This window comes from Vigna unguiculata, chromosome 4, assembly GCF_037176805.1.
Source record: "Vigna unguiculata cultivar grain cowpea cultivar isolate G323 ecotype 2 chromosome 4, ASM3717680v1, whole genome shotgun sequence".
Classification (NCBI taxonomy): domain Eukaryota; kingdom Viridiplantae; phylum Streptophyta; class Magnoliopsida; order Fabales; family Fabaceae; genus Vigna; species Vigna unguiculata.
Window position 1 is genome coordinate 12,830,701 of NC_140795.1, and position 72,089 is coordinate 12,902,789.

At 32.8% G+C, this 72,089-nt stretch overlaps 5 protein-coding genes, 1 non-coding gene and 1 pseudogene across 6 annotated transcripts; 3 read left to right on the forward strand and 4 right to left on the reverse strand.

Moving 5' to 3' along the window:
• Positions 1-4,204: 4,204 nt before the first annotated feature.
• Positions 4,205-4,639, reverse strand: LOC114180500 (uncharacterized). The gene has a single exon (XM_028066815.1). The coding sequence runs from the start codon at positions 4,637-4,639 to the stop codon at positions 4,205-4,207; it is 435 nt and encodes a 144-aa protein (XP_027922616.1).
• A 1,808-nt stretch (positions 4,640-6,447) lies between these two features.
• On the reverse strand, positions 6,448-10,833 carry LOC114172214 (ubiquitin-like-specific protease 1). Its single transcript, XM_085672414.1, has 7 exons — positions 10,460-10,833; positions 8,482-8,561; positions 7,357-7,530; positions 7,152-7,262; positions 6,978-7,059; positions 6,798-6,896; positions 6,448-6,715 (listed from the first exon to the last, which is right to left on the reverse strand). Exons 3-7 carry the CDS (start codon positions 7,440-7,442, stop codon positions 6,620-6,622), a joined length of 474 nt encoding a protein of 157 aa, XP_085528540.1. The 5' UTR covers positions 7,443-7,530; positions 8,482-8,561; positions 10,460-10,833; the 3' UTR covers positions 6,448-6,619.
• LOC146886813 (uncharacterized) lies at positions 8,899-17,333 on the forward strand (annotated as a pseudogene).
• Positions 12,455-12,561, reverse strand: LOC114182789 (small nucleolar RNA R71). The gene has a single exon (XR_003604225.1). It is a non-coding gene; the product is annotated as a small nucleolar RNA R71 (small nucleolar RNA).
• An 18,970-nt stretch (positions 17,334-36,303) lies between the features above and the next one.
• LOC114180265 (uncharacterized) lies at positions 36,304-38,358 on the forward strand. The gene is made up of 2 exons (XM_028066556.2): positions 36,304-36,784; positions 38,122-38,358. The coding sequence occupies exons 1-2, from the start codon at positions 36,339-36,341 to the stop codon at positions 38,225-38,227; spliced, it is 552 nt and encodes a 183-aa protein (XP_027922357.1). The 5' UTR covers positions 36,304-36,338; the 3' UTR covers positions 38,228-38,358.
• Positions 38,359-56,196: 17,838 nt separating this feature from the next.
• Positions 56,197-60,689, forward strand: LOC114182367 (chloride channel protein CLC-b-like). The gene is made up of 6 exons (XM_028069238.2): positions 56,197-56,656; positions 56,748-56,948; positions 57,128-57,305; positions 57,925-58,457; positions 58,708-59,857; positions 60,332-60,689. Exons 1-6 carry the CDS (start codon positions 56,466-56,468, stop codon positions 60,425-60,427), a joined length of 2,349 nt encoding a protein of 782 aa, XP_027925039.1. The 5' UTR covers positions 56,197-56,465; the 3' UTR covers positions 60,428-60,689.
• Positions 60,690-70,868: 10,179 nt separating this feature from the next.
• On the reverse strand, positions 70,869-71,799 carry LOC114182380 (mavicyanin-like). Its single transcript, XM_028069252.2, has 2 exons — positions 71,573-71,799; positions 70,869-71,435 (listed from the first exon to the last, which is right to left on the reverse strand). Exons 1-2 carry the CDS (start codon positions 71,733-71,735, stop codon positions 71,044-71,046), a joined length of 555 nt encoding a protein of 184 aa, XP_027925053.1. The 5' UTR covers positions 71,736-71,799; the 3' UTR covers positions 70,869-71,043.
• Positions 71,800-72,089: the final 290 nt, after the last annotated feature.

Genomic DNA, 72,089 nt, shown 5'->3' on the forward strand with positions numbered 1-72,089 from the left:
CAGGTGTATGACGTGCAATACCACAAGCTTTTAAGTGGTATGTGTGACTTGAAAAATTCGATTTCAACTGAGAGATTTTTATTTTATTTATTTTATTTTTATATATTTTATGTTACTTTTGAATTTTAAAATTAAGAGTTTTTTTATCTTACATTATTTTATTTTCATTCTTTTTAAATCATTATTTTACTACTCTTGTTTTTTATTATTTTATATTTTAAGACTATTTGAAACATATAATAACTTAAAATTCTTTTTAGCAACACTTTTTCTAAATTTTATCAAATTAAATAAATATTTTTTTTATTTCTTAGAAGACAATTATTCATTTTTTTTGTTATAAAATAAAACTAATAATAGAGAGTAAAAGAAAAGGAATTAGTGAGAATGAGAAGCATTAATAATAATCATTACCAAAGACCAAAGAGGGCAAAATCCCTTTTTGTAGATACAAAAGGTAACACAAAGGATACAAGTCAAGGGTTACAATAGTTAATGCAAAAATTTTAAATAACATCAATAGTAATTAATGATGATTAACTGTTAGCAAGTCAATGGACATCCATTAATTTCATAACACTCCTCCTTGGGTGTCTAGATAAGAGAATATGCCTCGTTAAAACCTTATTAGGAAAAACTCTTTGAGATAAAAAATCTAGTGAAAGAAAAAAGAGTACATCATTCTTTATTCTTCAATATAATATTATTTATGACATTTTCTATTTCTCTCCCTCATGTAAACATACATCATTAAGATAACAGATTCCAATCTTATGAACCAATTGCTCAAAGCTTTTCCTTGGCAAAGACTTTGTAAATAAATCTGTCAGATTTTCACATGAAAAAATCTTTTGGATCTCTATATCACCATTTTTTTTACGATCGTGAGTGGAAAAGAATATTGGAAGAATATGTTTTATTCTATCACCTTTAATATATCCTTATTTCAATTGAGAAATACATGCATTATTGTCTTCATATATTGTTGTTGATTCCATTTCTCTTGATGATAGATCACAAGTTTGTCTCACATGTTGAATTATAGACCTTATACAAAACACATTCATGATTTGCCTCATGTAATGCTAAAATTTCTACACAATTTGAGGATGTAGCTATTATGGTTTGGTTCACAGATTGCCATGAAATTGTTGTGCCATTGCATGTGAACAAATATCCTGTTTGTGATCGACCATTGTGAGGATTTGATAAATAACTTGCATCTGCATAACTTATTAGATATGATTTTGAATCATTTGGATAAAATAAGCTCATATTCATAGTGCCCTTAAGATAACAAAGTATATGTTTTATTCTACACCAATGTCTTTTTGTAGGTGAAGAATTGTATCTTGCTAACAAATTTACAACAAATGATATATTAGGTCGAGTATAATTGGCAAGATACACTAGTGTTCCTACAGCCATAAGATATAGTACTTCTGGACCAAGAAGTTCTTCATCCTTTTCTTGAAGTCTAAAAGGGTCTTTATCAACATCTAATGACTTTACAATCATTGGAGTGCATAATGAATGTGATTTGTCCATATAGAACCTTTTAAGCACCTTCATTATATCAATCTCTTGATGTACAAAAACATATTTGTTTAAATACTCAAACAAAACTTTGCTCTTCTAAGATCCTTCATCTCAAATTCTTCTTTAAGCAATCAATTGTCTTTGTGAGCTCATTAGGAGTTCCAACGATGTTTATATTATCTACATACACAACAATTATGAAAAATTCATTTTCTAATATTTTCATATAAATAGACGGACAAATATGATCATTTTTATATCCTTCTTTTATAAGTACTCACTAAGACAATTATACCATATATGTCTTGATTGCTTTAATCAATCAAGGGAATTATTCAATTTTATTGGATAATCCTCTTTAGAATTTGCCATGTTGGATAAATTAAATCATTTAGGGATTTTCATGTTAGTGGCTTGAGGTGTTCCTTTAAGTACCCATTTGTACTTTTCTTTAGGAACCCCATAATTCTTAAAATAGTAAGAATTAGATGCATGACCAAGTTCAGAGCAGTATGTGCAGGTGATAGATGATGGTTTGCTTATGTTTAGAAAATTTCTAGTGCCTAATCGATTAGATTTGCCACTGTAGCCTATTCCTTCTCTATTAAGAACACTTCTTTAATATCCTAGCACTACATCAAGATTTGATCTACCCAAGGTGAATTTTGAGAGGGTTTTCATTAGATAATCTATCTTTTCTAGTTGTCTTGGACAATTTTCACATTTGAGAGAGCTTGTGCCATATTTGGACCTATAATCTTTCTCAGCTTTTTCTAATTTTCCAAGACTTACTGTCAGATTTTCATTCTCATCTTCTAATTGCTTTACTCTGCCCTCTAGCCATTTAATTTCTCCTTTTCGCCTATTGTTTGACTGTTGTAATTTTGTGGCTTCCTCATGCAGTTCATTAAATGTATCAAGTAATTCATAGTAGCTATTTTCATCATGATTGGATTTGAAACTACTCACACTGCTTTGGGAGGATCTTGTTCTAGCCATCAGACAGAGGTTGGTTTCTTCCTCAATGCTTCCATCAGATTCACTGGATGAGCTGGAGTCACTATTGTAAACTTTCTTTTTCTTCTTATGCTTGTTTGCCTCACTTTTCTCCTCCAATTTCTGCTTCAGCTTGAGTACTGGGCAGTCCGGTTTAATATGTCCCATTTTGCCACACTCATAACAGGTTGGAGTGCTAGACCGCTCTTGCTTCCTAGAGTGACTTTTATTTCCTCCAGAGTTGTTGTTAGTCTTATTCTTGCACTTCAGAAATTTTGAGAACTTATTTACCATTAAACTCAAGGCTTCCCTGTCTGAATTTCCATCATTTGAGTCATCTGCAAATTCTATTTTCTTGATTTTTGCTGCAGTCTTCACAACATTCTTCAAGGCTATGGTGTGCCTCTTTTCTCCATCCTCTTCTTCCTTGAGTCTTCCAAGCTTTAGTTCATGTTCCCTCAATTTTCCGAAGAGAATGGCTATGTTCATGCTAGTGAGATCTCTGGATTCAGATAGACATGTTAAAGAGAGCCAACCCGGCTCACACGGGTTGCCTCACCATGAGCGGGTTGAAAATGAGTGAACCCAACCTGGATCATTTTATGGTGAGCCAGAAATTTTGCAACTCGGCTCAACCCACCACGGGTTGGTGGGTTAAGTGGATTGACTCACCAACCTACTACATAAAAAAATATCTATTTATTTATTTTTAAATATTGAAATATTTAAATAATTTTTTAAGCAACCCATGACATGACAATCACAGTAAAATCAAGAACCAATGTCTTCATCATGCTTACCACCAATATATGATGAATTTTTTTAAAAAAAGATGTCCATATAGTCCAAGAAAACATGGCTAATATTACACATTTTCTGTTATGCTATTCAACAAAATATAAATAAAAAACTACACATTCTTGTTATGCTAATTTATAAAAAAAAAATTTGTAAGACGATTGCTTGAGTAATTTACTATAAAGATTATAGTTACAGATGAAAGTATCAACGTGTATAACTTGACAATCAAATTAATTAAACATTCAAACTATTTAAATATTATTGAGAAACATTCAAGCATTTAAAAATATGAAAATGGGAACCTATATAATTAGGAGTAGTAAATAATTATTAAAAATATAAAAAAGTGTAAAAAAATGTTGGTGGGTTAAGTGGGTCAACCCACCTTCAACCCGACTCGAACCTGTTTAACCCGTGGGTTAAGTGAGCCGGGTTGAGATCAACCCACTTTTGAAAAATTTGAAAATTTCTCAACCTAACCCAGCTCAAACCCGTGGTGAGCCGGGCTGGCTCACGGGTTAAAACTCATTTTGATAATTTTCCATACAACTGATGTTCCCTGAGTATTTCCAACACCACCCTTGGCTCAGCGTGTTCATCCCGATCTCTAGAGTAAATAAGGATGTCATCGATAAATACAACAACAAACTTATCCAGACACTGTCGGAATATGCGATTCATATAATCCATGAATACTGCTAGAGCATTCGTCACCTCAAACGACATCACGACATATTCGTAATGTCCATAACGAGATTGGAATGTCGTCTTTTGTACGTCCTCTGGCTTGACCAAAATTTGATGACACCCAGATCTCAAGTCAATCTTTGAGAACACCCAGTTCCTCACCGCTTATCTAATAGATCATCTATCCACGGAGCTGCTCTTCACTACTCTTTTTCTCTGACTGAGCTATCATCATGAAACAGGTAGCTCCCTCTCTCAGTTCTTTCATAGCTTCTTGAGATGAGATCAATTTTACCCCTTCAGTTTCTGGGAATATCAATTTGTGCCATCCACAATCCATTACCACATGGTGATTGGACAGCCAGTCCATCTCCAATATCACATCCAAATCCTCCAATGGCAAGCAGATGATGTTCACCTTGAACCTACGGCCCGCCAGTTCGATCGAGCATCCATCACAACTAGTACTGGTTGTAACTTGCCCATACGTCGGTGTCGAGACTACTAGCTCGCACCCCAAGTCATGAACCTCTAATCCCAACCTCCCCACACATGTATTGGAAATAAAAGAATGCGAAGCTCCCGAATCAAAAAGTACCCATACATTCTGACCCATCATTACACACGTATCTTGTATAAGATTACCTACTCGGTTTGCCTCGGCGCTAGTCAGCGCAAACACTCCCCATGCTACTCTTGGCCTCTCTGTAGAAGGCAACTATGGTCGTGGCTCTACGACCGTCTTCTTATTAGGGCACCTGTCTGCAAAGTGGTCGAGTTGATCACTCACAATACACTCCCCCCCACTACTCCCTGCGTTACGAGCAAGTCTGGGGCAGTCTCTTTTTAAATGTGCTCCCCCACACTAGAAACACTTCAACCCTGATGACGACGTCTGAGGTCAATTATAAGGCTTCTTCTGGTGTCTAGCCTCCACAACATTCCTCTGCAGTCTGGCTACGCAACTAGACCCATCTCTAACTGTTCCACACTTTTTGCTTGTTCCACCAAAAGAGGAAATTCTTTGATCTTGAGTGGCACTAGAACCCTGAGCAATTCATGTCGTAGACCCCTCTAAAATTTTCGACAACACCATTCCTCTGTGATATTCTGTGTGTAAAACCGCGCCAAATATTCAAATCGGTTAACGTAAGCCTGCATAGTCATATTGCCCTGTTGTAAAGTCAAGAACTCAGCTTCCCTCTCATGCTTAGTGATAAGTGCCAAAATTCAGTAAAGATTCATAACAAACTCTGGCACTTATGCTTTAAATTTGTGTTCATTTCATATTGATTCTCCCTAAATCTAAGTTTCAATCACAGGCTTCCAAGTTTTGAATTAAAGAAATCATTTGATCCTATTTTGTGTGTTTTTCAGGAGAGATTAAAGAGAACTCAAGAAGAGTGAAGGAGAAGCAAGAAATAGAGAAGAAAAGGAGGAAAATCTGCTATAGGTCGCTCAGAACTAAGGTGTTTCGCTCAAGCTAGGACAGGCTCGCCCAAAAGTTAAAGTCTTCTCGCCTAAGCGAGACACTTGCCGCCTTTCTCGCTCAAGCGAGCTTGATCTCGCTTAAGCGAGATTTCGTGAAGAAGCCACGCCCAGTTTTTCAATTCTCGCCTAAGCAAGGACATGGTCGCCCAAGCGAGACATTCCTTCAACGTGAAGAACTTTATCTCGCCTAAGTGAGAATGAGTGGCCCAAGCGAGACCCTTCCTTCATGCTGAAGTACTCTATCTCGCCCAAGCGAGACTCAGTAGCCCAAGCGAGAGTTCGGGCTGTATATATATTTTGGAGGTTCAGAACTGCAGCAAGCTTGGAATTTTGGGAGAAGAACACGTCCGTGCTGCAGAGCTGCTACCAGAAGCATCACAGTTTCTCATTTTCTTCTTCTTCTTCCACTACGCCAAATTTGGCAATAGACAACGTTTTTTTTCTTAATAGATAGCGCTTTTTAGACGCTATCTATTGGAGCGATATCTATTAATAGACAGCGCTTGTAAAAAAGCGCTGTCTAATGACACTTGATAAATAGCGCTTGTCTAAACAAGTGTTATCTATGTATTTTTTAATAGATAGCGCTTTCTTTAGAAAATGTTGTCCATCAAAGCTCTCATAGACAACACTTGACTCAACAAGCGCTGTCTATGAGAGCAATTTTTCATCAATAGGTACCACTTTTTCAATGCATTAGTAGATAGTGCTTGTTCAAACAAACATTGTCTATTTTTCATTAATGGATAACACTTTTTCAATTAATCAATAGATAATTTTTTTTAAAACAAGCGATCTGTATTGGTTTGATTATTTTTTATTATAATTTATTTAATTTGTTCATTTTATTGTTTGACTCACATGCCTGTATAAAGAGTTCGAACTTGAAATCAAGGAAAACTGAAATGAAAGGGCTTTTAAATTCTTACATAGTTAAACAAAAAACTTAATGATGTTTATAAATTTTTTAAAAAGTATAATATTACATGAAAGAAATTAGAAAAAAACTAAGATTTACAATACTCATCCATCATGTTCCATTTTTGCTAGACTGTGGGGCCAAAACACTTTAGGCAAAACATTGTTCCTAACCTTCCCTACTAACCTATAAAGATTTACTAATGAGATAAAAACACCAATCTTCCCTGACTTCAATGATTTGATTGTCCGAATATTGTTGACATCTGCAACTAGGAAAATACTACAACAAAGAAAAATAAAATAAAATTAGTCAATCAAAATCCTACTACAAATGAATAATACATACAATTAAAATAACTTACATCTATTGGAATTGTCCCTCCTTCACAATATGTGACAATTTCCTTCATATATCGACAAATGTAATACCCACAATCATGGCCGTTTGATTGTTTTGGACACTAGAAAACATCAATACAATTAGTATTAACCTTCAAATAAAACAACAACATTTGATCTTCAAATAAACAATTGAAATCTACCTTAATCGGTGTCCATTTGATATTGCTTAACTTAGACTTTGAAACCATAGACCCTCTTTGAGCTCGGTAGGTTTGTTTAACCCTTCTTAATAATAAAAATGAAGCATATATAAGTAAAACAAAATATACAAAAAGTATACATATATGTGTGAATCACATTAAGAAGATTCTTACATGTCAAACAACTTCTTCAAATCTTGCCTTATATTAATGTCTTTTGCCAATGGGTCAAGATAATAAATTATCTCCATTTTAAGATTGATTCCGAGCAAGACCCAATGTTGGTTAAAATTGGAAATCAATCAACAAAATTAGATTTTGTGCATCTAACTTTGAAAATAATACATTATTGATAAAGTTAGGAAAAAAAAAGTATTACCCTGTATTGATAGGAGCAAGAACAAACTTATTAATCACTCCATTGTCAAGAAATATACTTACTATTTTTTGCATTCTCTCTTTCATTGGTAGTTCATGTGTTGTTATTTGGGGTGATAAAAAGAAGAACCCCTTATGATTTGCCTTACGTGTAGTGTCTTGCTTTCATTGTTTTCTGCAGAAAATAACAATAATTGTTACAGACACCAAGAATAGGTAAGCTGACAGAAATATTAAACATTTTAAATATAAAAAATAAGGTTGCAACAAAAAAAACTTTGAAACACTAATAGGTCCATAAACAAACTAGTAGCACAAAACTTAACAGGTAATTTAAGTAATATTTGCAAAGAGTAACGGAAGTTAAGTGAAAGTTAACATGGATCTTCTCTTTTGGTATTATATAACAAGAACATAAAATATATTTTATTAATTATATTGTTTACAACAAACTTTTTTGAAGACACGAACTAAACTCTTTTATAGCTCATATACTTGCAACTTTTTTCTCATTTTATCCTTACCATTTAAATGTATTACCCATTGTACCATCTTTTTAATGATTTTTATGCTGCACTCTAACTATTTTATTAAACAAGCTATTCGATCTTAAAAAAATAAAATTCATAAAAAATATAAAACTAAATTACCTTAATTGTTTTTTCTATGAAACAGAGTATAATTTATACATAAATCATAAATAAGTAATTTTATATCGTTTTCCATATATCACCTACTTCAACGAATTTTACCAATCCTTTTAATAAAAAATTAAAATTAAATTGTTTTTTCTACCAAACAAAGTAGAATTTATAGAAAAAACAAAATAAGTCTTTTTATGTCATTTTACATATATCACCTACTTCAACTAATTTCACCAAATACTTCAAATTTAATCAGAGCTAGCTCAACTTTTACCTTGCAGTTGATTAGATTATCACCTATTTTTGTTAAACTAAGAGTGGAAAAGTGGCTTTTGGGAACCAAAATTATTCCTGAGTCTAAAGCTATGCAATAACTATTTCTTACATCGAATCTTATTGGCCAAGGATTTCTGGCTTTCTGCAGTATACGAAAAATGAGGGAACAAGAATGAGAACAAATGGAATAGGGGGTGACATCTTACTGAATTGATTTTCAAATTGCCTTGAATTCCACTCCCGGTGCACATATTGATATTGCTTTATCCAAGCATTCTTTAGTTATCTGTATTAACACACAAGCATTTCCAAAATCATGACGAGAACAATATCTCAATTCTCAAGATAAAAATAAAAACCTTCACAAAGTCAAAGCCACATATGAGACTTCAGAATAGTACTCAACTAGAAGCATATCAAAATACGTTGAAAAAAAGTATAAACAAAATTCATAATAGTAGACAAGCGGTCAGATAAATAATATTATGGGGAAAAATCACTCATAAGAATAAATAAGTGCCATGTCATTAAGTGGATAATATGAAAGATAAAGACTATTTGACTTAATAGAGTATATTCTACTGTATAATATGCATCTTGAATAATATGAAAAATTTAATACCATGGGATATTCTAACATACAGCCTTACATCTTGGCACCTATGGTTACTGCTCTGCTATGGTAACACATGCGAGTTCTAAAACAAAACATTATTTCCCAACTATCTATGCCTAATGAATTGGGTCACTTCACAGTCAGTCCTTTATTTTTCAAAATGAACACCAAAGCAGAAAACAACCAATTTAGAATTAAAAATTGAAATTCCAATTTCCTACCTAATCCAACAACAGAAGAATTTAAACAAGAAAGCTTCAGCCATTAATAGCAAATAGTAAATACACTAGTGTAACTTTTTTTAATCTTGGTAGGAAAGAATACATAAATTCTACTTAAAAAAATATAGGAACAAAGAAACAATGACAGAAGTACATTACATTGAGAATTAGATTGCAATAATAAAGTGCAGAATTACAAAGAGTTTGTGCCAGTATGAAGAACAAAAGCAACAAATCACAGCCATTGATGCCATGAAAACAAATCGGTACCTGAACTAGTATAAGAAAGTGGAAGTATATGAAACATTCTTAAGTTTTGTTATAGCAAAATAAAACAAACATAATTAGCCAGTAGATAAAACAATATACAAAGTTCTTTCCAATATGCTAAACATATAAAACTTGTATAAATCATGCACATAGTTCTTTCTTGGCTGTTTTCGTTGAATATTGTTTTCTTTGACAGATCACGGAAGGAAACATGTCTGATCCAAGTGGGAGGAAGGGTGCAAATATTTTACTTAATCATGACTTTTTTAGAGGGCTGGACTTTTGGCATCTCAATTCCCGCACTGGCTATGTAATTTTAGCTGAATCAGATGCTCAAGGAGGAATTCCGAGGGAGTTGGGTGCTAATTATGTTGTTTATCATTGACAGAAAGCAATGTTAGCAAGGCCTTGAGCAAGACATCACAAACAAAATTTCCACTGGTTACACTTACACAGTTTTGGCTTGTGTGGGAGTATCCAATCTTTCTTAAGGACCTAGTGATGTTCTAGCTACTTTGAAACTCGAGTATCATGATTCAGCTACTAGTTACTTGTTCATTGGAAGGTATGAATTTTTGTGATTTCATTGTATTAAAGAAATTCTGGAAAACTCCCTTATATTACCATGATTTTTCTGCAGAACTTCTATTAATAAGGATAGTAAGGAGAAGTTGGAAGGGAAATTCTCATTGTCAATTATGCCTAATCGTGTTATTCCAACTCTGCTTTAGTTTTTAACTTTCCAACATGTTATTGTTTGTTTTTCAAAATTGATGGAAGTTTAAGCAACCAAATACAAATGGATTCTAAGTTCAAACACAAATTACAGAAGAAACTACGAAAAATCACTATTCACTCAATAAAATTAGTGTTTCACTAAAAGTTTCCCTTGTCCCCCTGTCATTGCCAAACACGAGTCCCACTTTTTTTGCCCTAAATTACAACAATTTGAAATCCATGTTTTTCTTTCAACAATAGAGCATATATATTCACATTGATGGCAAAGATAGATAAAAACAATACAAAGAATGAACAAAGATACAAAGAATCGGAGGAGAAAGGAAGAGAATTTGGTACTCAAAGAAGGACCGTCGTGTAGTGGTTGCTAGTTCGCCATTGTTGGCCCGCTGCCGGAAGATACGAGAACTGGTTCGTCGCTGCAAAAATTGATCGAGAAGAAGAACGAATTTCACAAACCCTTAATTGATAGTGCCCAATTGAAATATCGATGATGTTGTTGTGCTTGGAGGATGCGAATGTTGTTGTTATAGTGGTTGGAGACGTAGGTGCTTCTGCTGTGGTTGGAGACGTAGCTGCTTCTACTTGGTGGGAGACGAGGCTTTCGCATAAGGGTTACAGATGAAAAGAAAACATGAATGCAAAATATTGTATGGCGTGAGGGAATTTTTTATGATACATAGAACACGTTTTTTTGCATAAACGCTCTCAATGGATTACAAAACGCTATCTATTTCATCTATTTAAAATAATTTATTTATTTTTAAATATAAATGAAACATACATAGCGCCTTTATGAAAAAACGATATCTATGTATACCCATTCTAATAGCGCTTACCTAATAAAGCGCTATCTATATTGTGCTATCTTCATTTATAGCATTTAATTATAGAAGTGTTGTCTATAGTGCGCTATCTATTATTAAATTTGGCGTAGTGTTCTTAGCTCATAGGATTTTGTTGGCTACCATGAGTGGCTAATCTTCTCCTTTGGGATTGAATGTAATCTACTCGCACTTGGATGTAATCTGGTGATATTTATATATAGCATTTCTGTTTTACTCAGTATTGGTATTATTGTTTTGCTCTTAATGCTTACTTCTATCTGATCAATAGATGTTTTGATTTTGATTTTTAGATCTGACTGGAAAGTATTTCTGAAAATCTGATTTGAACAATGATACTTGATATATTGTGATGCTAGGAATAAATCTCAATATATCAATTGCTTTTAACACTCGACCGTAATGCTGGATAGTTTGTTGAATATGTGAGGAATCAATATTCAGGAAACTAATCTTATGAATTTTATACGCGAGGGATCGATATAAATGATTTTTGAGTGTGCATCAATATTGGTATTTTCAGATGTTATATATATTATATTCATCCAGATTACAGACAAGGGAGATAGATGAAATTCAATCCCAGTTTCTTTTATTGATCTTTTAACTAATTTTCTGTTTTACTGTATTTTATTTATGCAATTTAGTTTAACTGCTGATAATCCATCGAATTAAAATTTCTGCATATATATGCTGATTGAGATAATTATTAATTTTCACTGAATCCGTTCCTCGTGGGTTCGACACTCCTACTTTAAATCATTATACTACAGTTGACTTTTGGTACGCTTGCCAAGAGGCCAACAAGTATTTTTGGCGCCGTTGCCGGGGAACGGTGTTCTTTTGAAATTTCTAGTTATCTCATCCAGCTTTGTGTATATTTTTCTTTATTAGATAGCTTATGAAATTTTTCCTTTGTACTAATTCTTGCTTGAGCTGTTTGATTTATGCTCTTAAGAGGTCAGGTTCCTGAAGATCGATTAGCATTTGACCCGGAGATAGAAAAGACAGCTAGAAGGAACAAAGGCAAAAGCAAAAAAAAGCAAGGAAAGACAAGGGAAGAATCTTCCAGTACTTCCATCACACCTTAATCAGAAAACATGGAGAATCAAAGACCAGCTCCAGCCAGGAAGACACTTGGAGACTATGCTATGCAACAAGGGCCGAGATATTTTTCTAGCATAGCAATACCATCCACCACTAAAACTCTGGAGATGAAGCCAGCTTTCCTCAGCTTGATCAGTTCTCATCAATTCACTGGAATGGATAATGAAGATCCATACACTCATCTCTCTACATTCTATGAATTGATAGGAACCATGGGCTTTCAAGAAGGAGATCTTGAGCATGTATACATGCGTGTGTTTCCTTTTTCTTTGGCAGGTAAAGCAAAGGAATGGCTTAAGTCACATCCAAATCAGAGTTTGAACAGTTGGAGGATATTGAGGAGAAATTCTTGAACAGATTCTTTCCACCATCTCGCTACATCAAAGCCAAAGCTGATATTTCGACGTTTAGGCAAGGACCAGATGAGCCATTCTGTGAAGCTTGGGAGCGGTTCAATTCCTTATTGAGGAAATGCCCAAATCACGGATTTGAGGATATTGCTCAATTGAACATATTCTGTAATGGTCTGAGGCCTGACACCAAGATGATATTAGATGCAGTAGCAGGTGGAACAATGATGAGTGTAGATGCGGAGCAAGCAACAAGAATCATTGAGGCATTGGCATCCACAGATCATCAAGCTCAGCATAATAGGCAAACTGTTCAGAGGAAGGGAGTGCTTGATCTTAGTACTACAAATGCGATCTTAGCTCAGAATAAGATTCTGACTCAACAGATTGAAGCACTGACGAAGCAAATGTCTAAATTACCAGAGCAGTTGCAAGTTGTGCAATCTTCTCCTAGTCAACAACCCATGAGATGTGACTTCTGTGGAGGAGATCATCCAAATGGTCATTGTTCTTATTAGAGTAGCTCACAAGGAGAAGTTCAATATGTGAGCAACCAAGGAAGACCAGGAAATTTCTCCAACAATAATAACTTTTCACAGGGATGGAGAAACAATCCAAATCAGAACTTTGGATGGAAGCAAGATGTTGGTCCTTCAAACAGACAACCTCCTTATCAACAACAGCAACAACATTATCCTTCGGTGCATGACAGAACATCTAAACTGGAGGATACTTTAGAAAAGTTTATGCAAGCTTCTTTGACTAATCAGAAAAATACAGAAGCTTTAATCAGAAATCTCGAAACACAGGTTGGACAGTTGGCGAAACAATTATCAGATCAGCAAACAAGTCAATTTTCAGCCAACACACAGACTAATTCCAAGGAGCATTGTAAATCTATTACCACCCGAAGTGGTAAAGTTGTGGGAAGAGGGATTGGAGACAACCTGGGTGTAGAGGAGGAGGTGTTGGAGGAAAACGAGAGAGAGAATGAAAAAAAATGAGTGTGAGGGAGAGGAAGAACAAAATAAAAGAGAGTTTGTAAATAAAAGAGAAGAAAAGGAAGAAAAAAATAAAAGTGAGGAGAAAAAAAGGGAGAAGGGTGAGACATAGGTGTCTCAGTTGAAGAGCCTACCATACCCTCAAAATCCCTCCAAAAAAGACAAGGAAAGACAATTTGCAAGATTCATGGACATTTTCAAGCGACTGCAGATTAACATCCCTTTCGTGGAGGCTATGGAGCAGATGCCGACATATGCAAAATTCATGAAAGAGCTCCTAACAAAAAAGAGAAGATTCTCTGAAGAGACAGTGGAGCTTGAAGCAGGGTGTAGTGCTATAATTCAGAAATCATTACCTCAAAAATCTAAAGACCCTGGGAGCTTCACTATTCTAGTTACAATCGGGACATTACCAGTGGGAAAGGCATTGCTTGATCTGGGTGCCAGTATAAATCTGATGCCTTTGTCTATGCTAAAGAGAATAGGAGATCTGGAAGTGAGGCCTACACGGATGACATTACAGCTAGCTGACAGATCCATGAAATATCCCTATGGTGTGGCAGAGGATGTCTTGGTTAAGGTTGACAAATTCATGTTCACAGTTGATTTTGTAGTAATGGATATTGAGGAAGACACTGAAGTTCCTCTAATACTGGGAAGACCTTTCATGAAGACGGCCAAGGTCATTATTGATGTTGATGATGGCAAATTGAAGGTCAGGGTGCAAGATGATGAAGTCAACTTTAATGTATTTGAAGCAATGCAGCACCCGAAGGACAAGCAACAATGCTTCAGGATGGATGTGATAGATGAACTTTTTCTATCATCTAGGAAGCAATTAGCAAAGGCAAGCCCATTGGAAAAAGCTTTGATTGGTGCTTGTGATGATCTGGAGGAAGATGAAGAAAAGGAAGTTGATGAATACCTAACACATCTGAATTCAGCAAAAGAAATTGAATCAAATGATATACAACCTGAGAAATTGCAGCAAGAAAATAGAACTGAAAGTCAGAAGCTGGAGCTAAAGGTATTACCTCCTCATTTAAAATATGTTTTTCTTGCAGATGGAGGTAACAAACCAGTGGTGATTAGTAGTGCTTTAACGGCTTCTGAAGAAGAAAAGCTGATTTCAGTTCTTAAAGCCAACGAGTGTGCAATAGGTTGGACTTTATCTGATCTTAAAGGAATTAGTCCATCCTACTGTATGCACAGAATTCATATGGAGCAAGACTACAAGCCTGTAGCACAACCTCAACGGCGATTGAATCCAACCATGAAAGAGGTGGTCAAGAAAGAAGTAATGAAGTTACTTGATGCAGATATGATCTATCCCATCTCCGACAGTGCCTGGGTCAGCCCGGTCCAGGTAGTTCTAAAAAAAGGAGGTATGACTGTTATTTGTAATGATAAAAATGAATTAATTCCTACTAGAACAGTCACAGGTTGGAGAATGTGAATAGATTATAGAAAATTAAATCAGGCCACTAGGAAAGATCATTTTCCTTTGCCTTTCATGGATCAAATGCTAGAAAGGTTAGCAGGGCAAGCTTTCTATTGTTTTCTGGATGGATATTCTGGTTATAATCAAATTGCAGTGGATCCAGAAGACCAAGAAAAAACTGCTTTTACTTGTCCCTTTGGTGTGTTTGCTTACAGGAAAATGCCGTTTGGATTGTGTAACGCACCAGCAACCTTTCAACGATGCATGCTTGCAATTTTCTCGAACTTGGTGGAAAAATGCATAGAAGTCTTTATAGATGACTTCTCTGTATTTGGTGCTTCATTTGATCAATGCCTGGAAAACTTAAACATCGTACTAAAGCGGTGTGTTGATACTAATCTGGTTTTGAATTGGAAAAAATGCCATTTTATGGTAACTGAAGGTGTGGTTCTGGGCCACAAAATCTCTGCTAAAGGTATTGAAGTTGATAAAGCTAAAGTGGAGATCATTGAAAAGTTGCCACCACCCAAAAATGTGAAGGGTATCAGGAGTTTTTTAGGCCATGCTGGGTTCTACAGACGATTCATCAAAGATTTCTCTAGAATTGCCAAACCACTCAGCAATTTGCTCAACAAGGATACACCTTTTAATTTTGATGTTGAATGTTTGCATGCATTTGAATTGTTAAAACAGAAATTGGTTTCAGCTCCTGTGATAATTGCTCCTGATTGGAATTTAGGCTTTGAGTTAATGTGTGATGCAAATGACTATGCCATAGGAGCAGTTTTAGGACAGAGGAAATCCAAAGTTTTTCATGTTATACACTATGCTAGCAAAGTCCTTAATGAAGCTCAAATTAATTATGCAACAACTGAAAAGGAATTGCTAGCTATAGTTTATGCATTGGAAAAATTTAGAGCATATTTGATTGGTTCATCTGTCACTGTATATACTGATCATGCTGCAATTAAATATTTGTTAACCAAATCTGATTCAAAACCAAGACTAATTAGATGGATCTTATTGTTGCATGAATTTGATTTGGTGATCAAGGACAAAAAGGGAAGTGAAAACTTTGTAGTTGATCATTTGTCTAGATTGGTGAATATTGAGGTGACCAACACTCAATCAGAGGTGCAGGAGGAGTTTCCTGATGAAAAATTGATGATAGTGGAAGAAAGGCCATGGTTTGCTGACATGGCCAATTTCAAAGCTGCAGGGGTCATACCTGAAGATTTTAATTGGCACCAGAAGAGGAAATTCCTGAAAGATGCACACCAATATGTGTGGGATGATCCTCATTTGTTCAAAATTGGAGCTGATCAATTGTTGAGAAGGTGTGTATCCAATGATGAGGCAAAGAGCATTATGTGGCACTGTCATAGTTCCCCATATGGAGGGCATTTTAATGGAGAGAGGACAGCTGCAAAAGTCCTCCAATCTGGATTTTATTGGCCCACCTTATTCAAAGACGCACACAAATATGTGCAACACTGCAATAGCTGTCAAAGAATAGGGGGAATCTCAAAAAGACATGAAATGCCACTGAATATCATTTTAGAGGTTGAGGCTTTTGATTGTTGGGGAATCGACTTTGTGGGACCACTGCCATCTTCTTTCTCAAATGAATACATTTTGGTGGCAGTTGATTATGTGACGAAGTGGGTTGAAGCAGTAGCAGCTCCTAAGGCCGATGCCAAAACTGTAATCAAATTTCTCAAGCGGAACATCTTTTGCAGGTTTGGTACTCCAAGAGTGTTGATTAGTGATGGTGGTTCACACTTTTGCAATGCTCAACTTTAGAAATGTTTGGAACATTATGGAGTGCGGCATAAAATTGCATCACCTTATCATCCACAGACCAATGGACAAGCGGAGGTGTCAAACAGGGAAATCAAGCGTATTCTAGAGAAGACTGTGGCATCTTCAAGAAAAGATTGGTCAATGAAGTTGGATGATGCACTCTGGGCCTACAGAACTGCTTATAAATCTCCCACAGGTTTATCCCCATTCCAGCTGGTATATGGTAAGTCATGTCACTTACCGGTTGAACTGGAACACAAGGCATTCTGGGCCTTGAAATTCTTGAATTTTGATCCAAAGGCAGCAGGAGAAAAGAGAAAATTACAGCTGCAAGAATTGGAAGAAATGAGACTCAACGCTTATGAGTCCTCTAAGCTCTACAAGGAAAAGATGAAAGCGTATCATGACAAGAAAATTCTCAAAAGAGAATTTTATCCTGGTCAATCAGTGTTATTGTTCAATTCCAGGTTAAGGCTTTTTCCTGGAAAGCTAAAATCAAAGTGGTCAGGACCATTTCTTGTCAAAAATGTGAAACCTTATGGAGCCATTGAACTAGAGGATCCTGAATCTAAAAGGAGCTGGGTTGTAAATGGGCAAAGGTTGAAGCCCTATCTTGGTGGTGAGATTGATAGGTTCGCCACAATCATTCAACTTGATGAACCTTAAATGAAACAGGCGTCAGGCTCGTGACGTTAAACAAGCGCTTCCTGGGAGGCAACCCAGTGTTTTAATTATGTTTTTGCACTTCAATTTCATCTTTTGTGTGATTAAATGTGTTTGTGAATGTAATTATGTGTTTGTGTGTATAGTTTTATGTTCGTGTGTAAAAGGTAAGTTTTTAGCATCCAATCATCTCAATAAGGCAAACCATGCAATTTTGGTTGTTTTCAAACAAAACTGGTATTTTAAGCATGGGAATGAGTTTTGGTGCCAGAATTGAGTTCATCAAATGCTAAAAATTGCCTTGTTTTGGCCAAATTGTGAAATTTGAGTTTGGTAGCTTGATTTTTAGTTTGTTGATGTGAAACCTTTTGGGAATGATAGATAATTAATTGAAGCATAGTTTGGTGTGTGTTTATGAGTTATTTGAACTCAAAGGATCATGAATTGAGTGTGTGAAAGTTGAACCAAAAACTGAAAAGTGGCAAAATCAGTATGTGTCAAAACTGCACGAAAATCTCGCCCAAGCTAAACATATCTCGCCTGGGCGAGATATGCAGAACCTGAGCCAACCAACTTTGCTGATATACTCGCTTAAGCGAGTAGTGGCTCGCCTGGACGAGAATGCCCTGCACCAGGGGTGATTTGGACGACACAGTCTCGCCTGCGCGAGACTTTTTGAATTTTCCTCTCACGCTTATCTCGCTTAAGCGAGACTGAGTCGCTTAAGCGAGAATTCGCGTTTAAGTGAGGGACAAGGGCAGAATTCACTCACTTTTCTTTCCCCAAACCCTCGCTCACAACTCTTGCCCAGAATTCTCCCTTCCTCAGGTTTGAGCGCGCCATCACTCAGTCTTTTCTCTGCATTTTAACTCAAAATTTTCTTGCTCCTTTTGCTAATTTCCCTTCAAGGTGAGTTCTACTCCTCATTCTCTACATTTCCATCAAGCATAGTCACGCTTTTGTGCTCTTGCAAACCCTAGGCAGTACCATAATCTGTTTTAATGCGTTTTGTGTTATATTGTGAGTTTTAATGTGAATTGATACTGTTGCAGAATAATGTGGGTTGTTTATGCACGAATTGGTTCAAAAATTTCATATTTTAAGAGTGCATTCAAGCTGTTTGACAAAATGTGTGACTTAATTTCGTCTTGGTTGGTCATTTAAGTTGTGAAAGCTGACTTGGCATACTTTTGGTGGGTTGAATTTCATCCTTGCAGGTCCATGGCTAGAACAAAGACCACAGCTAGACTTCCCACTACTGAACCCAGCAAAGGGAAGAGGAGAAGACGTGCAAGTAGCTCTTCTCCTGAAAGGCCAATAAGCAACCGTTTTAAGGACCCCGAAAGAGAAGAACGGTATGAGAAGATAAAGAACTGGGTCTTTATCAAAGAAAGAAAGGTGGTCCTACTTCCAGATGAATATGATCCATTCTTGAATGGCCTTATCAGGAGGAATTGGATGAAGTTGGCTGACCCGCTTCCTAAATTTGATCCAGAGATTGTGAGGGAGTTCTATGCAAATGCTTATTCTGAGGACAATCCTAGTGAAAAGAGATCTAAAGTTAGGGGGAGGTGGGTAAATTATGATCGAGCTGCCATCAGTGAATTCCTTGGTAATCCACTACCTCTACAACCAGGGCAACGCTGTGACTTCACAACAAAAAGGAGGAGTCATGAACCTTATGATGAAAATGAAGTAGCACTCCTTATATGCGCTGCCAACCGATCTTATCAAGTCGAACCCACTGGAAATCCCCTCAGAATTCTAAGAGGAGATATGAAAACCTTAGCCCAAGTCTGGACCATATTCTTACTTGCAAACATAGTGCCCATTGGCCACGTGTCAGACTTGAACGTCCCTAGATGTCATCTTCTTTATTGCATAATGAGGGAGGATCTGACTGTTGACGTCGCCACAATTATCTCTGAAGAAATCCACAAATTTGCTTGAGCAGATGAGATATTTGAGGTTGCAGATGAAGCACACTCATCAGCAAAATGCTTCCATTCATAGAGGACAACTCCATCTTCAGGAGTACCTCTACCAGAATGTCCGCGGACCATACCAGGCATGACTCCATCAGAATTCTTCACTTATCTACAGTGGCCTGGGGACAGTCCTATTTTCCCGGGGGGAAGTGGACCTGTTGCAGGTGAGGGACCATCAGGAGCTGCTGACGCAGATGATGGAGCAGACATTGAGGATGAGATTGATTTTGGAGGAGATTGATCCACAACACCATTCCACCCTTCAAAACTCTATAAATACGGTTTCATTGTTCTTTTTCTTTTAGTATTTTGCAGTATTTATGTAATTACTACTATTTTGCTTTAGTTGTTTTGGCTAGAATGTTATATTTTCTAGTTAATTAACTGTTTAACTTTACCTTTTGGCTTAGTATTTTGTGCATAATACTTAGAGACAGCTAAAAATTTTTTTGGGAATCATTTTGAAAACCTTTCTTGAGGAAGTTGGTTAAAGAGAAATCTGATTTCAGTAAGTATCCTGAGTCTAGAACAACTGAGTGAACTGAACACAGAGGTGAAAAAGGGAAATTTTGGTTGAATTCATAATTAAACAAAATTAGGATATTAGTGTTGCATAGTTAGTCAAGATAATCAGTTGTAACAACAAGTGAGATACCAAGGAAATAAACCAGAAAACCCAGTGAGTGTGTGAATCCTTAAACAGTTTGAGTGTTTCCACTGTTGTTGACAAATTGATATTGTTTGAGTTTTCATTTAATAACATCACATTTGAAGCATGGAAATGATTAAGGCAATTTTGTTGAAATTATAACTCAGTGCCAAATAGCCAACCTGTAAATAATCATCCTTTGTTGATAGCCCATTTGAGCCTAATTGTTTGAATTATGCACCTTAACCTTAACTTGAATTATTATCCTTTCCCTTTGCACACTTAGGGATAGAGAGCATAGGTGTATTTTTCAACTGTAAGGGTAATTGGTTGGTAGAATTGCACTTAAGGAAGAAAAGGGCTGAGTATCATAATTCACTCTCTAGTATTGTGTAGGAATGTATATATTTACTCAAAAAAAAAGGGAAAGAAAAGAAAACAACAAAAAGAGATAAGAGTGAATTATGAATGAAAAAGAAACTTGGTGTATTGAGGTCTGAACTGTGAGGAATGGAGAGTAGAATTGAAATTGGGTTTGAATTGTAGTTATGCTCTCTTTTCTAAGTTGTGCTTTTGTGATCTTGAAAAACCATTATTCTTGAAAGCCTAGCCTCATTACAACCTTGAAAAGACCTTAAGATCCATGCTGATTGTGTGTTTGTTGTTGAATTGTAAATGACTGACAATGTTGATTTGTTCAATTTCAGTGGAAAATGAGAAAAACACATGCCTGTGAGATTTAAGAGAGAATTTCCTTGGTTAGAATCATTTGTTCTTACAATTGGTTTTCCTGAAAAATTAGCTGCACTCTTATCCTACTGTTGTTTGATAATTGGATTCACCATTTGCTTCTGATTTTGAATCTGTGGTTTGGAATGCAAAAGTTGTCTGGACAGGAACTGTGAAAATGATTTCTCAATAACCAATTTCAGTTTTAGTTTTGAATGGCTGTTGATTTTGTTACTTTGCTTGAGGACAAGCAAGATGCTAGGTTGGGGGGAGTTGATAAATGCCAAAATTCAGTAAAGATTCATAACAAACTCTGGCACTTATGCTTTAAATTTGTGTTCATTTCATATTGATTCTCCCTAAATCTAAGTTTCAATCACAGGCTTCCAAGTTTTGAATTAAAGAAATCATTTGATCCTATTTTGTGTGTTTTTCAGGAGAGATTAAAGAGAACTCAAGAAGAGTGAAGGAGAAGCAAGAAATAGAGAAGAAAAGGAGGAAAATCTGCTACAGGTCACTCAAAACTAAGGTGTTTCGCTCAAGCTAGGACAGGCTCGCCCAAAAGTTAAAGTCTTCTCGCCTAAGCGAGACACTTGCCGCCTTTCTCGCTCAAGCGAGCTTGATCTCGCTTAAGCGAGATTTCGTGAAGAAGCCACGCCCAGTTTTTCAATTCTCGCCTAAGCAAGGACATGGTCGCCCAAGCGAGACATTCCTTCAACGTGAAGAACTCTATCTCGCCTAAGCGAGAATAAGTGGCCCAAGCGAGACCCTTCCTTCATGCTGAAGTACTCTATCTCGCCCAAGCGAGACTCAGTAGCCCAAGCGAGAGTTCGGGCTGTATATATATTTTGGAGGTTCAGAACTGTAGCAAGCTTGGAATTTTGGGAGAAGAACACGTCCGTGCTGCAGAGCTGCTACCAGAAGCATCACAGTTTCTCATTTTCTTCTTCTTCTTCTTAGCTCATAGGATTTTGTTGGCTACCATGAGTGGCTAATCTTCTCCTTTGGGATTGAATGTAATCTACTCGCACTTGGATGTAATCTGGTGATATTTATATATAGCATTTCTGTTTTACTCAGTATTGGTATTATTGTTTTGCTCTTAATGCTTACTTTTATCTGATCAATAGATGTTTTGATTTTGATTTTTAGATCTGACTGGTAAGTATTTCTGAAAATCTGATTTGAACAATGATACTTGATATACTGTGATGCTAGGAATAGATCTCAATATATCAATTGCTTTTAACACTCGACCGTAATGCTGGATAGTTTGTTGAATATGTGAGGAATCAATATTCAGGAAACTAATCTTATGAATTTTATACGCGAGGGATCGGTATAAATGATTTTTGAGTGTGCATCAATATTGGTATTTTCAGATGTTATATATATTATATTCATCCAGATTACAGACAAGGGAGATAGATGAAATTCAATCCCAGTTTCTTTTATTGATCTTTTAACTAATTTTCTGTTTTACTGTATTTTATTTATGCAATTTAGTTTAACTGCTGATAATCCATCGAATTAAAATTTCTGCATATATATGCTGATTGAGATAATTATTAATTTTCACTGAATCCGTTCCTCGTGGGTTCGACACTCCTACTTTAAATCATTATACTACATTTGACTTTTGGTACGCTTTCCAAGAGGCCAACACTTAGCACTATTTGGAAAATATTTTTCCAGGAATCTCCTTTTGAAATTCTCCCAGCTCACTTCCTCCTCCCTAGTTCCCATCTGTTGCTGCATTCCAACCCACCAGTATTCTGCATCACTCACCAAGAGAAAGGTGGCATAAGCCAGCTTCTATTCATCTGAGCAGCCCAGTACATGGAATATCTTCTCGCACTCCCTGATCCACGCGTCTGCGTCATCAGGAGTGGCCTTGCCATTGAACTTGGCTGGTTTGTGCCTTATGAAATCATCCATGCTGACAAATCGTGGTGTAGGCTGTGGTAGCACCACCTGTTGCGGCTGCATAGCATCAACCAATCGGTGAATAGCATGGGCAATTTCGTCAGCTGAATTATTGGTATCAATTCTTCTACCTCTTCCACCAACCATTTCCTAGTTTCTAGAACATAGGTATCATACACCATTATAATTCATCTCAAAAAAATGTATTAGCAACAATTACCATGCAATAACACACATCTCATCAATTCTATAATTCAATCAATTTATACTCATCTCACAATGGTGTTAAGCTCACTTCCCAAGGCCCAAAAATCATTTTGAAATCATATGCTCTGATACCAAATGTAACACCCCATATGGATATTACTAGATAAAACTTATTTTCACAAAATATTCTTTAAGAAATTCAGACATTATAATAAGTTCCCAAGCGCGGGAAAATTAAAAACTTTTAACGCGATAACTCAATCATAGTACTTCATCCTCATTACAGGTTCATAATAAAGAAAACATCATAAAGTTTATTACAAAAATACATGAAATAAAGATATGGAAAAATCTCCCATCATAAGTCCCCTGCTCCGTCTCTATGCTTCGGCATTCTCACCTGAATTCACATCTGCTCCCACGTAACAAGTCACGTGATCATTGCCAAACACAAACACACAAACAAGAAAGGGTGAGCTCATAAAGAAAACAATATAATCATAAGATAATAAGAATTGTCCCTCACCCAATCTAACTTAGTTAATTTTAGTTTGGTAATCTTGTTATCACAATATACTTCCAATCTCATAACCTATATGAGAAAGATTCAACTACAACCTTGGTCCTTAGGGATTATCATGCTCCCACAAACCTACCCGCTCGTGGTCTAACTCTACAGAACTCCCCACCCGTAGTCCAACTCTACGAACCTTCCCGCTCGTAGTCCAACATGCGTGAAAACCTACTATGAACCTCCCCGCTCATAGTAGCCTCAGGTGTGAGCACGGAACATACGAACCTACCCGCTCGTATCCCCACACCAGAGTACAACAGATACAAACCTCCCCACCCTCATCAATCACGCATCTCACAACTCCATTACGAACCTCCCCGCTCGTAACCAATCCAGCATATCCCTAACCAAGCTATCAAGAAAAGGAAAGAAAACGTCTATGCAAATCCATCTGCAAAGGACCCCTGCCACTGCGCTCCCGCCTGACACCTTCCTATAAACCGCTAGGCGAACAGCTCCAGACCGCCTGGCGCCATTCCTCCCAGTTCTCTTTGTCACGTGGCTCACCGCCTGGCGGAGCTTCTTCTACCGCTAGGCGCCACACTAGTAAAAATACTTCCCTAGTGGTTTTTAACACTTCCAAGGATTTTCATACACATTCAACCATTTAATCTCACATCCAGATCATCAATTACAAGCATTTACAATACTACAGTCATCAATCATCAAATTAGCCACCATCAAATTTACTATACTGCACCTTTCTAAAAGAGCACTACTTTCATATCCTAATATTCCAACACACAGTTTATAACAGTACTCATCACCAACTTTCATATGTTCAATCTCAAACTAATATGACACCTTATCAATTATGTAATTCAAGCATTTCATATAAGCACAATTTCATACCAACAATCTGAGTACGCACACAACCCTACCAAGACAGTCCTGTTGGAATACTCATTCAATTTTCTCCAGCCCACATCATATTGTTCATATATCAACCCAACCCATTTAATAACTCTCTTACATCACACAAGTACCTCATTTTATTCTAACAATCATCCCCAACTCTCATAACTTTAAATTTTTTTTTGACTCCTCACTGCGTACCCCAATCCACTGGACATGCCAACCCGCTATTGGCTACTCGGAATCGCCTGGCGGTATATCAGGTACTGCCGGGCGGCGCATTAGTGATTCCAGAACCATTCAGGTTCCCTCACCTCTGCAAAATCTATTATCCCTAGTTTTTCCCAATTAAATTTCTCATCCCAGATTCAATTACATGTATCCATACATCAACACACACTGTTCAATTTTTATACAAACTGATTAAAGCTTCTTATTATCATATTACCGGTTCACACACATCACAATAGCAATCGCACATACTCTATAGGAATCCTGGGTTTGCACCCAACCCCATATCCATCAGATTCTCACACACCAATTCCTAATCACCTCAATAACATATTATTTGTATCATACAAGCGCAGCAGTCCAAGCATATTCCAAAAACATCAAAAACAGGTCAAATTATGCAGCTCCAGTGTGCGTCGCCTGGCGGGTCCTCCATGACCGCCAGGCGGTTCATCACAGAACCCAGAAACACACTGTAAAATGTTGTGTCGCCTGGCGGAGCACTCTTAGCCGTCAGGCGGTTCTGGTAGTTTTTCCCAGAATTTACGAATTTCCACGCGAAAATGATAAAATGCAACTATCAAGCCAAAAAATCATTCCAGAACAGTAAAAATACGAATAACAAACATGAACAGCTCCCCTTACTTGATTTTTCCTTGCTCTTATAGCAATTTAACGATTGGTGCTTGTTGTCCAAAGCCTCCTCTAAAGGTATCTTCTTCAACTCCCTTCAACCCTCACTCTCTCCCTCTAGACCACGAAAATTTCCAGCCTCCTCTCTGTTTCCCTTTGCTATCACTCACTCTAACTCTTTACTTTCTCACACACTCCTTTCCCTCTCCCCAATTCAGCCCAAATTAATAAAATAAAAAAAACGAAATTAATTTAATATTTTTAAGTTTAATAACCATTACTCTTGATTACTACACCTAATTGACACCTCTCTGTTTCCTTAGGGAATTTCTATAGTTTTCTAGGTTTTTCATCACTTAACAAAACACAAAAATATAGAGGGTCCATTTCCTTCAACCCAAGGTTCGAACCCACATCCCTTCCAACCCCTCAACCACATGCAAACCAACAGACCAATCACATTATTCATGTCAATTTACCCATTCGCATACACCTAAATCATGCTATCACATTCACAATATAATTGCAAACTAAAACAAAATTAAATAAATCTACTAATGGCCTGCTCGAGACTTGAACCCAAGTCCCTTCAACATAATTAAGTGCTCTAAACCGCTTAGGTTCACATTGTTTCTTGTCTAGGATTCATCAAAGAATTCTCCTAAGATAGTCTCAACCCCCCATTTCTTTATTCCATTAATTATTAATTTTCATAAATTTCCTAGATCTCACAGCTCAAACCCGTGGTGAGCCGGGTTGGCTCACGGGTTAAAACTCATTTTGACATCTCTAGATTCAGATATTGCTGTTACTTTGGGTTGCCATGTCCTATTTAAACTCTTCAAAATTTTGATGTTGAGTTCTTCTTTGTCAAAGGTTTTACCAAGAGCTAGGAGATGATTTACTATATGTGTAAATCTTTTATGAGCATTGCATATGCTTTCTCCAGCCTTCATTCTGAACATCTCATACTCCTTAATGAGAGTGATCTTCCTTGATCTTTTGACTTCATATGTGCCCTCATGAGTTACTTCCAAGACATCCCACATTTCTTTGGTTGATTCACACACAGATACCTTGTAAAATTCATCCAAAGTTAGTGCAGGAGATATAATATTCTTGGCTCTAACATCATAGTGTGCCCTCTTATTCTCATCAAAAGTCCACTATGAGAATTCTTTGGGGACAATTTTGCCTTCCACAATTTTAATTGGTTGAAAATGTCCATTTACCACAGCATCCCAAACCCCTTTGTCCACTGATTTAAGAAAAAATTTCATTCTAATTTTCCAAAAGGATAGTTTTCACCAGCAAACAAAGGTGACCTGTTAATGGATGCCCCTTCAGCAAAGGTTTGAGATGTATTAGACATATCAGGATCTTTCTAATCGATTAGAGTGCAATTAACCAGCTCTAGTTCCAATTGTTGGATCGAGCGCTTACCACTTGGCCAAAAGTTATAACTATTAGTCAGGGTGCAACTCTTTCTACTTAAAAGCGTATGAGCTCAAGCGCCATGATTTGATTGTGATTCGGCCCACCCGACCTTTGCCACGGGACAATTGCTGCCACCTGTAACACATATTACCATTAAGTAATATCAAACAATATAACATTATCTCATAACCAATCACTCTACCTTTCCTACGCGACAACGCCTCTTGGAAAGGGTCTTTCCTCTACTTTCCATAGACTTACATGAAACAACTCTACATGCTCGACAAAGCCTTGGGTAAGAGCACACTTGCTAAGCTCATGTCAAAGCTTTATAGATGAAAGAAACCTTTTTACCCCGACTCAACAAAGTTCTTTGGGTAAAAGAACCATCATGCCTTTACAATTATCAGAGAATTCATATCGTCCCATCACATATGTGTAAGTAATGAAATGGTTGGTTTAGCCAAGAAGGGAGTTGAATTGGCTTTATAAAACTTTTTAAAAACTTTATCTCTTATTTTATTTTCTTACATAATCAAATAATTTAATTTAAAATATATATATATATATATATATATATACGGGTGTTAACTGAACTTAATTTTTTCTAATGTTTTGGATTATTTTTTAAATTATTTATGGTATTTAACTAAATTATTATTATTTTTAATAATAATATGTCTTTATTAAGTTAATTATAATTTTGTATTTGAAAATAAAATTTAATTGAATTATTATTCATGTATGTTAATTTTTATTGGTATTAAAAATGACATGTAATGAGCTAAAAACATTTTTTCAATAAATTATAACTTTTTTAAGAAGGAGATCATAATTAGCTATATTTTTTCTTTATAATAATCAATTTTGATTTCTATTTTCTTTTTCATCTTCATTTATTATTACACTTATTATTTTTTCATGCTTTCTTTTATTCTAGAGTTTTTCTTTCTATTGTTGACAAATTTTTTTTCTTGAATCTCATACTGCTTATATGTATCAATTTTTTTATCTTAATTTCTAGTTAGTATGTTTTTCTTTCTATTTTTGTATTATTACTTTTATTCTATTTATTAACTTTGTATTAGGATTAAAAATGTATTTCTTTTGTGTGGTTTTGTTTTGAGCACTTTTCAATTTATAAGTTTCGAGAATATTTTTATGTATATTTTAAAATTAATTATAGTTTTATATTTATAATAATGACTAATTTAATAATCCATAATTTTTTATTTTATAAATTAAAATCTAAAATAATGTTTTATTTCTCCAAAACATAAATCAGTTAGATTTTGGGACTCTCCCTAATCCCAAGTCTTTTGCCTATGCTGATAACTCTATAAACAAGTGGGTAGAAAAGTTCCTTTTGCTGTGTAGGTGCTCCGTACTGAATCTCACTTGATCATATTGCAGCAACCAGCGGCACTGAAGATTGAGCCATCTCGAAAGAGAAGCAAGCTGGTTCGACCGCATTTTTCAATCCAAATTAGAGACGTGTTTAACTGGATTGAACTAATCTGCGTTATCACTATGTATCATTTCTATATTTTAATATTCAATATCTTTTGTAAGTGTATACTGTAAATTAAGTATTTTAATTTTATTTTACCATTGAATTTTATTATTCAGGTGTCATCAATTATTTTTTATAAGTGTATTCATTAATTTTTTTAAAATTGTGTGATGGCAGAAAACAGTTCAAAATATTGAAAACACATTTATTTCTATAATAAAAAAAAGTTACTTGAGAAATTTAAATATATTTCAAATATTGGTTAAAAGAAATTGACACTAGATAAAATAAAATTAATTATTAGGTAAAGCACTAAACAAGTATAAATTCCTAATAATATATTGGTTAAAAGAAAATGACACTATAGATAAAATATAAATAATTATTAGGTAGAGCACTAAACAAAAAGTATAAATTCCTAGGAGAGAACAGAAATATTTATTAAACTTGCATATATTTGAACTCACTTATTTACGTAAAAATGGTGAAAATGGTATAATCATCAAACTTGAAAAGGAGGAATAATAAAAGACCTATATCATACGTTAAACAAATTATCTAACCTTCGAAAAAAGAAAATACAGTGCAGTTGTGTGTATTTCTATGTTGTGAGTTGAGTTTATTTATTCATAGTTAGTTACATGAACATTACAAAAACATTTTATTAATGATTTTGTTTCATTTACATATGCTTTATTTGTTTTGTTTCAGCTTTGTACTTTTGATCACTTTCTATTTGTCAAGAGAAAGGGTGCATGCGTGGGAAATAAAATTTTCAAGGTTGTTGCTTAGAATGAATATTAAAGTGGGTGACATTGTTTTAAAGAGTAGTTTGGAAAAGAATGTGGTAAGTTGTATGGGGTTCATTTAGTTAGAGTGATGTGTTAATGTTTGATTTTTGAAATAAGCTTTTTTGTTTTACATATTTGACAAATAGTTCTTGATCTTTATGTGTCAAAGCAGTAACTTGTTTATGCAGTAGTGAGAGAAGTGTATGAATTACTTGGTCATCAAGTTGACAGAAGTAAGAGACAATATGGTAGACCAGGTGGAGCCACAAAGAAGGACGAAGTTAAGGTTCTTATTGAAAACCAAGAACGTGAAATAACTGAATTTTGATGAGCCGTAGCGAATTTAGAAGTTGTGGTTCATGAGAGAAAGACTAAAGAACCAAAGAATCAAATCATGTTATTCGTTCAGCGGATATTGAGGACGAAAAATTTGGAAATTATGAAGTCCATTTTCATAGTGAAGGTGGACAATAATCACATCAACTACGCACGCACTTGAAGACTCCTGTGAACTGTTCTGCAGTAAGGTTGAGGTGGAACAAATTCTATGAATCACGTGGTAGTGTTTATGTTGGTGTTAAATCCCCACAATTTAAGGTTGATACTGCAAGTGGAAGTGATGAAGACTTGAGAAAAGATATAAACGGTGCAGAGGAGCCAAATTTACCACATAGCAATATGTATGTTAGGAAGAATCTTGATTGACAGGTACACTTCAAAAGTCGTGCAATACGATCTTCTTACACAGGGTATGGCCCCAAGAAATTAAGTTCGCAAAAATTATTGATGTGGTAACATAGATTTGATTGTTGTTTTTAATTATCATGGATGGAATGAATGTTGAAGTGGAAGTGGTTGATGTGGGAATTATTTTTCATTTAGAATATTCTTGAATTGTTGGGACATGAATTTTGTACCACAAATGTAAAACAAGCAGACTCCTTGTGTGCATGGAAAAGGCAATTAATGCAATTAGCATTTGCAGGGTCCACTTTTACCGTAAATGTTCATTATACTATACTTTACTCTAAATGTTTTAGTTTGATATATTAAGAGACATGACAGTCAAAAATAATTGAATTTCATCAATAATAGTTGAACAAATTTTATTGACATGAAAGTTTGACAAAAAAGAGATAGTAGGAAGTCATTTATATCAACAAATTAAAATGACAGTTGGTGGAGTTTGGTGGACGTTGATTAAGAAACTTGTACACAAAATATAAACCAGTAACATGACTATCGTATTTGGAAAAGACAGTTATTTGATGTGGTACTTTAAAATTTCTACTCACAACAGTAGGACTGCACAAATTTTGCTAACATCATTGATTGACATGTTCGGGTATATGACATTAAAATATTGGAAGTACAATGATAACTTTGAGTTAAATTTAGTACGTCCATTATTACACAAAAAATTAGCTTGAAGAATACGATTGTCGTACACAAAAAGACACCTAATAGAAATTGAAATTCATGTATTTGAATTCAATATTCTCGTACATCGAATGAATATCAATGATTTAAACATTGAAAGTGGAATATAGAAAGTGCATATAATACAGGAAGGATGAAGTTCTTGATACTTCAGTTGTACAAAAAGAAAAGATAAGGAAGACATATATTGTAACATAAAAAGACAATAATTGTATTTGTTCCATTTTTATGAATGATTTATTTTCATTAAAAAACCTATATATATATATATATATATATATATATATATATATATTTGTATCATCATTTTTATTTTCATAATACCATGGTTTATTTCTAATAAAGTTTGTTTAAACACTTATCCATATAAGGTCAATTGCAAAACAAAACCATATAATGTTGTACAAAAACTATACATGAAGAAGATGTATATTGTCGTGCAAAAAGGCAATTAATGCTGATGAAATCAAACTTGTCCTTAAAATACTATGTTTATAGTAGAGAGTATGGAAGTCTTATAAATATTTGAAAGTGATATAATGTCATTGGTAAACGAAGACCGAATAAAGAGATGTTGTTTGACAATGTCATCATAATTGTCATCAAGTTACAAAGAACCTCCTCCCTAAAAAAGTATGCATTATGATGAATCTAGTACCTGTGAAATTTAAACACATTAGTTTTTTTATGGTGGCTTTAGATTGACCCAATTTACACATTCAAAAATTCTTTAATTAGAGCACCTTGTTTCATCTGTTGGAAATATGATTGTTAACAACATTGCTTTATAGAGATGTTAAGAAGGACACATAACCGAGATCTGGCACATTCAATAATGATATTATTATTATGAAATGGGTGTCGTCTTCGAAGTAATTGCTAAAATAATGTAATTTAAACAAACTCATTTATCACAATGGACATCCATGTCGCCATTCCAAACATCACTGTTAACGATTGGCTACATAAATAATTTAAAATTATTAGATGAATGGAACCACCCAAATTACATTAAAGGATTACTATGAAAGATTGACTTATAATACTGTTGGTGCATATTTGACTCGTGGTTGTCACCGACTTCTTTTTCTTTGAATACTTTTACACTTTGAATTTCATCCTTAACGTACGTAGCCTTCCCTTTCGTTTGATTGCATTTGGACCATGAACAATTGTGGGTTGAGTTGCTACCGGGCTTGGGAAGTCAAGGTCAATGAGGCCGCTCATGTTATGGGGCTTACATTAATGGGTTTCGCCCATACTTAACCTCAATGGGTTTCGCCCATACATTAATTGCTTAAACAACATTTTTGTTTTAGTTTCAAATTTGCATGCAACATCAGCAATCTCAAAAAATTCCTTGCACAATGCCTAATACCTTTGCATTCTTTGTTCCTTGCTTTAGGTGTTGTAAGGACACTCCATTACCGCGCCATATCACCTTCATTTTATTAATTAAAAAAAACAATAAATGCCACATAGGAGTGACACGTGAGCGGGTCAAAATGGGTTAAAAGAGGAGGTTAAAGTATCATATTACGCTTTATAAAAAGAAAGTGCTTTTTATAAAAAAATTATTAGGTTTTAGAGTAGTTGATAATGTGTCATAATGTGCATCTGCCAACATCAACTCATAAGATGTTTCAGTATCACTCCTTTTTACACTTTTTCAACTCTTGTTGCCACTCCATTCCAAACCATAATAAACCGATTTTGTATGCACATTATATAAAGGTTTCGTTTCAAGGTTTGAACTTTTTTTATGTTTTCTAGTTCTGCTTTTTATATTTATAATTTAATTATCATTTATATTTTATAACTCATGATAAAATTACTTTTTATATTTTATAAGTGATGTTGATAAATGAACATAAAGCATTCAAAATAACCATGTAAAAGATTGAGTCATGGTTACAAAACATTAAATTAAAACATAAAACATAAGAATGATGAATAAAAAGATAAAAAATTTAACATGCAAAATTATAATAGATTCAGGTACACAAAACTGAAACACATCACAAATTTGTAGGAACATTTTTCTAGTATGAGAAAAGGTTCTATCTAGCATAAGACCAATTCAGTTGTGAAATTCTATTTCAACAATTCTCTGCACTAAGCTAGTTTCAAAATCTTCCTTTAATCTTGAGTTGGTAATCTTTTTTATATGGAGCTAACCCATTAACTTATGTGAGTCTTTTCAAGCATTTTTCATATAATTGGCTCACTTGTTACCATTTCCAAAAGAACAACTCCAAAACTGTAAACATTACTTCTCTTTGTCAATCTACTTGATAAGTTGTAACTGAGACAAATAATTTATTTTAGTACTTGTTTGGAAAATTTTCTAGTGAGAAATTATATAGGATAAAATTTAGACATTGTAGGTATTGGTAGTGCTTTTCCAATTGAAATTGGAGTTTCAATTAGTAATTCACGTAATGAAAGTATACATTAAAGGTAGAATTATAATGGTAGAATTTCAAGAACAACGCCTACAAAGCCTAAGAAATTGGTATAGTTTGATACATTACTAACAAAAAATATAATACATTACCATGTTTATAAGCAATTACTAAGTGAGAGTTCCATCAACAACAGTGGACAATTGTGTGCCTCCATTTACATGAGCTAGATACTTTGTTGGATTGATGAACCACTGTAAACAAAAACAACATTTTGTCAACTAATCAAATACTAAATTTACTTTGGACATATATATGTTACTTCTAAATGAAGGTGTAAATACCAATGACACGCATGAAAAATTTTATAAGATAATACACTTTCAAATTTCAACGGCTAATAAAGAAAGTATAGTTAAATGATTTATCTTTGTAAATCATATAAAACACAACAATACACAGTAACCATAAGTACCTAAAAATAGCATAACAATAAAATATAGGTTTAATTACTCTTTTGGTCCCAATTTTTGTCCAAAAGTGTCAAATTGGTCCTCCAGTTATTTTAAGTTTTAATTTGGTCCCAATTTTTTAAAAAATTGATGCAATTTAGTCTTTTTTGTTAAATTTCTTGAAGCGAATCAATGAATTTTTTTTATCAAAATTGACATTGTGATTATGTTAATTAAATCAATAAAGCAAATCATCATTATTAATAACTTCAATTTTGATGAAAAATCCTTGATCTGTTTCAAGAAAGTTAATGAAAATGACCACATTGCATCAATTTTTCAAAAATTAGGACCAAATTGAAACTTAAAAAAATTAGGACAAAAAAAGTAATTAAACCTAAAATATAATTTCAATTATTGTTAGAGTAATATACTATTACATCACTATAATCATTCCTTTTCTTTATTAAAACATCATAGCATGTAATATACATTTGCTCTTTCAAAAATATAGTGGTTTGTATGAAATTGTCATAATATTAGAAGAGGTTCAGATAAAGAATACCACAAGTATAAACACGACAATTAGCACAATGAAAAAGTAAAATAGGAATTGAATAACACACCTTTTTACCACCTATTGAGATAATTCAATGCTAGCTATATACATGTTCTTTCAAACATATATTTGAAACCAACTTAGTAAAGAATATAATTGCACAAAACCGATTCAAGCGGTCAACACAACATGTAAAAGGCATAAATCAACACATTAGGTAGAGGTTGATCAAGAATAACATAGTAAGAAAATTGCATCTTAAGAAACATAACAGAATTTTAAGAACTCACATGATAACCCAATTCCAGCTAAGTTTTTTCCATTTCCAAAGATCAAATGGTTTTTATATCTATGATCATCAATTGTAGCTGTTACTATTGCTATCCATGAAGTGTATGAAACTAATGACTTGGGGAAAGGACCATCGATTCCAACAGCTTGTGCCACAAACACGCCAACTTTCACATCTTCAAGAAGTGTAGCATTAAAAGGATCCAAACACATAGTTTTGGTGTTTGATAGAAGACTATTTGGTCCAACTGATAGGCTAATTATATCCACCCCCATCATGCACAATTTGTTCACTTTCAAATTTAAATAATTAGACATCTTGAGATAAAATGCAAACAAAATTAAGTGCATAAAAAAACTGGATAAATTGGATACCAACTAAAATTGGCAATAACAAAGCATGAAAGAACTTAAGAGAAAAAAACCTCAAATGCTAAAAAATGAGATTCTTCTCTTGAACACACATGTCCATCAAACTCAAGCTAGTTTCATAGCCAAAAAAACATTAATCCACATTTTCACTTCCAACAGTCAAGACACACTCATCAATCACACATAAAACAAAATCTAAAACATGAAAATTACACCCCCAAAACAAATAAGTTTAATTAAATAGAAAAGATTTTACCATTAAAAAGAACAAAGATCATCTGTAATAAGCTTGTCACACTTCACTAAGGATAACACATGATAATAAGGATAATGATCAATCTTTCTTTCTTCAAGTCTGTTACTACAACAAAGTGAAATGGTAATCTAAAACTAATACATGATATTTGGTATTATGTTTAGAATAAAAAAACGAATGAAAAAGAATTAGATACTTAGAATTACACAATGATATTTGATATTTTGTGGTGATATTTTTACAATCATATTCCATGATCTTCATCCAATTCTCAAAGTCCCCAATTTTCTATGATTTTAGATGAAAGTTCATAGCAACCACACTTCATAAAAATCAAAATTTATATAATAAGTTAAGCATGTATCATACTTTAGATACCTTAAGTTATTTGAGAACAAAAAGCAACCTCCTTTATGTTTTCAAACTTCTTAGCCATCCTATTTGAGAGTTATGAGAAGCCCTATGAGCCTAATTGCAAACAATAACATATGAAGGAGGACATAGAAGATCAAATTGCTATAACTTGTTTTTGTTATGATGCAGCCACGTACTTCGATCCTTTTGGTCATTTGGGTCTGAAATCCTCTAATCTACAAAAGCAGGAAAAAATTTCAGTGAATGGCACTCTGTTATGCTCATCTTCATTTTCATGTTGTACAAAAACCAAGACAACTTCATCTTCAGTCATACTTTTTCTTCAATCAACAACCATATACATTATGAAAAATCTTACCTTTTATTCAATTCACAATCATGGACATCGAAGAAGCAACTAAACAAACAACAGTGAAATTAAAAACAAAAAATAATAAATATACCTTCTTAACAACAAAAAAAGTTTAATATTTTCTTCAACCTACACCAATAGATTTACGAAACAACGAACAAAACAACAACTACTAACCATCCACACCATGTTCACCGCATAAGAAGTAAAAAGAAAAACAAAAGACCATGAAGAAGAAAAAAAAACTCAACTTAGTGACTTTCAACAACTACTAACCCTTAACACCATGTTCAACGTATAAGAAGTAAAAAAGAAAAACCTTTCATAAAGAAGAAAGAGAACTGAGGCCAAAAGGTTTTCTTCTACCCATGTAAAAATGTCCTTTTGTGTGGAAGAAGAATGCCAATAATTTGTCTTGGAAAAGAAGAATAGTAATGTCCTTGTGTCCGTAGGTGAATCAAAATTGAAATCAACCAATGCAAATCAATAAATTCTTTTATCAACATAGAAATGGAAAAACTTAAAGAAGGAAAATACTTAAAAACCAATTATTTGGAAAGCTGTCAAAAAATTAAATAGGGTTATATGGGTATATTTTCTATTAGTTTAGTTTCTTAATTTTAGAGTAGATATAGTAGATAATTCAAATGTCAATTTTGTTTAAAAAAATTATTTTTAAATTGTACAATTTTAAAAAAAAATATCGAATTACAAAATTTGAAATACTTTTAAAATTAGAAAATAAAAACATAAACATAAATTTCGCACCTTTACATTTTCTGGTGGGCAAGACAGGGAGAATACAAAGAAGAAATACGGTTGGAGATGTGCAGGATTAATTTTGTCTTTTTACATACCCCTACGGGTTGCAAGAGGAAACAATGGGTGCAAAAAGAAACCCCGTTTTCCACCGATACTGATAACAGATAAACTTTGTTTCAGTGATCATTATTCTCATCTCTTCACATCACCCATGGCTGCCTCATCCACCATCAACAACTTCCTCTCTTTCTTCTTACCCACAAAACCTCCGCCACCCTCTACGCCGGCGTCGCCGCTCCAATTCAACCCCACCACTTCTTCTCCCACTCATAAACCCTCACAACCCCTAATTGCGCAATATGACCCTTCGTCTTCTTCTTCTCCTTCTCCTTCTCCTTCCTCTTGTTCTTCCTCTGAATTGTCCTCTGTGATATGTCCCTCCATGGCGTACACGAACACGCTCTTCTTCCAGTCCCCGTACAACGTGCAGGTGGTGGTGGCCGAGGACGAGCCCGAGGAGCGCCTCCTCAACAGGTTCCGCAGAGAGGTGTTGAAGGCCGGCGTCATTCAGGAGTGTAGGCGGAGGAGGTACTTCGAGAACAAACAGGAAGAGAAAAAACGCAAGGCGCGTGAGGCTGCCAAACGCAACCGCAAAAGGTACTCCCTTCCTTTTTTTTAATCTCATTACTGCAATGTTATGTAACAGGTGTTTGATAGAACAGAAGCTCAAAAATAAAATTTGATTTCTCCAAATTAGTTTGTGCTTAAGTTATTCGAGTAATTTTATCTGTTCCCTTTTGGGTGGATTGATTGTGAGGTTGGCTCTTTTATGTGAGGCTTTTCTTGATACGTGGGTTTTCATGTGAGGGGAGGGATAAATTTAAGGATCATGAAAGGTTTGGTGAGTTCAAATTTGTTTGAAGGTTGGGATTTGAATACTTCAATGGGGTCTTAGTTTTCAGTGTGGGGTATATAAGGCCAGAGTTGACTATAACAGTTAGCTTTTGTTGTGTAGTTTTGAATAGGGTGCCATTGGAGATGAGAAATTTGGCAGAACCTTATAAACCTCGCATTAGAATCCCATATTTCCAATTGGAACTCAAGTTCCTTACCACTGTGCACCTCTATTGACTAGTCTATTTTTATTTTATTTTTTTTATGATTGTATCTAAAATGGACAGAACTTGTAGTATTAGTGTGTATATACATCGAAGTGTAAATTTTGATCGAAGAGCAAGAGTTCTATGAAATTCCCCCACCAGATACTTTAACTCGGGCAATGAAGGTTAAGTGCATGTCATGGTGCAATAGGGAGGTTTCTGCCTGAGTGCCATTATTTCAAACAAAACTAAGTTTATCTAAATTCTGCAATATAGAGCATAACCTAAGAAACTGAAATTGTTTAAAATGAAAGTGCAATGAAATTAAAGGGCAAGAGCATTAAAGAACAAGAAAAATTAATTGCAAGAACATTAAAGAACAAAACAAAACAAATTAAAAATCTTTTGATGTTGATTTGATCTTGATCGTGTGAGTTGATCTTCAGAGTACTGAAATTGTTGAAAAGTAAAGTGCAATTTTTTAATTAAAAAGTGGAAATTAGCATAAAACAGAATATAAAATATAAAGCATTTGGAGAGTGCAATCACTATACAATAAATTTTAAAAGTGTGTCTAGAAAATAGTGTACTTACTCACACAGGGTATTCATTTATCCTTCTTATGTACCCAATGAGATGATAGTCTCATACACCAATTTATTTGAGAGAATGATGCTTACTTGTTCCCTTTCAATGTTATGGAGCTTTTTACTGTCCAATGTTGTCTGCGGTTGGTTGAATGGTGTAAATTTCTTTTGCTTATTTGCTATTTGCTGGCCTCTAGAATGGAATTGCTACGGGATGGCTCAGAAATTTTATTTTTGTTGTTAGATATATCCATTAGCAAATATTAGTTTAACTTTGATACTTTTTTCTGGCTGACATCATTTTCAGGCGCCCCATGTTAAAAACTGCTGCACAGAAGAAAGAGGATGTTCCAGCAACCAAGAGAGAAGACGATGATAACTGGGATCTACCTGATGGAGATGCTCTGTATTAATGCTTTCATCCCCCAAGTTCTGTAGCTTTCTTTGATTTCACTGCATGTAAGTTTTGTTAAGTAGAATGTGCTATTGGGTGGATTTTCTACTGCGTTGAATTTAATATTATGTAACTTGCTTCTGTTGTGCATCCTTATTTACTTCTGTTTTTGGCAACTTGGGAGGGAAGTCAAAACCTAGTTTTAAAAACTATGAAGTTGCTGGTAATAACTTTTTAAGTAAAATAGTAGAAAAGCATTTTCTAAAGAATAACATTTTACAAAAGATATTAGAAAAAAACTTTTCTAGAGTTCATATGCACATGGATGTATTTCTCTTATATGACTTAACCTTGTGTGTTTATAATTTCTAAAACCATCAAATACATTAATTTAAATTAATTTTATTATAATTTTTTTTTTGTTTTATAAATATTTTATTTGGATAAGACAATTCAAATTTAATTTAGGAAATTTTAAATTTTTATATGTATAAAATATTTTAACTATTATCAAATTAAATTTTTTTATTTAAATATCAAATAATTGTTAAAAATAAAAAATAAAAAATCAATATTCATAATCTTTTTGTCAATCAATGTTCACTGTAATTTTTTTATTTGATTACAATTATTTAGGTTGATATTAATCAATCTGTATCCGCCCCCCAGATCTCTTTTCCACCTAGGTCTTCGTGATATTGACACTGGTTTTTCCTTACCAAGTTGTTTTATCTACGTCTGATGATAAATTTTCCTAATGAACATTGTTGGTTAACACTAGAAAATAAATCTAAGAAAATCATTGCGAAAAAAATAACATTCTTGTTGATTATAAAAAAAAAAAGGTATTGCAGATATCGAAAAAAATAATAATAATGAGAGATTCTTATTGAAAAAAAAAAATCTAATTCACATTTGTAAAAGAAAAATCTTCTTGCATGTTGAGAAAAACTTTAATTAATATTGAGAAAGGAAAAATAGTGGTGTACCATAAAATAAAAATCTAGCAACTTTAATAGCAAAAGAACTAGATATCAACTAAAATATAGTCATGTTGATAATGTCTTAGTCTTATTGAAGCTAAGGGTGGTAAAATGGGTAACTATCATCATTTTGACTCTGCTTCGTGAGTTGGCCATTAAAAAAAGTTGGGTTGGAATGATTTGACAAACAGAAATGTATGAATAATGATAACATGTCCCTTATAAGACAAGACGGGTTAACGAGATAGGTCAGACCGAACAGGTTAATGCATGTATCACCATTTTTTTTTTTAATTTGATTTCAAAATTTGTAGATTTTGTATTTTTAAATTTTTTTATGATGATACTTGAAGAAAATGATATGAAGATGTTATTTGTTATAGTTTTCATTACATGTGTCTGTGAGTCTTACATACAAGGTGTTCACTAGAATGTTTTTATTAGTACACACCCTAATATTAACATTAAACATAAAAATTGATTTTGAAAGGTTATAATATGTTGAAAAAGCTTTTTCCCCATTTTATTTAAGAGTGGTTGTTTGGTAAGAGACATACTTGTTACTAACCTTAAATGGTTCATGTTTAAAAAATAGTCGTTTAAGTCAAAAGTGATTGGTAAAAGAATATTTGTTTAAATCATATGTAATATTTTAAAATTTAAACCACAATATTTTTAATATATTAACACCATTTTTGTGCATTACTTTTTATGTATATTATATCTAGTATAAATTAAGAACATGTAAACATATAAATATAGAAATTATGAATATTCAAGGAATCAAAATTAATTAAGTGTCTACAATTAAAATGGTTACGATAAAAATATTATCACAAAATAATATACTTCAAAAATGAGTTATAATACTTTTATGTATAAACTATAATAATTTTTTTTTTCAGTTATAATAATATATATATATATATATATATATAAATATATATATATATATATATATATTATATGGTAAGAACAGACACTATTTCAATTATATATTTCAATTATATATAATGCAGAAGGAATCTGCACCACAAATTCTACTCTACAATGCAATTCAGGATAGAGAAAAAAAAATCTGGAAAGCCTAATCCTTAAATAATGAGACCAACTAGGGAAACTGAAAAAAGAAAAAAAAAATAGTGCATTCTAACTAAACGAAATGATTACAAATGCATTATAAATAGGGGTGGATGAAAGGGAGTAAGGGAATGGAGACAGTAAGAAATTCATGGCAAACCAATGACCTATTTTTTACTGATATAGTAGAAGTATTTTTGAGAAATGCGTGGCAAACTAATGCGGTAAATAATTTAGTAATATTTCAAGGAACAGGAAATTCTACCATTATATTGTTAAATGCACCAAATGCATCGGTTATTCTGGAAGGACAAATTGGAGTCACTCTTTATTTACCTCCAATAGTCCAAGTGAATCCTATCCATAACATTTTTCCTCCACATGTTTAAATGTTAATATACGAGGGGAAAACTGTAAATAAATAATACTCCTTCCTCTTCTAGTGTAGAAAGTATAATATGTACCAAATGATTTAAATTTAAGATGCATACAATACTGTAAAATATATAAATAGATGTATATGTGAATATTTTAAGTATGTTATATATATGTATTCTAAAATTATGTGTTAAATTATTTTATAAGTATAATATAGAAAATAATAGGAAAAAAAATATTTGGTCGTCACACCATAAGTGTCTTGAGAAAGAATATTATATAAGCTAAAAGTGACATGTTGAGTGAATACTTGTATTGTGTCAAGAGTGACTCAGAAGAAAAAAAAAACTTGATTTAGTCAATACTGGTTTGAAAAACAAAACTTAATTGAGTCAAAAGTTACTTGTTGAAAGAATACTCAAAGTGTTAGCGAGGAGTGGATACAAGCCCAAACAATACACAAGAGATTAGCCAATAATGATTATGAGTCCAAAGAATATTCAGATTGAGAATTGAACGTAATTTGCACGGTCAAATGAACTAGTACAAAAATATAATGTATATTCTCTATTTCTTTATCTCTTCACTCTTCATGTTATTTTTATCTACATTAATCACTACAAAAAAATTGCATATTAGCTACAAAAAATTTTGTAGCTATTTCGTAGCTAATCCTCTGCTAACAAGTTTTCTGACATATTAGCTTTCCAATTGCTAAGGAATATTTTATAGCTAAATGCGGGTAGGTAATTAGAGAGGTATATAATTCGTTGCTATTCTGTAGCAAATTTTCTCGCTAATCTTTCGCAATTATGATCTCGTTAATCCGAAACTAATTTGTAAAATTCTATTCTCAGTAAATCATAGCTAATTTGTCCCAATTTTTTTCTTGCTAATTCGTAGCTAATTTGTAGCAATTTTTTTATCGTTAATTCATAGCTAATTTGTTGTAATTTTACTCTCGCTAATCCGTAACTAATTTGTCACAATTTTAATCTTATTAATTTGTGACTAATCTATCACAATAAATAATAATAATACTAATAATTAGTCACGGATCTTGGCCCATAATTTGGCAGGAGCCAAAATAATATATACTAAAAAATTTTGAACTCAATAAGTGAATCAAAACAAAATTTCTAGTTATTGCTTTTTTAATGTAAATAAACATACTATCGTCAAGAAATTCATCATTCATTTTATTCTACAATTTTGTTTTAATAATCTTCATTGTAATAAATGATACATGAAAAGTTAAAATAGATGAATTAGACGATCAATAAAGTAAAATGTCTTTAATTTGTTTGTTCTTGTCAAAGATTGACATAATTCAATAATAGTTGATAAATTCTTCAAATTTGAATGTTTAGGAACATCAACAATGAAATGTTTGAGTGAAATATCAAACTAATCATCTCTTTATCAATATACTTGTTTTGTTTTTTAAGTTTAAGACAAAAAAATAATTTATCATAATCTAATAAAAATTTGAGACGTAATTACTAAAAAATATATATGACAATCAAGCCACAATTAAAAATCGAATATGAAAAAACATATGGTACATTATTTTTTCTCCTATATTCATATAAAATGAATATACAAAAGGCTCATGCGATAAAAAATAATGCTAACTATTAAACTAATATTTAAGTATCAAGTGAAACAAGAGAGAATTGTCCTTTTTTTAAGAATGAAAGAGAACAAATGAGAAATGAGAGGAGAAATAATTGGTTTGTGTCTAACTTTCTTTTCTTTAGGAACAAAAAGAAAATATGTGACAATAGGAGATAAATATAATTCGTAAAAAATTCAAAAGATAATGAAAAAGAAAAAAAAATCTTAATAAATATTTTTATTCTTTATTATATTTGATTTAATGTTTTATTATTTATTAACATTAAATATTGTGATCTATAAAAGACATAGAAAAATATCTAATTTAATTTTCATCAATTCTCAATATTCACTACACATAATTTAAAAAAATTAAAAAAATTAAAATTTTTAATATACATAAAATTTTAAAAATTAAAAAAAAAATTGTGGGGGTGGGGGGCATGGTCCCCTCCTGCCCCTCTTACTAATAAACAATGTTTTTTTATTAAAGATAATTTTTTTAATGTTTTTAAATAAAGATAATTTATTGAATAATTTATTTTATTACATAAATTAATTAGCTATTTTTTTATTTAGAAATGTTACCTTAGATATGTTAATCATACAATTTAAATATTTTTCCTAAATAAAATTTGTTGACTTGGCATTTGTTGATAATTTGTCAACAATTAAAATAACTCCAGAGCCGGTAAATGAGAAATCCAAAAACTATATCTTAAAAGAGTAAAAATTAAAATCACACATTTGCGATATTGAAAATTCTATTTTCACGGTGATCACAGTTCATTATGAACTTACAAGATAACAAGTCCACTATCATTTATAAATAATGATTAAAAAGTGATCTCATGTTCCATGCACAAATAAGAGAAAATAGAATCTTGACAACAGTTTATAAGAACAACAGTAGGAATTCCACTTGGATAAGTTAATTTGTAGTCAATTATCATAATATGTTAAAGGGTTAAATATCTTTTTGGTCTCTCAAATTTTAGTGAATTTTAGAATTAGTTCTTCTTTGAAACTTTATACCAATTTAGTCATTTATCTTTAGAAATGCGTGAATTTAGTCCTTCTTACCAACTTTTGTTAAATTTATTTGATATTTTAAATGTATTTTATGATAATATTTGAGTTAATATTAAAGCGAAAATGTGTCAAACGGTGTAAACAATTCAAATACTATCATGAAATGCACTTGAAATGTCATATAAACTTAACAAAATTTGATTAAAAGGACTAAATTCACGCATTTTTAAAGATGAATGACTAAATTGATCAAAAATTTTGAAGAGGGACTAATTCCAAATTTTAGTGAAACCTGAGGGACCAAAAACATATTTAATCCCATGTTAAATTACACAAACTTTATCAGCACTTCTACTCAAGTCAAGCAGAACCAAAATCTTTAATGATATAGAGAAATTAAAAAGTATTCAAAATGGAAGTATTTCTTTTTGAAATATTTTAATTAGTTAAATTAGTAGAAATTCAAATACTCTCAAAATAGATGAAATTTAAAATTCTTCTCACTCAACCTCACACTCTTGACTCTCTGGTAGAGTTGTCAATTTTGTCCAATCCATAGGTGAACTCGATGAGCCATGCCAATGACTCGATGGGTTAGGGGGCCCGATAACATAAACGAGCCCAACGACCTAGATGGGTTGGGTGAGTCCGATGACTTCGTGCGGCCAAGCCGAGCCAATGACCCAAACGGGCCAAGACATAGGGTCATAGGGTTGGACCAGCCCAGTTAGGTAGTCAGGTCGGTCCGGCCCATTTGGATCGTCGAACCCGTTTTCAAATTTATCATGAATTCAAAACATAATTAAGCCTAAAATAAATATTGTTAAAATGAAATTTTATCTCACAAGAAATTCAATTGTTTTATCCAAACAAAAAATTGAAATGTAAGGTATTTTAATTTCTTTATCCAAGCAATATATTTAGAAAATGAAAGAAATTTAATTACAAACAATTCAAATACAATACATTTTATGTTTCCAGTATTGTTGAAATGTTTTATCCAAACACAACGTAAAAGTTACGTTATCACTTCTAAATGACATTACAAGATAAATAAACTTACAAAAGAACAACATCTGGACAATTACTTGCATTAAATGACCATTTGAAACAAATGAAATACCATTCTAATGGGAACCAACGCCAACCCAAGAGGTAACATAACACCCAAAACCACCAAGTTCTTTTTCTATACTTTTCTTGGGTCTTTCTTCCTGCACCTCCAAAATTTCTTCTACACCTCCAAACTTTCTTTAAATTCTCAAAAAACTCTTTGACCATTTAAAGAAACCCGCAAACACCACACCCCCAAAATTATGTCAACTTCCGGAAGTCAAAATATATGACTTCCGGAAATCAAAATATATCATCGAAAGTCAATTTCGGAAGTCAAAATATATCACCAGAAGTCAACTTCCGAAGTCAAAATGTATCACCGGAAGTCGACTTCCAGAAGTCAAAAATTATCACCGGAAGTCGACTTCCGGAAGTCAAAAAATATTTCCAGAAGTTGACTTCCGGAAGTTAAAAAATATTCCCAGAAGTCGATTTCCGGAAGTAAAAAAACATTCTCTGAAAGTTGACTTCCGTAAGTAAAAAAACAAATTATTTTGAATATTTTTAATTCCTTTTAAAATTTATATTTTTTAACTTTTAATAATTTTTTTAGTTTATTATTTTATTTATTTTTTATGTTTTCATATTTCTTAATATATATTTTCTTAAAAATATTAAAATCTATATATATAATTTTATTTTTATTTAATATACTAAAAAATAAATATAAAAATAAAAATAAGTAAAATTAAAATAATATTAAACTTTAAATAAAAAAACAAAGAATAAAAACTTTAAATAAAAAAACAAAAGAATAAAAAATTTATTCTGCTTCATTTAGTTTTATTAAATATTTAAATTCATTTTAAAATAATAACTTTAAATTAAAAAGATAAAAAAGAAAATATATATACAAATATATATATATATATACGTTTTTTTTTAATTTTAAATTTCATTATTTATATATTATTTATATATGTTATCTTAAATATGATTTTTTAATTCTTTTTTATTTTTATTAAATTTTTAATAAATTATATAAAAATAAATTCAAATTTAAAAATATAAAAAAATATATAATTGAAAAAAATTTAAAAATTTGATTAAATTAAATATTTAAATTTTAAACAAAATTAAAAAATTCAAATAAAATATAAAATACTATACACACAAAATATATAAACAAAATAATTATAATAATATAAATAAAATAAATAAAATTAAAATTAAAGTTAAAAAATAATTTAAATTAAAATAATAAAACTTTAACTAAAAACAGAATATATATATATATATATATATATATATATATATATATATATATATATATATATATATATATATATATATATATATATATATATATATATATATATATATATATATATATATATATATATATATATATATATATATATATATATATATATATATATATATATATATATATATATATATACACACACGTACGGAAGTCCGACTTTCGGTTTATATATATATATTTTAATTTTTTTTAAATTTAAAGTTTTATTATTTTAATTTTAATTATTTTTCAATTTTTTATTTAGTATTTTTATTATTTATTTCTTTTATTTTTAATTTTTTTTTAAATTTGTATGCTTTATAATTTTTAATACGTTTTTTAAAATTTAAATTAAAATAAAATATATAATTTTTTTTTGGAAGTTAACTTTTGGTAATGTTTTTTTATTTCCGGAAGTTGACTGTCGGTAATGATTTTTTATTTTCGGAAGTCGACTTCCGGTGATATATTTTGACTTTCGGAAATCGACTTCTGGTGATATATTTTGACTTTTGGAAGTCGACTTCCGGTGATATATTTTGGCTTCTGAAAGTCGACATCCGAAAGTATTTTTGGAGTGTGATGTCCGTGAATTTCTTTAAATAGTCAAAGGGTATTTTGGGAATTTAAAGAAATTTTGGAAGTGCAAAAGAAATGCCTGGAGGTGTAGGAAGAAAGACCCACTTTTCTTATGTTGTAGGTGCAAGGCGCAGTTGGAGGCCCAATTATAATACAAGTCTCAATAGAAACTAAGACATTATGCTTGATGATTCAGAAACCTTATTAAAAAATTTCTGGATCAATCTTCAGACAAACTTCCTAGTAAATGGACTATCAAACAACAGAAAATTAAGATGCATGTTACCACTGGATCATCCATAAAATAAACTATGATTTGCGAGCCAATATCACCATGTTTCATACATTAAAGAGATAACCTAGTTGTTAATTTATTAACAATAATTGTCATGTTAACAGGTATTTCACTTATATCATAACTGAATTATATTCACACTTGAAAATTCCCAGAACTGTTCATATTAGGCTGTAACACTATATACTGTGGTTCAAAATGTCTTGTACCTTAGATCTGAACCAACCAAAAAGCCTGAATTCATGCCACAATCCATGATAACTCCAAAACGCAACACATGATCCAACGCCACAACATCCATTGGACGCGAAGAATAGACAAAAACTTGAGTTGTCGCTATTTGTGGCTATTGTTGGAGGTGGCAAGTCTATGGTTTTGGATTGTGTTTGGTTGAATAAAGTAATCATAATTTATTTCAAATATATCCAAACAACACAACCTTGAAGAAGTGAAGGGCCAACGTAGTTTTGCACCCTTGATCCTAAAATTTCTTCTATCTCACCAACACTTTGCTCCTTACACGTGTCTCCTCTGTGTTATTTTATATGGCCCAGCACTGTCTCACAGATAGCATAATTAATGCATGTTTGAATATTATAAGGTGAATGAATCAAAATGTAAAAGGAGTTTGTTGATCACTTTTATGGAACGATAGAACCAATCATAAACCATTTGTTTATATTAGAAAACGATTCTGCAAACATGATCATGATTGTTTGATGTTCTCTATATCTGATTCAGCGTCTATTTAATTTAGTTTATTTTAAAATATAATTAGTTGCTTCATTTTATATTTTAAAAATAATTATTGTCAAATGAAAGTTAGGTAAATCATAATCAACTAATATTTCTTTGATTTAATTCCCATTGAGAAAGTGTTAAGATATTTGAGTATCGGTTAAACAGTCAAAATCTTCTGAGTTAGTAGTTCATTAAATAATAAACTATTTTACATTAGCATTGGATCTTAAAATTCTTCCTTTACAAGTTATATAGAATTGTTAAGGGTAATTTATTTTCAGAGATAGTAGGTTAAGTATAAATTTGATACTAATGAATTGCATTCAACATATAAGTCGTTTAATAATACTTAAAACAAATTGTTTTGTTAACAAATCATTGTGAAATTTGGTAACTTCCATTATTTTTTAAAATAAACACTTTGACAACTTTTACTTTCTTATAATAGAATTAAAGTGTAATTATCAATTGAAATCCAATTTAAGAATAAAAATAGCTAAATCACCTCACCAATTGAATATAGTGCAAGGAGCCTAACTAAGAAATGAAAAAAATATATATTTGTTTAATCTTATTTATAGTGTCCTAAAGGTCTATAAATATATTATTTATTAAAATATTATTTAATAAATTTTTTTTACTCTCATATTATTATCATTTTGTATTTGTGATGAATAGAGTGTTAAAGAATCTTTTATAAGTATACATTCATTTTGTATTTGAACGCTATAATTATAATTCATAAGTCTACAATCAAATAAAAATATATGCTCCGTTTTAAAATTCATTTTGATAAGAACATTTAAGTTTCCTCTAAGTTGTGGGTAAAGTATTTCTCAAATTACACAAATCTACAATTCTTTCCAAGTCAAAACACTATCTTTCATAGTTCAAGATGAATCCATTAATGATAATACAAGAGTCTCAAAACATACATGGAGAACCTATTTCATGACACATATTTTGTATATGTATTTATAGTTTTATTGTATATTGAAAGAACTTTCGATATACATGCTTTATTTTCATTTTTAATTCATCAGAAGTAATAAACTGGATTCAATGTATATATTTATTTATTTATTGTATTTTCGACTCATATGGCTTTTTTTACTATTGTGGCTATAAGTATTCATATAGATCTTATTTTGACTTCTTTTAGTTGCATTGAATTCTATATTTTCAGGCTTCAAAATTATCACATGCTTTGTTTAATTTAAAGTTTTCTGCTATTTTCTTTTTTATGATTTTTAGAAGTTGAGATATGCTGAATTTTTTTAAAATAACCCATGCATATTCATTTTCGTTTGGTTTAACATAAACTTTGGTCATTTTGCTTATGAACCTAATTGTAATGCACATTTAGAACCATGTTTACTTCAGATTACATAGCCTATATATGACTTAAATGTGCTCTAAACATTTACACAGATCATTTGCTTAATTTTTTTAGTTTTAGAAAGTGTCTATTCATCTCATTTTCACTATTTTCTCTCAAATTTTGTTTTGACTCTTCCTTTTCTTTTCTCATATGCGTTTTCTAGTCTTCGGCAAAGGAGAATTAATATTTGAAGATCTATTAAAAAAATTAAGATCAAACAATTTGAATTGAGTTTTTGTACCAATTATTGTACATTCTGAGTTTGTTTTTCTCTTTGATTATAAATTACAATTTTGGTTTTATAAATCTTGATTTGATAATTAGATATAAATTAAATTAAATGATCCTTTGATTTGTTTCACATAATTGATTTAATTAAATAATTAAATTGGTCGATTGTTCAAACTTAAATTTGAATTCTTCACAAAACTATGCTAAGAGGAGTTATTTGATCAAATTGACCCGTTCGATAAAGAAAAAGGAAAAAAAAAACCTCAAAACCTCCATGAGTTCTTATTCTAAGAAGAAAGAATTAGTAAAACATAATCTTCATTGGTGTTAAGGACCTCCCTATCCATAAGGTAGTTGCCAAAAAAAAAATGAAAACAAAGAAGAGAAAAATATGAAAAGAATCATACTTGATTGACCAAGAAAAGGAAATAATGATTGAGATTAAGAGTTCAAAGCAAAGTAAATACAAATGAATGAGATATAAGACCTTTAAATAAGGAAATTTAATGTGATTCATTTAAAGCGACGTGTCTTTCACCAAAGGCTATATCATATGGTGTGTTTTGGAAAATTAAATACTTAATGGACTTCCAAAATTAAAAAACTTGTATACACACTCGGTTAGAGATGGTATATAAACTCGTTCCTGTTTTTACAAAGAATTTTTGCATTGACTGATATGGGTATGGGTATGGGAAATTCTTGACTTTTTCAATTGGGTATGGACATAGGTATGTAGATGTACATATCTCCGCCATAATACTCGTCCGTTAAAATATTTACAATTAATTAAGTAACCATGTATATATATATATATATACACACACACACTAGTGCAGAAATTTCTTTTTACCTCGCTTATATGCCTCGGTTACCCAAAAACCGAAGCCTTATAATGCATAACAATGAATTTATTTTCTTCTCAAACGTCATTGGCAATTACTTGGTTTCCCTAAGGGAGAACCTTGTTGTGTGGTTTTGCTCTCTGCACCGCCCTCCTCCCAACCATCTTAGACAAGTGATAGATTGGTAAGAAACCTAATCTCAATCTTATGAAAATGACGTGTTATATAAAACACTAGTGCAGTACGGGCTTTTTGCCCCGGTTATTTTCCTCATTTTGCCTCGGGTCTGGAACCGAGGCATATTGGGACGAGACCTAAAGACACCCCTTTTGGCCTCGGTCGTTACCCGAAGCCATAAAGTTCCTTTTATGCTTCGGTTCTAAATGAACCGAAGCCATAGTGTTCCGTAACGCATCGCCGACGAAACGCAGCGGCCACCACCATCTTCCTCGCCATGAGCGAACTAGATCTGCATATGTTCGTTGTCAGCCACCGCGCCACCTGCAACGAACCATAACCACGGCCAACCTCCATGGAAGCCACCGCGTCACACTCAGCAGCACCACCGCGACCACGAGTTTCGGCACCGCAACAGCAGCCTGCGTTCCGCAACAACAACAACACTGTCTGGACCTGCAACCGCACACGAGCCAGATTCGAACGATCCTCAACGCTGTGCAGATCTGCAACTGCGACCAACACCTCCATTGCAGCAGCGAGAGCAAACACAGATCCACTTCCTGCACGCGAGCCAGATTCGAACAATCCTCAACGCTGCGCAGATCTGCAACTGCGACCAACACCTCCATTGCAGCAGCGAGAGCAACCTGCAACAACAGCGTCAACGAGCCATGGAACAGCCATGCCAGAGGGAGAAGAGAAAGGGTACTGTTGCGGATAGGGGGCGCGGGGAAGAAGAAGAGAAAGGGGGCTCGCGAATTTGGTGCCCTAATTAAACCATATGGCCTCGGTTATTAATTGAACCGAGGCATATAGCCCTATTTGGCACCGAATCATACTCACCCGAGGCCAAAGAGGTAACAACTAGTGGGTTTTTGGCTTCGGGTCTGTGTAACCGAAGCATATGAGCCTCCTTTGGCACCGGTTTTTGGTGAACCGAAGCATATATCTCTCTTTTGCTTCGGGTTAGGCTGAACCGAGGCATAAAAGTTGTCTGAAATTGCAAAAATGCCACCGCGTCATTATATGCTTCGGTTCCTGGACAACCGAGGCATATAAGGCGAGGTAAAAATCAATTTCTGCACTAGTGAAAGTATCCTAACTTATTCCCTTTATCATAGTTCAATTATTGGACATAACATGTTGTTAGGGAGATCAACGACTAAGGCAAAATGTCTTGCATGGTGTTCCCTCCAGGTTTGATATTTCTATCCATATATTTATAATTGTTTGATTTGATTTTATTCATTAATTGATTTTAATGTTGTTGATATAATTATCTTTTAAATGTTTTTGGATTGTGGATGTTTGAGAAAATATTCTGTTCTGGTTTGTGTTGCTCTATGAAAAAAATATGCAGATTTAAATGTGAGAATCACAATAAAACAGAAAATTTATTTAAAAAAAAAACAGTAGAATAGGCCTCGGTTGTTACCAAGACCGAAGCAAAAAGGTTTCCTATGGCCTCAGTTTTTACCATAACCGAGGCCAAAGAGTCTGTGAAAATTTTAATTAAAAAAAAATATTTTTAACCTATGGCTTTGGTCCTAGCTGACCCGAGGCACAACCGAGGCCAAAAGGGGTACCTTTTGGCCTCGCCCCAATATGCCTCGGTTTCAGACCCGAGGCAAAATGAGGAACATAATCAGGACAAAAAGCCCTTACAGCACTGGTGATATATACACTTACTATTTTTAATTTCTTATAATTATATGGTTTGTCATGAAACTCATTCACATCTCTATTATATTTTTCATCTTATTATAACCTTTATGTAATTATGTTAAAAAGAATGTATGTCAAAAAAAATTTAATGTCTCACATTTGAATATTTCTATTATTTTTTAATATTTTATTTATTGTATATTTTTCTTTCACATATGAGAATGTTTAATACTCTCAATTTAAGTATTTAATAGCACAAACCTTTCGTTTACTAGGTAATATAAAAAAAAAAATTTACTTATTATTATTAGTTTTTGTTTCATTTGAAGAACTTTTTTGTTTCACTAAAACATTTTTTGTTATTTCTCAACCATTGAGTATATATGTTGATATTTGAAAAGTTTTCTTAGATATTTTTCATCTTATCATACCCTTAATTATACATCTATTTTCCTTTGTGCGATTTCTTTCAATAGTCTCTCAAATTGTTTCTAAACATTTGTTAATTTTTTAATATTTTTATTTGTTGTTTATCTTCATTATGTAGAATACTATTTTGATATATTTTATCTAATTATTTTTTATTTTCTAACTTATTATACATCATATTGTAATTCTTTCACTATAATTTTATAAATAACTTTTATTTACTACAATATAAAAATTTAATGTAATTGTCATGAATATTTTTTTATTACCATCCAACATAATTGAAGTTCAAAAGATACAAGATCTATGTTAAAATTTAATTATTATAATTATTATTTATTTTTTGTATCATTTTGATCAAGTGATGTATTATAACTTTGATTAGTGTATAAAAACAAGATTCATTAGAATTTATAAGAAATGAGTAAACAAACATTTAAAATATATTTTAATTTGAATATTTTTTTCCTTTTATATTTTTAAAAAAATATTTTTAAATTTTATCAACTAGATTTCATTAATGTTTGCAAATTTAATAAATATTTTGATTCCCATGAAGTTTTATTTGGTATTATAATCTAAAATGTAAAAAATTATAATTTATTTTAAACTTTTATTATGATTATTATTTGTTCTTTGTATCATTTTGATCAAATGATATATTATAACTTTTATTAGTGTATATAAAAAAAATTCATTAGAATTTAAAAGATCGAAGTAAACAAACATTTAAAATATATTTTAATTTGAATATTTGTTTTCCTGTTATAGTTTTTAAAAAATATTTTTAAATTTTATCAACTATGATTTATTAATATTTACAAATTTAATAAATGTTTTGATTCTCATAAAATTTTATTTGGTATTATAATCTAAAATATAAACAATTATAATTTATTTTAAAGTATTTGATATCGAATAAACAATCATCATTCTAATATTGAATATTTGATAATATTATGTTTCCTTTATCATAATTTTTTATTATTTTATAAAAATTAATTAAAATTAATATTGAAGTAGTAAGAAAACGGGTATGGTCGGTATGGGTACGAGATTATACTTGTTATCTGATGAAAATGGAGATGAAACAAAAATTTAATACTCGTTGAATTTGAGTATGAGAATGAGGATAAATTTTTTCTACAAGAATGAGTATGAGATAGCGAAACCAAGAAATTCCTACACCCACTTACATGTTCCTAGACCAAGAAATTCAATCCAATTATCAAAAATATCGAAACCAAATTCAAAATAAAAATAACTCACATTGCGAACGCAGCTAAGAAAACTAACAAAAGTTTTACTCTCATAATAATAATAATAATAAGATTATTACATCCAGGTAACATCATATAAGTGAACGTAATTTCTACGGTGAATCGAAATCTTATGATCACGTCCAACAAGAAAGAATTTTAACTTAAGCGTCGTCCATTACAGAAAAAAACAAATTAACATTTCCAACATTTTAAAAATGAATGGACAAATCACACGGATATATCAAAGAGAATAATTCATTTCCAAAATAGAATAAATAATAGTTTTTCTTCCATTTTGTCCAAGAAAGTATAAACACACAAAAGGAATTAGAATCTATTTTCATTAGCCACCTTTTTCTTTCTGCTCTTATCTACATTCACACGTTTCTCTAGTTTTCTTTATCCTAACCCACTACACCTTCTCCTACTTCCCTAGCTTCTTTTGACTTTTTCTTCCTCAAGCTTTTTCTGCCACCCAATTCTAATATAAACACACACACACCACACACAATAAAATAAAATTAGTTGGCTCATGTAACATGTTGTCGTAAATTTGTCTCTTTTGATTTGTCGTGTATTCGTCTCTCTACACTAATTACTCTCACAAATGATAAAAGAAACCATTCCAACACTCACTTTTAACATGTACTTTCAAATGCACATTTTATGAGTAAATTTATTAAAATAAATAAAAAAAAGGATTTATTGAATAGAATTTCAAAGGTACAAAAATTATAATTATCAATAAATTTCAATAAGTAATACAATGTTTAAATATTCGTTTTTATACTCGTGTGTAATTATTTTACAATTTTTTCACTTAAACGTTTTTCCTATAACATTATTCTTTTTTAATTTTCACGTTTTTTTTATATGTGTCTTTATAACATGACCGTCTTTTTATCTCTAACTTTTTCAAAATAATACATTTTTTTTCTAATAATAAGATAATAGAATATGTAAAATTTTAAAACCACGAGAACAAAAATTATAAGTGGTGAGAACGTGTGAAAATAATAAGAATTGATAGTACAATATGAAAAAGAAATTAATAAAATATTTTATAAAATAGATAATATAGTTAACGCTAAAAAAATCCTTGAATAATAATAATTATTTGTAGAGGCAAGCCATTATTTTAGTCGCTAATTTTAGTGTAAGTTTGGAAACGTAATGGTGTAGAATTTACTAATACGTTTTTTCATTATGATAATAACCCATCCCATTTAAAACTTTATTGGTGTAAAAATAGAGAGATAGAGAAAAGAAGAAATATAAAAGATGAATGATTGCATAAAAAGAAAGAGAAATATAGAAAAGAAATATTGCGAAAAGTAAAAGAAAGAAAACAAAAAACATAAGTACTTGCTTAATAATTTGTAATTTAATTAGTTGAAAAGAAGATGTTTGATGTTAAACGAAAATTATTATATAATAAATGACAAGTGACGTGGGCAATTTGAGAATTCTAAACCAAAAGTCTTGTGAGATGTGAAAGGGTTCATCAAAATTGAAAACCATAACATCAACTAAACCTAATAACTAAAAGAATGTAACACGTGCCTCACGTGATGATGATTTCGCTGACTTGTCGCAAAAAAGATGATTCCAATGCCTAATTATTATTACATAAAAAGTTTGTTTCAGATGTCGTAGAAGTTTCCCAAAAGTTCTTACAACAAATTATTTATATTTAATGTCAATGAAATGAAAGTTGGAGTGAAAATCTTTCCCATGATTATGAAATTTGATTACTCAGAAAATATATTTATTTTATTTATAAATGATAAAGCATGTAACTATTTAAGTATTAATCGTAATGATCAGAAATATTTGACGAATCCTAATTATTTTTTGACAGCGAATATATGTATCATGACCCATAAACTTTGAGTCTTTACTTACAAAACATGGTAACTTAATTAACAATTACGAAGTAGGTTTAGAACAGTTTTCTTTTGGAACATTCAAACCTTGTCACTATCGTGAGTTGTACGGATAAGCTTCTACACTAAAATCTTTCAAATAAAAATTAATTATAATCAAATTAAAATTTGTTTATTAAATTGCCTCCTTCAAATTTTAAATTTAATTTAGTTTAATAACCTTTTGATTTGATTTATTGTGAATGTAATGTTCTGTTTTTTATCAAATATATATGATGACACAACAATAATACTATTTTTTAATATAACATTTATTGACTACTATTAGCAAAATTTGATTCAGAATTTTATCATTTGTTAAGATATTTGAATTTCAGTCTATTCAAGATAAAGAAAAAAAGAAACTCCAATTTTATTTTATTCTGTTTGACAAAATCCACTACCCTTAAAGATATATTTTTAAGTCTATAAACAAATATATCTCTACATTCAAAAGATATATTCATTAAATGTTTATAATTTAAGTCTCTTTTCAATTTTGACAAAAATAATGTCATATATATTATTTGTTGTATTGTACCTTCATTATAATCAATTTGATTAAATGAACTATATTGATTCATATCAAAAAATAAATTTAACTTTTAATTTACAAAAAAAAATATAATTTTATTTTTTATATATTTTCATAAAGTTGTTGAAGTTTATGGTCCAAATAAATTAACTTGTGGAAATTTGTTTAGGTAGCTGAATATTAGCCTCAATCATACCTTAAATTCATGCCTTGCATGTGGCTTTAACTCATGGCAAGTGGTCCGAAATAAATAGAAAACCATATTATAAAAACATGTCATGTTCTCATTGTACAATAAATTATTGGTGAGACAAAGACTTAAAATAGACATTGAAAAAACACAGAGCGATAACAGCCACGATTTCCATTCCAAACATTTAAGAACAATTTATTTATACCCATTTAGTAACAATTACTCCAACAATTATCAAAGTTAAATTTGCAAGTTTTCCTTGTAAGATCTTTAGCTTAATGAGTTTAAAAGCCGAAAGATAATCATAAACACTGATCACACCGATAACAAGAACCTCATCTAATGATGGGTCCACCAGTTTTACTTTGTCAATCTTGCATAACATGTGTCATAATTTAAAAGGAAATGAGCAATGCTTTGAATTGCTTTTTCATATATAGGTTTGTTGAAGCACTTTGTTCCAATCCAAAACTTCTTTTCGTAAGGGTGTCAACTCCAGATATTGATCAGTTTGTGTGCCTCAACTGTTTGGTGATTTGTTCCAATGAGTAAGGAATCTGGTGTGCAGAAAGAAAGCACATCAATGAATGACACCATGGTGGAAGAGGTTGAAGAAAGAGATCCAGAAAGCAATCCACTGAATGAGCCTCTGCTAAAGAGGAACAGGACATTGTCTTCCAATCCACTTGCTCTTGTTGGAGCAAAAGTTTCCTACATAGAAAGCTTGGATTATGAGTAAGAAACCAGAACAAGACACCATCATGCTCAATTTTCATGTGTATATGTCACTTTGTGTACTCATTTTGAAGAACCTCCCTCTGTGCAGGATCAATGAGAATGACCTGTTCAAACAAGATTGGAGGAGCAGATCAAGAACTCAAGTTTTGCAGTACATATTCTGGAAATGGGCTCTTGCATTCCTTGTTGGACTTCTCACTGGTGTCATAGCCACTTTGATCAATCTTGCTATAGAGAACATTGCAGGGTACAAGCTTCTTGCTGTTGTCAACTTTATCCAAAAGGAAAGGTAAGAGATCAATTTCCCCCATCTTCTATTCTCTCTTGTAATCCCAGAATTTCTTTACTTCTATGAGAGGGAAAAATGTTTGCAAGATATCCAGCTTCAGGTTTTATGTGTGTGAGAATTTTGTTATATGAACTGTGTGCAAACTGTGAATGAATATGAATATCTGATATATGGTGCAGGTACCTGACAGGTTTCCTATATTTCACTGGAGCTAATTTCATTTTGACATTTGTTGCTTCTATTCTGTGTGTGTGTTTTGCACCCACAGCTGCTGGACCTGGAATACCAGAAATCAAAGCTTATCTTAATGGGGTTGATACTCCCAACATGTATGGTGCCACAACATTGTTTGTTAAGGTAAAGTTTTTTATGTTGAAAATTGCACTGCCTCAACCATTTAACTTCTGATTAACTAATCACATCAAAGAAGAATGTGAAAATGTATACACAAGTCTTCCTTGTTTTTAGAGTTGTTTTGGAGGGTTAGGAAATAGGCTCAAGTTGATTTCTGTCATCGTTAATTTTTCATGATTAGCACTCTTTTACTGTAGTGTGATCTCAAAAGTAGTACAAATGTTTTTTAAGGGATCGGAAAAAGGATTACACTGACTCTTGAGATTTTTTTGGATTGGACATAATACTCCCATTTTTTTCTACATTTACAACACCTTTAAAGGGATACTCTTGTTGTGATATTTTTCAAACAATCAAGGAGGTCTGTGTAATTTACAAGAAGTTAAAACAAGTACGGAATTGTCCATAGGTCCCAAAATGAGGAGTATCTAATGAAATCTTAAAAACGAAGAGATGAGTACAATTTAATTTTTCCTTGATGTCACCACTGAATTCTTGAATTTTTTCTTATAATAGCAGAGCATTATGGATTTCAGACATTAACACTTGGAATTGTCTATGATGAATGATCATTACTAACCAAAACACTGAGAAAGTGTAACAAATACATTTGCTGGTGTAGATCATTGGAAGCATTGGAGCTGTATCTGCAGGCCTAGATTTAGGAAAAGAAGGGCCATTGGTACACATTGGTAGCTGCATTGCTTCATTACTTGGTCAAGGTGGCCCTGACAATTACAGGATCAAGTGGAGGTGGTTGAGATATTTCAACAATGATCGTGACCGTAGGGATCTCATCACCTGTGGTGCTTCTTCAGGGGTGTGTGCAGCTTTCAGGGCACCAGTGGGTGGAGTTCTCTTTGCTCTTGAGGAGGTGGCAACATGGTGGAGAAGTGCACTCCTCTGGAGAACCTTTTTCAGCACAGCTGTGGTTGTGGTTGTGCTTAGGGCCACCATTGAACTTTGCCACAAAGGAAAATGTGGCCTTTTTGGTGAAGGTGGCCTCATCATGTTTGATGTTAGTGATGTCACTGTGAATTATAATGTAATGGATGTTATCCCTGTTGTTATCATTGGAGTCCTTGGTGGGGTATTGGGAAGCCTTTACAACTACCTTCTGCATAAAGTCCTCCGTCTCTACAATCTCATCAATCAGTAAGCAACTTTACCTAATCTCAATCTGTCATCTTGTTTTAATCAAATAGTACATTATATAATCCACAACAATACAAATTAGCTGTAAATAAAATTAACAATGCTGTAACTGTAACCGAGAGTTTGATGGTTTGAGTTACAGGGAGATTAGTGTTTTAAACCTTAGATCCTGAATCTAAATCTTAAATTCTAAATCCAAAATCCAAATTGGTGTTGGTGTTACTGAATCAACTACTTTTGGTTTTTGCAGGAAAGGAAAAATGTACAAGCTCCTCCTCAGTCTTTCAGTTGCACTCTTCACATCAATATGCCAATACTGTCTCCCATTCCTAGCAAAATGCACCCCTTGTGATCCTTCCCTTTCAGAAATGTGTCCTACAAACGGACGTTCTGGAAACTTCAAACAATTCAACTGCCCAAATGGGCACTACAATGATCTTGCAACTCTGCTTCTGACCACCAATGATGATGCTGTCAGAAACATATTCTCTACCAACACTCCATTTGAGTACCAACCCTTCTCCATCCTAATTTTCTTTGCACTCTACTGCATACTGGGACTAATCACCTTTGGGATTGCTGTGCCATCAGGGCTTTTTCTACCAATCATTCTCATGGGTTCAGGTTATGGAAGACTTCTTGGAATCTTAATGAGACCTCATACAAACATTGATCAAGGGCTGTTTGCAGTGCTTGGTGCAGCCTCACTTATGGCTGGATCAATGAGAATGACTGTGTCCCTTTGTGTTATCTTCCTTGAACTCACCAACAACCTTCTTCTGCTACCAATAACCATGATTGTTCTCCTCATAGCTAAAACTGTTGGAGACAGCTTCAACCCAAGCATCTATGAGATCATTCTGCACTTGAAAGGCCTCCCTTTCATGGATGCAAACCCTGAGCCATGGATGAGAAACCTCACAGTGGGAGAGCTTGTTGATGTGAAGCCAGCAGTGATCAGCTTTAGAGGAGTGGAAAAAGTAGCCAATATAGTCGATGCCTTGAGAAACACCACACATAATGGTTTTCCTGTCATGGATTGTGGAGTGGTGCCAGCAACAGGAGTGGCCAGTGAGGCCACAGAACTTCATGGAATCATTCTAAGAGCACACCTTATTCAGGTGCTCAAGAAGAAGTGGTTCTTGAAGGAGAAAAGGAGAACTGAGGAATGGGAAGTTAGAGAGAAATTTACATGGGTGGAACTGGCTGAGAGAGAAGGAAACATTGAAGATGTGGCTGTGACTAAAGAAGAAATGGAGATGTTTGTTGATCTACACCCTCTTACCAACACTACTCCATTTACAGTGCTCGAGAGTATGTCAGTAGCAAAAGCCATGGTTCTCTTCAGACAAGTAGGACTTCGCCATATGCTTGTTGTGCCAAAGTATCAAGCATCTGGGGTGAGTTTATTCAGCACAAAATTACTTCCATTTTAGCATTGAATTTGATTTAGCCTTTTGAAAGCATTTCAAGATGAAATATGGGTTTTTTTTTAAGTATATAAGTTGTCCAGATACTACGAAAACGGGCAAGTAAACAAATATTATTGGTCACGAGTAAGTCTATAGAAATTCATTAATACTTGAGTCATTCTGATAACTTCACTTTTTTCCGACTACTAAATTTTTCGAAACATCGAAGTTCCTCACTTTTTTCATAATACTGAAGTTTTCATGACTCCTATCAACATATGTCCAAATTGAAGTCATCATAATTTCTGACAATTTGTGCATGAAGTTGAAGTCTCTCAAATGGAATTGTGTTAAATGTTTTCCTTGTTTTCCAAACAAGTTTATACTTCCTTTTACATAGAATAAAACATTTTTAACCTTAAAGGTAATCTCAGATTAACCTTAAATTTGTTGTCCTCATAGGTGTCTCCTGTGATTGGGATCTTGACGAGGCAGGATCTTCTGGCACACAACATTCTGACAGTGTTTCCTCACTTGTCAAAATCAAAGAGGAAATGAAGCTTTTGTTATCAAATATGAATGAATGGACAAGCAGCTTTATTGGGACAATTCTCTCTATTCAACATGAAGCTTTTCCTCAGTTTTGCATTATTTGGGTCATGCATGGAGAAGAAGATACAACATTGATGTATACCATATTCAATTTTTCTTATTTTTTTCCTCACAGGTTTTTATCTGGTAATGAGATCATATCGTCTTCCCTTGTTAAATAACGTTAATGATAATATCAATGGTAATTTTTCTTTTTCCACCTCAGAAACAGGTACTAAGATTTTCCTTTTTTTTTTTTTCTATTTTTCTTTATCCCTTGTTAATTTACTTTTTTTTTTCCTTTTCCTTTTTCTTTTTCCCTCCTGAGATTTAGAAATTTTAGTATTTCACCAAGCAATCTTTACTAGAGACGCAGCTATTTGGTGGTCCGGAGGCAAACCCCTCGTTTTTCTTTTTTTCTAATTTTAATATATATAATTAAAAAGTGCTAAGAAAATTATTTAAATTTTGAAATTGTTATGAAATAAAGTGAATAATAGAGAGAATAATAGATAATAGAGAAGAGAAGAAACAATAGAGAATAGAGAATAGGGAGCAACTCATTTTGTGTATTATTATTGATAGGAAGAGTCCTATTTATAGATACAATATGTAATCCATAAAGAAAACAAATCAACTTAGTTAATACAAATATTTACCATAAAAAGTAATGAATCATATGAGTAAATGCATCAAATCAATGGATAATCATTAATTCATAACACTCCCCCTTGAGGTGCCCATTGATAAAGAATGTGCCTCGTTAAAACCTTACTAGGAAAAACCCTTTGGGATAAAAAACCTAGTGAAGTAAAAAGAGTACAACATTCTGTATTCTTTAATACAATCTTGTTCATCACATATTCTATTTCTCCCCCTCTTGTAAACTTACATCATTAAGGTGACAGAGTCCGAATTTGTGAGTCATTTGCTCAAAAGTTTTTCTTGGCAAAAACTTTACAAATAGACTTGTCATATTTTTAGATGAACGAATTTTTGGATATCTATATCATCTTTTCAATTGAACAATACACTATTGTATTCATATATGGTTGTTGATTCCATCTTTCTCGGGGATAGTCACAAGTTTCTTGCACATGTTGAATTATAAACCTTAACCAAACATATTCATAACTTTCCTCGTAATTTTGTATGATTAGACGATGTTGCTACTATGGTTTGTTTCATATACCTTCATGAAACCATTGTGCTACCACATGTGAACAAACATCTTGTTTGTGATCAACCATTGTGACATTGTAAGAATATGTAAAATAACATGCATATCTATAACCCATTGGTCTGAATCTGAATCATTTGGATGGAATAAGCTCATATTCGTAGTACCCTTAAAGTAACGAAGTATATGTTTTACTCCAAACCATTTTCTTCTTGTAGTTGAAGAACTATATCTTGCTTAACAAATTTATAGCAAATGCAATATTAGATCGAGTATAATTCGCAAGATACATTAGTGTTTTTATGACACTAAGATATGGTGCTTCTAGACCAAGAAGATCTTCATCATTTTCTTGAGGTCTAAGAAGAGTCTTTATCAACATCTAACGACCTCACAACTATTGAAGTGCATAATGGACATGACTTGTCCATTTAGAACATTTTAAGCACCTTAATCATATAAGCCTCTTGATGTATAAAAATACTTTTATTTAAATACTCAATTTCTAACTTCAAACAAGACTTTGCCCTTCAAAGATCATTCATCTCAAATTCTTTCAATTGCCTTGTGAGTTCATTAGTAGTTTCAACGATGTTTATGTCATCTACATAAACAATAATTATGAAAAATTGATTTTCTAATATTTTCATATAAATACAAGGACAAAAAGGATCATTTCCATATCCTTATTTTAATAAGAACTCAATAAGATGGTTATACCACACACATCCTTGCTTTAATCAATAAAAGAGCATGTTCAATTTTATTGAATAATACTCTTTAGAATTTGTCTTGTTAGGCAAATAAAATCCTTCAGGGATTTTCATATAAATATGATTCTCAAAAGAACCATACGAATAGGTTGTAACATCATCCATTAGATGTAAATGCAAACCTTGTTGTGCAACTAGGATAATCGAATATTGCAATGTTGTTGCATCCAATACTAGTGAACATGTTTTTTCATTAATCAATACAAGGTTTTGTGAATAACCTTGAGCAACCAATTATGCTTTGTATCTAACAATTTTATCATTTTTAATTTGATTTTTGCGCAAAAATCCATATGTACCCAACAAGTTTCACAACTTCAGTATGCGAACTATACGTCCAAAAATCTTTCGTTTAGTAAGCAAATACAATTATGCTTCTTTGCATATTTTCATTTTGGCCAATCTTTTCTTCGCCGACAATCTTCAATGATCATTGCTTATTGATCCTCATTGTCATTCATAACATTCATCGCTATGTTATAAGTAAAAGTTTCGTCAATGTTAACTTTATTTTGGCTCCATATTCTATGATTCATGACATAATTTATTGAGATCTCATCATTTCAACCATTTCAGGTACTTGAGGTAAATAATTTGAAAAATTAAAAAATTCAAGCTAAACTATATAAACACATGATCGAATCATACAAGTAAAGAAACTCGAGAAAAAATTTGTTATAAAATGGTAAACAACATTACATTTGTTCAAGAAAATGAAACAAATGAGTTAAATCAATCATGTCACATACAAGGAATGACACAAAATAGATTACTCAAAACAATTACATTGGGTTTGGATGAAACATTTTAACAATGCTGAGAAATTGAAATGCATTGTATTTAAATTGCTTGCAATTAAATTTCTTTCATTTTCTAAATAAATTGTTTGGATAAAGAAATTAAAATACCATACATTTCAATTTCTTGTTTGGATAAAATAATTGATTTTTTTGTGAGATAAAATTTCATTTTAACAATATTTATTTTAGGCTTAATTATGTTTTGAGTTCATGATAAATTTGGAAACGGGCTCAGCGACCCAAATGGGTAGGACCGACCCAACGATTCAGCCGGGTCGAGAAATCCAAATGGGCTAGGTTGGGTCGGCTCGACGATCCAGACAAGCCTGATCAATCTGACGGCTCATACGGGCCAGTCATGCCCGTCAAGTTCGTCGACCTAACCCAACCCAACTAGGTCGTGGGCTTTAGGTCGTCGCGCTCGTCCTACCCGTTGTCAAGCCCGTTTGTATCATCGGGCACACCCTACAAGCTTGTGTTGATGGGTCGGCCCAACCTGGCAAGGTCGTCGAGCCGGTCAGTATCGCCTGGATCGTCAGACCGGTCGAGCTCGTCTAGGTCATTGGGCCGGTCAGGCCTAACTAGATCATCAGGTCGGTCAGGCTTGTAAGGTCAACGGGTCGGTATGGTCGTTGGGCCTGCTCGACACGTTTGGGTTGTCAAACCCACTTGACACCTCTAGGTCATCTGGCTCGCCAAACTCGTGTGGGTCATCGGACCCGTTGACCCATTTTGGTTGTCAGGTCGGTTTGGCCCGTCTCTATCTTTGAGCCCACCCGACTTGTCTATGTCGTTAGTCCCGTTTGGGTCATCGGGCCCGCCCGACCCGTTGATGTCGTCAGGCCAGCCTGGTTTGTCTGGGTCGTTGAGCCAACTTGACACATCTTGGTCATCGGGCCCACCCGGGCGATGTGGATTATTAGGCTTGATCGGCCTGTTTGAGTTGTCAAACTCGCCCGACCTATATGTGTCATTAGGTCATCCTGGTCCGTTTGGATCGTTGGGCCCGCCCGATCTGTCTAGGTTGTTGGGCTTGCTCAACCTGTTTGTGTCGTCAAGTTGGTTTGGTTCGTTTGGATTGTCTGGCCAGCCCAGCCTATCATGGTTGTCGGGTTTGCCTGGTCCATTTGGGGTTTAGTGAAAAGAATTTCAAATTTCACCTTTTTTTTAGGGTGTGTTTGGATAGAGTATTTTAATGAAGCAATTCATTTTTTTGAAGAATTTAGATTTCTTTGTAATGAAATGTTTTGTTTGGATAGAGAAATTAAAAAACATTTCAAATGCAAGCATTTTTTTGAAGGATTTCAATTAGCTAAATTAGTAGAAATTCAAATACCCTTAAAATAGGTGGAATTTAAAATTCTTTTCACTCAACCTCACATTCTAGACGATCTGGACGGGCACGAAAACCCGGACGTGCCCAACGACCCGGATGGATCCGACGACACGAACGTGCCCGACGACCCGGACAGGCCCGACGACCCGGACGTGTCTAACGACCCAGACGTGCCCGACGACCAGGACGGGCCTGACGAACTGGATGGGCTTGATGACCCAAACATGCTCGATGACCCAAACATGTTTGACTACCCAAACAGGCCCGACGATCTAGACGGACCAGATGACTCGAACGGGCCCGATGACCCAATGACTCGGACGGGCCCGACGACCCAAACGACCTCGACGACCCGAACGAGCCCTTCCAAATCATTGGGCCCGTACAACCAAACGGGCCAGAAGACCCGGACGGGTCCGACAACTAGGATGGACACGAGGACCCAGTCGGGCCCGATGACTCGAATGGGCTCGACGACTTGGACACGTCTGACGACCTGGACAGGCCCGGCGACTTGGACGGGCCCGACGACCCGGATGGGCCCGATGACCCAGATGGTCCCGATGATCCAGACGGGCCTGACGACTTGTACAAGCCAGACTATACGGACGAACCCGATGGTTTGAAAGGGCCCATACTAGTTGTCGGGCTCGTTCAAGTTTTGGGCCCGTCTAGGTCGTCGGGCCTATCCGGGTCGTCGGACGTGTCTAAGTCGTCAGGCCCATCCTAGTCACCGGACCCGTCCGGGTCTTCGAGTTCGTCTGGGTATACGGGCCCGTCCAGGTCGTCGAACCCGTCTGGGTATTCGGCCCTGTCTGGATTGTCAGGCTCGTTCAGCTCGTCGGGCCCGTCCAGGTCATAGGGCCCGTTCGGTTCGTCGGATCCGTTTGGAGCATTGGGCTAATGACCTAGACGGGTTGGACCGGGCCATATTGACGAACTTGACGGCACAATCGTGCAGTATGGGCCGTCAGGCCTCTAGATCATCGGGCCACCTAGCCTGTTTGGGCTTCCCAGTCGATTCAGCTCGTGTGGGTCATCGGGTCTAACCAATCTGGTTGCATAGTTGGGTCTGCCCGACCCATCTAGGTTGTCGAGCATGTTTCCAAATTTATCATGAACTCAAAACATAATTAAGCGTAAAATAAATATTGTTAAAATTAAATGTTATCTCACAATAAATTCAATTTTTTTTCCAAACAAGAAATTGAAATGTAAGGTATTTTAATTTCCTTATCCAAACAAGTTATTTAAAAAATGAATGGAATTTAATTACAAGCAATTCAAATACAAAGCATTTCAATTTCTAAGCTTGTTGAAATGTTACATCCAAACACAAGGTTAGGGTATTTGAATTTCTTCTAATTTAGTAAATTGAAATACTTCAAAAGAATGCATGCATTTTAAATGATTTTTAATTTCTCTATCCAAACAAAGCATTTTATTACAAAGAATTTTAAATTCTCCAAATAAATGAATCACCCTCTTGAATTGTCTCATCCAAACACACTATTAAGGAACAAGACAAAATAATAGACAAGAAAGAAGCATTGAGAATTTGTCTCTAGAAAATCATAAACCCAAACTCTTAATGTCAAATGATGAATTCTTTATTGGTGAAAAGTGGCTCTAGAAAGAGATGAATATAGTCTATAGAAAATTTAAATATTTGTGTACATATATACAACAATAAATTATAAATGTAAAAGATAGAAAGGAGACCAAATTTATACTAATTGCCCTCAACACAAGGGTTATGTCTAGTTTATACTAATTCACTAATCAAATATTCCAATTTAATCACAGCACGAGTTTGATCTCTTCAGACACTAGAAATATCAATTTCTCTAGGTATCACAAGTATCAGCCTCTCAAACGAATAACGATACTCTAGGTATAACATTCTTAATCTCCTTTTAAGATTAAGAACTCTCAAATGAAATAAAGAGAACACTCTCAAATTGAGAGAGTACAATTAAAACACATAGGATAGACCTTCACTTTGTGAAGAATATTAGAAAAGTTAAGCACACAACTCACATATACTTATCTCAATTCACTTTTTTATAGATTTGGTTCTTCTAGGTTCGACAATTGTATATGTTGTTCATCATTTTCTTGTTCAACCTTTCATCCTTTATACAAGTGCTTAATTGATCGTCATTGAGGATTTGAATATGTTCTTTAGCATCTCCTTGATTGTTTTTTATATGAAATGTATATTCTTCAAGGTAATTCTTCAAGCCTTCACATGTCTTTCGCCAAGACTCTTATTATTTTCTTTCTTTTCTTGCTTGCTTTAGCAACACATGCTTGATTTGGAATCTTTTCAATTTAATCTTCTCTTCAACCTTTTTATAAGCATACCTTGAATTTTTTTTTTTTATCTTTCATATCCTTTCCTCTTTTTAATGCGCTAGCAACCCAATGTGTTATTTGTGTTATCCACACTCCCATGTCTTTTCTTTTCACACCCTTCCTAAAAAGGTGGATTAGTTAGAAAATATTTTCTGTTTTTAACAGGGAAAGAAGAGGCATTGCACTCCCATTATCCTTCATCTTAAAACCATCATAACCAACATCATCTTCCTCTCCTAATGGTTCAACATTCCCAGACCAATTACTTAAAAACGCCGACGTAGAGAAGAAATGAGAACAGAGGTAGGGTTTTTTGTGACGACCACATTTTTTTTATTTATTTTTTTCTTTGTTACTATTATTTTCTACATTATACTTATAAAATAAAAATTTTAACACATAATTTTACAATAACATATAAAATACTTAAAATATTCACATATACATATATTTATATATTTTACAGTACTATATACATATTAAATTTACATCATTTGGTACATATTATATTTTCTACACTAGGAGAGGAAAAATATTATTTATATACAGTTTCTTCCTTGTATGTTAACCTTTAAACATGTGGAGGAAAAATGTTATGGATAGGATTCACTTGGACTATCAGGGGTAAATAAAAAGTGACTCCAATATGCCCTTCCAAGATAACCCGGTGTATTTGGAGAACTTAGGAATGTAATAGTAGAATTTTTAGTCCCTTGAAATATTACCGAATTATTTACTCCATTGGTTTACCATGAATTTCTCGAAAATACTATTACTATATCGACAAGGAATGGGTCCGGCATACTAGAGACAGTCATCTACGATGAGATTATAATATATTTTTTTGTATACAATCATAAAATAGAAAAATGATTCCGATATCACATAAAAATATAACATATATCAATAAAATAAAATAAAATGAAAACTCTTTCAAATTCATGAAACTGGATTTTTATCATATTTTATAAAGATTTTGATTAATTTTGTAAGGACTAGTTAGGATAAATTAGTCTCGAATCTTTTTTTCGGGATGTTGAGGATATATAGCCCAGTCCGAAAAAAAGATTCGATAGAAACTAAGAAAATAGGAAAATAAATTCTTCTTTACGACTCGCTCTACTCAACCAAATATTTATAGTAAAAAAAAGGGATTTCTACTTCATTAGATCTCACGTCTCAATTAAGAGGAGTCATGGAAAGAACAGGTTCAAAATCGCGATCAATTCCTTTTTCAAATCCTGCGGCAGCTGCGCGAGCTCTTCCCGCGTGCCATAAATGGCCTACAAATAGAAAGAATCCTAGAACAAAATGAGAAGTAGCTAACCAACTTCTAGGAGAAACATAATTGACTGCATTAATCTCTGTAGCTACGCCTGGCCAACAAGGTAACCTAAGAACATCTCATCTTGAGTAATATCCACTCATTTATATCTCTAAGGTCATACCTCCAACTACAATAAGCAAATCTTTATTTATCATAAATTTTATTTTGATATTAAACCATATAATTGTATAAATAAATAAATAAATATGATTAATGCATAGCTAAAAATAAGTAAAATAAATAAAGAGGACCAATACGTGACTCGAGATAAATATAAATAAATATATGAAAGTAAATATAATTAAACAATTAAAACTAGTACATAACTGGAGATTAATATAAATAAATAAATAACAATGAGAACTAAAATATAACTTAAAATGAGGTTAGAGACACCTCACTTCAGGTAAATATAAAAATAAATATAATTATGAATAAATGAAAAGATAATAAAAATAAGAGAATAAGGTGATAAATGTCTTTTTTCCTTGTCTTAGTTATTGTAAAAGATATATCCCAAAATTTTGTTGCTACTTTGTAAATATAGCTTCGTCAACGTTTTTGCCTTTTTTATTTTTTCACCGTCAATCTCCTTTTTCTGTTTTCACACTCGCACAGACTTTTTTTTTTCCTTACAGTCTCTGTTCTCCTCCTCCTTTTTATTAACCTCTATTTGTAATCATTGCATTTAGTTAGAATGCATTGTATTTTTTCTTCTTGTTTCTGTTTCCCTAGTTAGTCTTGTTAGTTAAGGATTAGGCTTTCTAGATTTTTTTTCTATCATGTATTGCATTAACATGACATTAATTGTCATCTTATCATGTCTTCCTATTATTGATGCATGCACGTGAAGTAGAAATTGTGGTGCAGGTTCCTACTGCATTCAATCAAATTGAAATAGTGTCTCTTCTTAATATATATATATATATATATATTATAACTAGAAAACATTATTTTATTGTAATTTATACATAAAAATATAACTTATTTTATTAATTGAAGTATATTATTTTAATTATAAACATAATATCTTAAATATTCATAATTTCTATATTTATATATCTACAAATTTTTAATTTATACTTAGATATAATATACATAAAAAGTAATGTATAAAAATAGTGTTAATATATCAAAAATATTGTGATTTAAATTTTGAGTCGTTACATTTTTCACTCCATCTGCTCCCCAACACCCCTTCATCTTCATGTCCATTTTTCACCATTCTCCATCACCGCTTCTAATCCGAAAAAGAAAAACACCGATGGAGTAGGGGAGGAAGAAGAGGAAGGTTGAACTACAATTGTGGTGGAAGAGTGACAGCAACAATAAGCGAGCGAGTGGGGGAGAAAGAGGAGCAGAGGAAGATATTAGGATCTCATCAATCCCGTGTTTTGCTTTATTTTTAGGCATCTCATACTTGTTGCACCTTTACATTCATCATACACACCTCACATTATTCGCTTATTGCACCCCTTGTTTTACTATCTTGCATCCATATGTAATGTTTTTTAGGGGGTTGATTTACTTCCTGCACCTATACACTTACACGTTGTACCTCTACACTTGGTATTCCATTTTTGCCCATTTTTCTAATTACAGCTCAACATTTTACACACATCTATTTTTAGTTTTTTTCAATTTTTTTAAGTCTCGGACCTTTATTTCGTTTTCTAACACTTATTTTAAGCTTTTAATAATTACACCCATTTACTTTTTGATACTCCACTTTTTCACATATACCATTTTTATTAAAAATAAAAAATATAAAAAAATTCAAAATGAAAGATAGTATTTTTGTTTTTTTACTTTTGGTGCTTGACACCCTCTTTAAATAATCTAAAAGATACAATATATATATATATATATATATATATATATATATAATCAAAAATAAAAAAACTTAAACGGATACTCAAACCATTTTTAAAGAATTACATGATCCGTAATTTTTTTTATCGTAAAAGGAAATACAGGAGCGGTAATTTTTGGATTAAATTTAAAAAAAAAAAATTTCCAAAATCACTTTTAAATAATTTTCTAGAATTACTTAAGTCCTGATTTTTTTTTATTATGAATAGAAAATGTAAATATATAGATATAAATTTCAATTTTTGTCGGGTCTAAAATTTAAAAAAAGAAATATTTATGATTCTTTTTGTCTTTTATTATTATATTTTGGGAAAATATACATTTAGCAAAAAAATCACATATTTTTTAATATTTAATTAAAGACATGGTCTTAGGACCGGATATTGGATGTTAACACATTTCCTACTTCTAACTTCTAACTGATTTCTAGATTCAAACTTTAGGTTTTGCAAATAAGCCTTTCTCTTTATATTTTTCTATAGTTTTTAAGTATAAATTATGATGATTTCAAACTTTATCTCTTTTTATTGGTTGTTCCATTATGATTTCGGTTACGACATTTATAATTTTAAAAGTCCTAAGAATATAAAGAAACATATACACGTATAAAACTTTTATAAGATCAAGAAGATAGAAGAAATTTCTAATTTTCTACTATAATATTCTTCTTTAAAACTTCATTTTCTTCTGACTCCTTAACCATACGTGGATAGTAGCATTTCTCCATTGTGAAAAGAAATTGTACAAAATTAAGAAAAGTGATTACAAGAGACAAGGAAAATTATTATTTATATATATTGTGTACTTTTAATACCACATACAAGGCGCATGCATGTCCCTTTCATGTTTCAACAAGGGACTAATTTGATTCAAATTAGGAGAATAGAAGGAGTTGAATTAAAATTTCCATCCAAAAGTGTGATACTTATTTTATGAATTAAAACAAGGAAAGAATTAGAGTGAGAGATAATGCAAGAATGAACATAAAAGAGGTGAAGCATTGTGAGGCTGAAGATGCATCAGTAGTAATAGCAGGAGAAGAAGATGGTGAAGTCAATGATGGTGATGATGAGGGAGATGATGATGGTGATGAAGATGGTGATGATGAAGGAGAAGGAGCATTCCCTTTAAGTATGGTAATTTTGAGCTTCATCCCTTGACTACAGTGACCCAAGGTACCACAAGTGAAGTACCTCGTACCTGGTTTCTCCAATTTCACAACATCATTGCCGGTACTCAAAGATTGGATTGGATTGCTGATATCACAACTCTTGTAGGCACTCTCGTTGCCTAGCTCAACCACACTGTGCAAAGAACTGTACTTGAAAACTGCACAAAGATGTTAAATAATAAGACATTAATTATAACTTTTAGACTAGGTTTTAAAAATAATTACAGAATATAAATAAATAAATAAATTATTATTATTGTCTTATTAACTCTAGTATAATGCAAAAGAAACATACCAAGTTTATCTCCAATCTTGAATGTTTGGCCTGAAGTCCATGACTTAAAGTCTGTGGATTGATCCCAACCTTGGTTTCCACCAACAACATGTTGTGCTGCAAAGACCTCCTTTGCAACCATGGTAGCAAGCAGTGCCAACAAAATTGTGTTCTTGTGCCCCATTCTTAGCTTCTTTCTTTCTTTTTCACACTTCTCTTACTACCACTTTCTGGAGACTAAAAGGGTTTTCTTCAAACATTACTATGACGCATTCTTATTTATACTCAGATCTCAGTACCCCAATATGTTTTTTGTTGTTGTTAAAATATAGGATTAGTTTTAGTTTTATTTCTTATATTTCATCAAATTGTAATTTTGTCCTCAACTGTTAGAGATATTATATATTTCTTGATTTTAATTTTACTGATAGAGATATCATATATTTTATTCTCTTGTATTATTATCAAATATTCATGTATTATGATGATGATATATTAAGTTTTATTTTTTCGTTCTTATAAATGTTTGATGAAAAAC

Excerpts from the sequence above, each read along its gene's own strand:
- LOC114180500 (XM_028066815.1), bottom strand. The coding sequence starts at position 4,639 with ATGGGTCAGAATGTATGGGTACTTTTTGATTCGGGAGCTTCGCATTCT.
- LOC114172214 (XM_085672414.1), bottom strand. The coding sequence starts at position 7,442 with ATGAAAGAGAGAATGCAAAAAATAGTAAGTATATTTCTTGACAATGGA. Across the intron at positions 7,060-7,151 it reads TTGAAGAAGTTGTTTGACAT|GGTTAAACAAACCTACCGAG; the intron begins GTAAGAATCTTC and ends ATTATTAAGAAG. Across the intron at positions 6,897-6,977 it reads TCAAATGGACACCGATTAAG|TGTCCAAAACAATCAAACGG; the intron begins GTAGATTTCAAT and ends GATGTTTTCTAG.
- LOC114182380 (XM_028069252.2), bottom strand. The coding sequence starts at position 71,735 with ATGGGGCACAAGAACACAATTTTGTTGGCACTGCTTGCTACCATGGTT. Across the intron at positions 71,436-71,572 it reads CAAGATTGGAGATAAACTTG|TTTTCAAGTACAGTTCTTTG; the intron begins GTATGTTTCTTT and ends ATCTTTGTGCAG.
- LOC114180265 (XM_028066556.2), top strand. The coding sequence starts at position 36,339 with ATGGCTGCCTCATCCACCATCAACAACTTCCTCTCTTTCTTCTTACCC. Across the intron at positions 36,785-38,121 it reads GCCAAACGCAACCGCAAAAG|GCGCCCCATGTTAAAAACTG; the intron begins GTACTCCCTTCC and ends CATCATTTTCAG.
- LOC114182367 (XM_028069238.2), top strand. The coding sequence starts at position 56,466 with ATGAGTAAGGAATCTGGTGTGCAGAAAGAAAGCACATCAATGAATGAC. Across the intron at positions 57,306-57,924 it reads CCACAACATTGTTTGTTAAG|ATCATTGGAAGCATTGGAGC; the intron begins GTAAAGTTTTTT and ends TTGCTGGTGTAG. Across the intron at positions 59,858-60,331 it reads CAAAGTATCAAGCATCTGGG|GTGTCTCCTGTGATTGGGAT; the intron begins GTGAGTTTATTC and ends TTGTCCTCATAG.